We start from the raw sequence: 72,089 nt of genomic DNA on the forward strand, positions 1-72,089 counted from the left end.
CCTCTGTTTTCTTCAAGAAAAGATTTCCTAGAACTTAAAGGTCATAGCACACTTTTACTTTCACCTGGTTTCGGTTTCGGTTTTGGTGACACTTTGTCTTAAAAAGGTGTCGCATTTTAATTTTGATAATTAATCTTCCAACTTGGGCTTGCTACAGACAACCCTTCTCCCTTAGTACATGTAATGTACCCAAACAATTTAATATAATGCTTAAGAGGAATGCAAATGGACATAGTTTAGAGAACGGAACAGTGCTGCATAAAACTCCATTCTAATATAGAGTTCATAAATAAAAGCATAGAGAATACTTGTGGCATTCTCTGTGTCTGTTTTCAAATTGGTTTTAGCAGACTTTGAGGTACCTTGAGAGTTGCCTCCTGGAATGAGTTGTCTTGAAGGAAAAGAACAGAGCTCCAGATTCCTTGCCCACCTTCAGCTACAAATTTTGCATTACCTGATCTTTTCATTTGGCAACAAATGGTTACTGTGGGCCAAATCTTGTTCTGGCAGATTAGATATATTAAGTCTCTGTGGTAAACTTGTTTGGAAAAATAAAGAAAACTAGTTCAACTGAAAAATGCTTAAGAATACTTTGGAAAGTCATGAATAGAACAGAGGGGGGACTAAAAGGGCTCAGGTTGAGAAAATTGCTATTTGGATTTCTTAACAGGGCCCATAATTTTTCCACCCCAAAGGACAGATAGCTCTGATGTTACAAATAGCCAAAGCCACTGACCATATAAAGACAGTCCTGGATTTTGTAAAGAGGATAGAGTTTTCAGGGAGCTGCGAAACACTGACCCCCTCCAATTCCTTGATTGGGTGAAAATGTGCTCCTTTTGTATTTCGAGAGCTGGTAACTTCTACTTCTGAATCATTTCTGAGAATCAGTTGATGAGGCTCAAGTTCTCTCAATACTTTGAGCTAAAAGAAGTTCAAGTGACATGACATCTGAAAACGCCGTTTAGATTCGAGTTCATTGGTGTGTTTTACTATTAAAGTATTTGGAATACACAGTATCCAAGCCTGTTTCAGTTACTGAAACTAAATTCAAGACCCTTTCAGTGCAACTGTGAACCCTCGTTAACCTCATCACTTCAAAGGGAGACAAGCTTTTTCGACATTCAATTTCCTACAGATTCAAGTGCATATGTATTTGTATGAATGCAAGGGTCGAATGTATGCATTCATCAAATAGTAATAACCCTCTGATTCAGCTGAAGTGTTTCGGCAATTGCAGCTTGTACTGCTAAACCGTTGTCTCCGTTTTTACTACCCGTTTACTTTGAAGACATTTCAGTATAGCAGCCTTTTCTGTACTGAATCTGAAAATGAGGAGAAAGAGTTATTAAAAATTGAACACGTTTTGTGCACTGGACCTGTTAAAGGAGTAGGCACCCGGCATGCATGCTCCTCACTTACTTGGTTATTGTTCTTTGGATCTCTCTCTTCTCTTCTTCATTTAATCTTTGAAGGATGGATTCCAGGAGAGAAAAATGAAAGTTAATGTACTGAGCCACCTGGAAAGGGAGGGAGAGAACAAACAAACAACAACAACAAAATGAAACAAAAAAGAAAGCAGATTCTGCGAGAGGTGCTGAGTCAGGAGGAAGCAAAGACAGATTCGGGGTGACAGTATCCATACATCACTGCTAATTTCTTCTGCATCTTTATCCATGAGGAAAATGCGAGCATTCTCTTTGGAAGGTCCCTGCAGGAGCCTGTGCAGTAGCGGGACATCTGTCTTCTTTAGCCGTCTCCGCTCTGCAAGTGAAAAAAAAAAGCATCAACGATAGGCAGGAATCCATCCTAGGGAAAGAGAAGAAGGATAGCTCATCCATTCATTTTCCTTTTTTAGCTCACATTGGAGGAAGACCTAAAAAGAACATACAACAGGAGGCACTCATTCAAATGAGTAAATTAAAATTAAAACCTTTAAAAAAAAACTACACATGGACTCCTTTTTCTTGCTATCTCTTAAATTTGATTTGTATCTCAGATAATTCAGTCTTGCCTTTGTTTTGGATAATCAGACAAATCTCCAGTTCCACTTATGCTCTTATCAAGCAACACTCCCCAGAAATTATGATTTTTCATTCATTCATTCAACAAATTTTTATTGATCCTTTCCTAGTTCAGTTACTGTATTTTCATCTTCCCAGTTGTTCAGGTCCAAAACTTTGTAATTATCTTCAATGACTCCCTTGTTGCTCATCCCAATCCAATCCTTGGATCTTCCTTAAAAATGTATTCATAGGGGCACCTGGGTGGCTCAGTCAGTTAAGCATCTGCTTTCAGCTCAGGTCATGGTGCTTGGGGTTGAGCCCCCGTTGGGCTCTCTCCTCAGTAGGGAGTCTGCTTCTCCCTCTCTCTCTGCCCCTCCCCCTGCTCATACACACTCTCTCTCTTTAATAAATAAATACATAAATAAAATCTAAGAAAAAATATATTCATAATGTTTTTCACATCACGGGTATTTTTATTGTTTCATTCATCTAAGGGCTTCATTCATTCAGCCATTAAATAATGAGATGGGAAAGAAAATAAATTCCAATCTGGTATATTCCCAGAACTTCAAATTTCCACCCGCCTAAGCACTTCCAACTTTCTGTCAAAATAGTTTCACATCCGTGATTTCATTTTTATCAGAATGAAACATGAGCAGACCACAGCGCCCTTACATTCATCTCCTTTCCTCCTCTCTCAAATATTTTTTGAGTTCCTACTATGTTTCAGGCATTGTTTTCTGCGCTGGGCACTTTATAATAAAAGCCAAATAAAAATCACTCCCCTCATGGACCTTACATTCTGAGGACATAAATCTTCTGAGGAAGATAAACCAGTAACACATGTCATGTATTCGTGATAAGTATTCAGAAGAAAAATAAAGCAAGGAGAGGGGTAGAAAGAATGTGTATGTATAAGTAGGTGTGTACAGGGGACAAGTATACTATTATGGATAGGGAGGCTGAGAAAGGCCTCGCTGAAGATGTAACATTTGAATAAAGACTGAAAGAGATGAGGTATGGAACCATGGAGCTATTTGGGGGAAGTGTGTCCCAATCAGAGTGAGTAAATAAGTTTGTAAATGTAAATGTTTGTAAATGTAATGTAAAATGTATGTAAATATACATCAATCATTTGATGTATATCAAATCATCATATTATAGATAAAATTGTATCTGTCAATTATTCCCAATTATTCCTCAATAAAGTTTTTAAAAAAAAACATACATGCTATTGTAACTTGAAACTATAGAGACAAGTGCAAGGCAGGAAGTAAAAATCACCTGGAATCCCAGAACTCTGAGACAATCAGCTTTACCCTTCATGTAGCCATCCCTTAGAATACGTCTTTATGCACACACACAAACACACAATACATAAAGGGGGTCATGTGAAACTTGCTATTTTTGTTGTAGTCATGTTTTAAAAAATGTTTTACTTTTTTTTTTTTTACTTTTATGTTCCTCCTTTTTCCACCCTCTTCTCCACATCACCCTAACCCCCTAGCTGGGTAATCAATGTTTGCGATTTGATATTTATTATTTCATACCTTTCTCCCTGATCATACGATCTTATATACTACATATTGAGATGGGATTTGTAATTCTTTTACAAAAATCAGATCAAAGTATATACATTTGTAGGCGTGTTGCATTTTTTCATGTAATCGATATTATGGAATTCCCTCCATTTAACTGGTATACATCTAACACACTCCATTTAATGGTTGCCTAATAACCACTTATTTTATCATTCTCCTATGATAGGTGACTTTGTCTTTAATTTTTGGTCATTAAAAATAGCCTTGCACATAAATCTATAGGTACTAGTCCTTTTATTTTTGTCGAGTAGATTCTCACCGGTGGGATTGCCAGGTTAAAGGATATGTATCCTGTGAATGTTAATAATGTTAGAACAAGTCCCAAGAAAGTAAAGACAGTCATATTTCACCAGAATTGCATGAAAATATCCTTTTACCCTCCACCACACCAGACATAGGTAGAATCCTTCTGAAACATTTTGCCAATCAGCTAAATGTGAGATAATATTTCATTGTGGGTTCTGTTTTCATTGAATTGCCCTTTGTTATCATTTTGCAAGAACTCTGATATTATAGGTATTAATCTTTTACCTGATAGTTTTCATAATCTATTATTTGTATCTTTTATATTTTTATACAGTCTATTTCTGCTTTTTATTTTATACCTTTTAGTTTTTTTCCTAAACAAGTAGCATATGAATATATTTGTACATACACACCCTTAGATTTTTTAAGTTATATTTCTTATATTTTAAGCTTTCAATTTGTAAGGGCTTTAATTTTGTATATTTTCAAAGACCTAATTTTCATTTTCTTCAGTTGTCCTGGCATCCGAACCAATTATTTTTATACCATTCCATTTCCAGCTCATTCTGATACTCAACCTATGACTGGGGATATTTCTATAATTTAACATACATTTTTTTTCAGTTTTAGGGTTTTCAAAAAACTCATTTCAGTATTGCTTTAGCTTTTTCTCTAGTCTGTCTTTCATCCCTGCTCCTGGCACCCCACATGTAGCCTCTTCCCAATGTCTTCAATGTCTTGCTGCCAAGCTTTGCTCCCTACCACTGAGCTGTGCATATTTTCTTCTACTGTGGGAGAGAAAACACTCCTACAGTGTGGCAGAAACTGTGCTAAGAAAGTGGTAATGACAAGGTCAGAGTGAAGTGGTATGCATTGATGACTCCAGTAAGAGAATGAGAAGGGAAAGCCAGAAAGAAAGAGGTATAGATATCAATGATATCAATTCATAACAATGCTTGGGAACTTTCCAGAGACACCCCCCACCCACACCCCGCACTCCTGTGCCCTGACTGCCACTCAGGTAATTTAATGTCCGGCCAACAAGCAAACTGTTTTGTATTATAAGCTCTTCTAGGATACCTTATTCTTGAGTCATCTTCCTCCGAAATTGTGAGATATGAATAACCTAAAACACCCTCCCTCCTTTCCTTCTTTCTTCCTTTATTCTTTCTTCCACCGAATCTCAGCCAGAGGCAGAAAACTACAACATCCTGGAATCCTATAAAAAAGAGTGATCAAGCTTACCTCCTGTTGCAAAAACAATGTAAAGTGCAAAATCTTGGGCACTATTTTCAATCTGTCAATGGAGAAAAATAAATGAACATGAATGCTTTCATCCTTGATCGACTGATCATTATCAGATATTTTCTAAGCTAACCAGACCCAAGTTATGTACCTGCTTCCTCACTTTCATTTTGCACTTTTAGACACAAAAACTTCTCTGCTCCCTAGGAATAGTGTAATTTCTCAAGCTCAATTAGAAAAAAGTGTGAGATACATAAAAAGAATTCTTCACAACTGAACAACTTAATTTAGATTCACATGTTCATAGGTCTTTATCAGAAGAGTGAATTTATGTATCTACAGTTAAATTATATACAAGAGAGTTATAGCTCAGTTTCATGATAAAGTTCACCTTAAATTTTTGGAGAAGTTGCTCTATTACATCTTCAGTCCTCATATTACTGTTTATTCTGACCTTGGTTTCTGATCCAAAGGCTGGAGTGAAAATCGATGTCTGGGAAGAAAACAAAGTCCTTAAAATTACATCAAACTAACAAGAATCAATATGTTGAACCCGGCCTTATTATGCGCAAAGGAAAAAAATCCCAAATCACCAGTTTAAAAAATTTTGCTCTCTTGTGCTTGCTTTCTTTGTTATTGGTGGGATATCATGTATCCTTTTAAGCAGCTTTACATTGTTTCTAGAGTAAGTTAGGTAAAACATCATTTGAGGATGTTCAAAACATTTTCACTAGATAATCATACCATTCTCCCCCGTGGTTCAAGATTTTAAAATAAATCAAGTATACCCAAACACAAATGAAAAGTAACATGAATAGTGTTCCCAGACTCTAAAAATGAGGTGGGATCAGCAGACACGGAGATGGGTGGGTTTTGGGGTGACTCGATGGAATGTTAGATGAGCCTTATACTGGGAAGTCGGTAAGTAAATGTCAAAGTGCGTATATTCACGGCATCTCCATGAATAGAAATATGGAGAAGGAAATAATTTTTCAAAATAGATGTATGGAGGATGTCTGGAATAAACCCTTGCTGAAGATGAGAAAATTCAATGCTTGTGCACATTGTGAGGCATTGATGGGTCACTGTGTGACACATATGACCTGTGTCGATGAGCTCTATGGCACCTGGAGACCCATATGATCGTCTGGCACCAAGGGGAGGGTAGGTAACATATGTGATTCGATTTTGTTTATAGGAAGAATCTTCATGGAGTTTGGCAACAGTGGAAGATTAGGACTCGGAGACCTAGATCAGAATGTCTTACAACTTCAACTTTGTCAACCCACTAGACGTTAAGGCCTGAAGAGGCTTCTTTAGGATTTCATTTATAAAATAAGAGAGTGGGACTAGATGGTCTCCAAGAGCCCTTCCAAACTGCCAACATACAATGAATTTGGAATCATGTTTTTCAGAGGTTGAGATCAGTTTCCTTGGCCAAAACACACAATAGAAAAAAACCATTTATTATTACTGTACGGATAGAAATATACCGTATATACAGGTCAAGTCAGTAGTCTTAACTTATGTACAGATATTATCATCTGAGCCTCTAATATGGGTGTTGTTCATGTCCTAATGATATTGGTGTTTTCGTGGGGTTTCGTGACATAAAAACACATCTTACGACTCTATCAATTTAAATTCCTAGATGCTGCTTATGGCTCATCCACTGATAGAGTGCTTCGGGGCTCGGGGGTTTGTTCCGTTTTCTTGCTTATTAAATTGCAGCGACTGGCATCTGTAGGACCTCGGTGTAGTTCTAGCTGGATCTCTTTTAACCAACAACAATAAAGCTAATGTAAACTGCATTCTTCTTTTGGGCCAGACATTGTGCTGCGTGCTTAGCTTACCTCATTCCTTTTAGTCCCATCCACCTTGCAAAGTAGGAAGGATAAAGGAATGACAGCTAAGTGATGGAGGTATGTTTTAACTTTGCTCAGCAAGAACTGGACATCAGGTGGTCGGGCTGCAGCACCCAAGCATGTAGCCACTACATGGTGTTGCCAACTTAGTGCCAATGTCGTTCTTAGCACGGGGGAGGAGGGCCCGTCTGGAAGCTGCTCGTCTGGAACAGGGTGGTTTTCACAGCCTTCTTTAACACAAATCAGCCCCACAAGATGATGATGACACAGTGTAATTATGAGGCATAGAAACCAGGGCAATTGGTAGTTGCACATCTATAGGGGACTATCAATATTACTTTATGGCTAAGAGGAAATTCTGGAGCCAGGAAAATGCCTAATTTGAACGGAGAATTCACAAGGGAGGTTTCTCCCCACCAGCCTCCAAAGGCATGCTACAGCTCTGTTCCCAAGGGTAGAAGACGGAATCGGGCAGAAAAGCCTTCCAGGAGAAAAGCTTCAGAGGAACGAGTTAACATTTTGTATTAAAGGGCTTAGAATGGTACCTGGCACAGAGTAAGTGCTTTTTAAGTATTTATTAAATGAATGGATGAATCATTGCTGAAGTACATGACATGAAAAATTTGAGTTTTAGGAAAAAAACGATACATTTCCTACCTTCAGCAAAGTGAAATGCCTTAACAAAAACTGTGGAAAGGCGCTCATAAATTTAACCCATTAAGTGAAAAATCAGAATAGAAATGATGTCTAAAGTACAACTACGCGTGCATAAGAAAATATGTGTATATGTACAAGGCCTGGAAGGGAACGTGGAGAAAGGAGAAATTTGATTTATTGGAAGAATAGGTGTGTGGCTGGCTTTACTTCTTTATTTAAATCATGGTGTTCAAATGTACTTTGAACTCCTCTCTGTTGTAGCACTTACATTATTCTAAGGCATTAGAATAATGCCATTTGTTGATGCGTTGGTTTCCTTACCCGAGACCTGAGCTCCGCGTCGGCAGGGACCTGCACTGAGCCATCTTGCTCTTGCCGGAGCTCGGCACACAGCCAGCCCCTGAGACAGGGCTCACCCATCGCCTTGGTGAGTACTGGAGTTCTGGACTCAGACAAAGCTGGATTCAAGCTCAGAGCTGCTACTTAAAAGTAGGGCGCCCTAACAAATGACTTCACCTCTGTGAACCTTACTTACTGAATGCATGTAAGGGAGGGAAAGTAACGGTACCTATTTCAAAGGATTGTTTCAGGGGTTGAGCTAATTCATCGAAATCCAATTTAAAACAGTTGAATACCTAACACATAGAGAGTGCCTGATAAATATTAGACGACTACGAGTTTATCGTGACTATTTTTAATTGTAAGTCAAATTGAGGGGCATTGTTAGGAAAACAGACATTATTTTCAGTGACATGAAGGGAGCTACAACTCACTTCATGGTTGTAGAAGTGCCCGTTAATGGAGGCCCTGTGCTTCTGTCTCTCTTTTCCGTCCATCGCTGGAGGCTTCATCCTTTTTCTCACCAGCGTAGCTTCACTCATGGTTCGATAGAGCAGTGGGGATTCTGGCTCTTCTCCTGCATAAGGCTTCAGAGTGCTACTGTGATAAGATAAATAATCTGGGAAGGATAAAGGTTATAAGGCCACATCATTTAGCCGCCTACCTCTTTGGGTGGATTTTAATATGTATTTGGTAAGAAAATATGTAGCTAAGCAGTAAATTATAATGTTTTCAAACAGTAGGAAACAGTGTTCCATTTTACCTTGGGATTTTAAAAAAATTCCTGTTGTACTTAGCGTGTCATCCAATAGGCATGAGATATTTCATCTTCTTCTAGCACTGGTGCTTAGATATCGATAGGTTTTTATGGTATCTTTGATGCCAGGATGTTGAATTTCCCCTGGGTTTAGAAGAGTGTTTTTAAAGGGCAGACGGGAAGGACCCTTATGTAAAAGATGCCAAGAGCCATTAGACAAAGATAAGGGAATCTTGGAAGGAGCATCATGTTTGTTATTAAATATGGGTTGTTATGGAGACGGCAGGAAGGACTGTGATGAAAAAAGCTGGGAACAAATGAATAAACATTGGAAGTTGTTGATAGATTCATGAGGATAATGTCGGCAGGATACCCTTTTCCATCAAAAATCAGCTTGGTAATAGGACCACCCCAGAACGAGAAACCCAGCTCCCAGCCTCAGGCATCAGCTACCCCCTCCTTGGATCTCCATATGTTATGTGAAAACCAAATCTATGTAAGATACACAATCAGGTCTGACACTTAGCAGAGCTTCAGTAAATGACACCTGCTAATATTACTACTATTACGTCGTCATCATAGCTCCCGAGGTTACATGTCGTAGAAGCTGCTATTGACCATTGGTTTGTCAAGTTCGATATGAACTTACCTGATGTTCAAGTTGATTTCTCTTTCTAATAAGCACTTGAAACAATTCTATCAAATACAGTGATCCCAGTATATCTTCCTCTTTCTGGGAAGGAGTGTTATATAAATATCTATTAACTAACTAAAACATTCAACTTCTAAAAAGATGTTGAATCCAACCTGAGGGGATTGGTCTAACATAAAAGGCTACTGAGCATAATAAATGATCCTAATTCTTCAGAAAAATATTGAAGAATTTTATGTACACAAATTTATTCAAACCGTTAGCTTTCCCTAATCTAGTAAATCTAAGTGGCTTGATGTAATTTTAAAAATCACTGTATTTTTATATAGTAAAATAAGGTTCTTAAACATCATATGAGCACTGTAGGGACGTAAGTTAGTATGACCCTAAGAGATGTTTTTAATATGAGAGATTTATTAATTAGAGTTGTAAAATGTTAAATTTCAGAGAAACACTTAAGATTCACACCTTACATTAAAAAAGAAGTCTCTCCATTAGTTAAAAATTTGGTACTTACCTTCTTTGGAGTTTGTTGCTTCAGATGCTGGAATCTGGGTCCTGTCCAGATCACTGATGTGGTAAAGATCATCAAATTCCCCCCAGCGTGTCATTCCCCTGAAAAGTAATAAATCTTGTAATGATATCAATTCTATTCATATCATGAGGCACATGGTGTTTTTCAGATATACAGTATTAATATAGTATTAAGGGCCTCCATAGGTAAGCATACCCTAAATTATAACAATTTTATGATATTATTAAAATTGTATTTATACCAGAATGGTCAGTATGTGTTTTAAATACTTTCTGTACTGCTTTTAAGCAAATCTGATATAATGATTCAGTTATACCCTGAAAGCAAGGTTATATAGATGCTATAAAATGTGTATGCAAATAGAATTAGTAGAAATCATCATAATCCATTGTTCCACAGATATCTCGCCATGCTCTTAGGAGAGTTTAGATGTAAAAGTGTTCTTTCTGCCAACATGCTTTGAGTGACTATTGTATTCGGAGCATTCGTAGGTGGAGTGTTCTCAGTAAGTTGTGCCTATCTTTAAGGTTCCAAATTCAGGGGGACAAACATGGCTCAGCATATGAGTGTTTGGCCCTTTTTGCCCCCTAACCCATCTTAGTAGAAAGTACCAGGGTCTTTTGTTTTGTTTTGTTTTGTTTTAAGGTTTTATTTATTTATTTGAGAAAGTGAGAGAGAGCACAAGCAGAGAGAGAGAGAGGCAGAGGGAGAGGGAGGAGTTTCCCAGCTGAGCAGGGAGCCCGATGTGGGACTCGATCCCAGGCCTGAGCTGAAGGCAGACACTGAACCCACTGAGCTACTCAGGTGCCCCACTTTTGAAAGCATCAGTTTTGAGCTCTGGGTAATTCGAAGTCACCCACATACAACTGTTGCACATGACTACAGTTGAGGGCAGTTACCCAGAGCTGTTCAAAGAAAATTGGATGGAACTTGATGCAGGTCTCATAGTGTAACTTGCCCAAGCACACGACAGTTAGTGCGGCTCTGACTGCTTCGGGGGGTGTACTGTTGGTAAATTTAAACTGTGGGGAAGTTTTCTGATGAGATGCAAAACAAAAAGGAGGTAGTAATTTGATAAACAAATGGAATGTGGTCATTTTTCTACCTGTGCTGTAAGAAAAAAAAAACAAAAACTACATTCTTAAGGTTATTCAAATGTACGCCTGTCTGGCTTCTGTTCTCTATGTCATTCTGTCATGATTTGTACAAAATGTGCCAAAGCTGATTTTATTAAAAAACAGAACTGAAAACTGGTGCAAGTAAACATAACCTCAGTAAGGCTGGGTTGTTGTTACTGTTTTTGAGAAAAATTGTGGAAGATTTTTGAAACAAAATACTTGGACCAGATAGGAAAGATCAAAGTACCGCCCACAGGATTGTTTCCATAAAGGATCACAGGTGGTCACAGTTCAAACAAACTGATTTTTATTTAAGCTTCTACCACTCCCTCTAAGCTGACTCAGGGTGACTCATTCCAAAGATAATTAAAACAAGTTAGCATGACAAACTGATGATGCTCTCAATGGGTGAATGGAAAGACCCAGGCCCTTCCTACCACTGAGTGACAACTTCCATGGCTTCTCCTCTACGTCCACCCACTGCAGATCCCCCACCTGGCACCCGGTGGGAGCAGAGGGAGAAGCTCTGCCCACAGACAGGAACTCAGGGGCGCCTGGGTGGCTCAGAGGGTTAAGCCTCTGCCTTCGGCTCAGGTCGTGATCCCGGGGTCCTGGGATCGAGCCCCAGATCGGGCTCTCTGCTCAGAGGAGAACCTGCTTCCTCCTCTCTCTCTGCCTGCCTCTCTGCCTACTTGTGATCTGTCAAATAAATAAATAAAATCCTTAAAAAAAAAAAGAAGTGAGAATGAGGGACTCACCCCTTTGTTCACAGGATTTCCTTCAAGGCTCAGAATTTAAGCAAATGCCACGTTATGGGTGGCAGCCAGAGTGACTGTGTCTAGGACTGGACTGACACAAAATAGGTCCTCAGGTGGCCCTGTGCTCTGCTAGGGAACCAGAGGCTAAGGAACAGCCATTCTAAATCATGCTGCCCCTTCCTGCAGGGTGTTGAGCTGGTTCCCACGGAAGATTCTTGGCTACTTGACCACAACGGAATCTAATCTGGGTCTTGAGTGTGAGAGGGGTAGCATCTCTTTCGGATCATTCTCCACCTCCAGAAGGATCTGATACACCTCGCGGGTGCCCTTCACTTCGAATGTTCCGGGAAGTTTCATTGCTGTGGCAAAGGGCAAGCCAAGTTCTCTAGGAAGTTCTTTCTCAACTTGAAATGAAAGATCATTCCTGTTTTGTTCACAGCAATGTTCTTGCTGATAAACACTGAAAAATGCTGTTGGTGTCGATGGTGTCACATCATGAGAATATTCATTTTTAACCTGCCACCGTGTATGGAGAGGCATCAATATTACTCTGCCCACCTGGTCTCTTGAAACTTGTGCCCAAATTGAGGATTTTTAGGAACAAGTATTTTGAATTTTAATTCAATTCAATTTTAATTTCAAAAAAATTTTTTTCAAAAAAAAAAAAAGACTTCATGTGATAACACAAGTACCTCCCTGCATCTCCTTGACATCTTCCCTTAATGTTCCATACTTATTAAATTTTCATGACTTGAATAATGAAAATGCATCAAAAGCAACCGGCTGCTCAGAGAACTTTGCAACGAGTTTTTAGGCATATGAATGATGATAGCTAATTTTGCCAAATTCATATCTTGCACAGTTATCTCAATGTGGAGCCCAGGGTTAATTTCTCCTTTTACAGGGAGCTCCGAGTCATTTAGAATCATCAGCCCCATCAGTCGTCTGGTCTCTGAAGGTGAGGGACACAGGGCTTCATCAGGCTGCCTAAGTCTGTGGCTCCCTTCTGCTCTTCCACAAACACTGGACCCTTCCCCCATCGGCAACACTTAGCCTGGAAGGGAGACTAGTTAGAAGCGGTAGATGGAGGCAGTTTTCACAACAGAGCAGAGGTTAACTTTACTACCAGGCTTGTGGGCTTGATTCAAGACTCTATTTTGAGGCTCTTCTTTATGCCGGGCACACTATGGAACACCAAGATAACAGATGAATAAGGTATGTTCCATACCCTGAAAAAGCTTGCAGGCCAGAGAGGTATGTGCATAAAATGCAACTGATGGCGTATTTTGAAAGTGACTAGAAAAATTGTCAGTGCACCTCATACCCATGAAAGGGTCAGGAAGGCTTTCTGTGGAATGTGCTACCTTGTTCCCTGACCAGAATCTGAAAAGACTGAGAGAACGGAGTCAGACAAATGGATGCTGAAAAGCAGGGAGACTTTCCAGGAGTCAGGCAAGGAAGAAGCTGCATGGTATGTATAGGGAATTACAAAATATTCAGAGCTGCTGGAGCATCATATCTGAACAAATCGGCCAGGTGCAAATCATAGTGGGTGTCGATGGTTTTTCCCAAGCAGAAGTGGGTCTCCCCTCACGATGATCCTTGGGCTCCCCCTGCTTATGGTGGAGGATCAGAGTAAGGAAAAAGTCCTGGCTCTCTCTTCGACCTCTCTTCCTAGAACTCCAGCCTATCTGGAAATAGATGTTATACATGGCAGGATGGGGAAGGAGAAGGCTCGGTACCCCCACATATATACTACAGGGAGATAAGTTGGAAAGTTGAGGATTAAAAAGGAAGGAAAGTAGGGAATTAGGAAGAAAAAAGAAAAAAAAATTGTATGTATGATTCCTTCTGGGAATATTTATTTTTCTAAAATTTGCAGAGGATAATGAAAAAAAAATCAGCCCAACTTCTGTATTCAGGGTACAGTTGCATAAACCCACACAGAGGATGGTCTTGTGCGGTTACTGAACTTCAGGGGCACTTTGTTGTGCTCTGTTGAATAGGACCAGGACAATCAGGTGGAGCATAATTAAAGCTCCTTTCCAGAAAGCAGGAAGAGCCTTCTGTTCCAAGGAGAGGACAAATTTACATTTTATCCCCTTTTGGTGACCAGGCCTAATGGAATCTTGCCTTTATATTTCGTCTTTTCTAATAAAGGAATTCAGTCTTCTGGGAGAGAGCAACACAGCAGAGTGGTAGACCTGAGGTCTGCTACACGGTGTTTGGAGATTTTGCACAAATTACCCAAACTCTCAGAGCCCCGGGGTTCTGAACACCTACTTCACAGAGTTGCTGGGGATCAGATGAGATCGTGTTACAAGCATTCGGGCTCCCAGCTTTAGGAGTCCACACAATGAGGGCAGGTAAATATGAGGGTCATCCTCTGAGATGTTAAAATATGAAAAACAGCTTACCTTCTGGAAAAGACATCGGGCGACTTCACTTTAGTAAAAGAAGGGATTTGCTTCTCATCTTGGATTTTCAGTTGTATAGGCCGTTTTACTCCCCAGGAAATGTCCAACATTCCTTCAACGATTGGTTCTCCATCTTCTGTCTGGGGAAGAAAACAATCGGCTCAAACATGGTTTTTGTATTATTTATAGAAGGTAAATCTTTTAACTGAAAATGTAGAAATCAAGTCTGTAAGACATCTTAGTAAATAAAAATAAATCCTCCAGTGAGGTTCTTTGGTTTTTCAATTTATCCTCAAAATAATTCCTTTTTGGTAATAGCTATAACTAGCCAAGTCATGGTGTCCTTGATGGGTAATGACACACCCACCAGAGGGCGCAATACGTGGAAAATGCTTTTCTGAACTCCACGATTTTTCAATGAGCAGGAAGCTTAATTCTGTTATCTTCAAATCATAGCAGAACTAAACACTCTACTAAACTAGGAATCAGAAGAACAGCTCTTCAAAGACTTAGTGGCTGTTTCTTCACTTCTGAATGAAAATTTTAACTCACAAATTATGCAGAATGAGCGAAAAATGTATGAAAACATTGTTAAATGTGTAACAGAAAGTATTTATTTGAAAAAAAATCAGAATCATTTGACTAGTTTTTAAGTTGGAAATATAACAAAAGAAGGAAATTCTATGCAAACATGGATTGTGAGGGGCGCCTGGGTGGCTCAGTCGGTTAAGCATCAGCCTTCAGCTCACGTCATGATCCCAGGGTCCTGGGATCGAGCCTCTGGTCAGGCTCCCTGCTCTGGAGAGACTTGCTTCTCCCTCTCCCTGCTGCTCTGCCAGCTTTTGCTCTCTCTCTCTCCATCTCTGTCAAATAAATAAATAAATAAAATCTTTAAAAAAAATCAATTGTGAGCATTTACTTACTCTGTAGATGTAAACACTAATACCAAAGCATAGTTCCGCAGAACTTATTTTGTAATCAGTTTTTCTCTTGTCTATGTAAAAGCCTTTCCGTAATTAAAGTAACATGTTGTCATTATAGAAATTTCAAAAAATATAGAAATGAAGAGGAGTCATATTCCAACCATCCAATAACAACTACAACATCTAATAACTACTGTTATCATGAAAAATCAATTATTAGAAGACGTAAATGACTCAATAAAAATGACTTTTTATTTGAGAGGGTAATGAAAACTCCAGACTCTGGAATCAGACAGACCTGTGTTCGAACCCTGGCTCTGTCACTTCCCAGCTGCGTGACCTTGGATGAGATGCTGAGCACCTTTAAACGTGCTGCTTCTGAAGAAGGGACATATAATAATCCCTGATTCCCAGGACCCGATATTTAATAAGTGCTCAATAAACATTATGACTTATTATTTCTTCGGCTGATAAACTTATTTCCGAGTCACTCCTGAAACAAAAATGTGCTCCTTCTCCCACTTCTGAGTCCACGGTTTAGATTACTCAGAGATCAGGTTACCAGTCAGCTGTTTTTAGCAACCAACCAAGCGTAATTTGGTCTCTGAGATGGCAGCGTGTGATGCAGTTCCTACATTTTAGCTATTGATGCAGAGCAACCCTTCTTTGTTTAATTATACTTCAACTAATCCCTTACAGCAAAAATTCATGGAAACCGCTCTTCTATGACGATCTAATTCTTGCTTTCAAAAAGCAATACCCCAGACTACTATCAGCCAATGCTAGGTTTTCTCACATAAGGAGTATTGGAATATTTTTTTTTTTAATTTCACAGAGCATCTCTTTGGAGATTAACTAAATAAATGATCACAGAAGGCTTGTATACACTTATTTAATCTCCTCTAAATCTGTAGGCCTCTTCTCTTCTAGATCTATGCCAGTATCCTTGGTGATCTCAAGGTCCCTATACATTAAATTAATCTAAACTAATGGCTTACAACTTTGTATTTCCAGCCCAAACCATCCCCTGAACTCCAGGTGTCCAACTGCTACCTGACATCAAGCTTAGTATCTTCCTAATTAACTCTTGATCTCACTCCCACAAATATTTTCCTCTCCAAGTCTTCCCCGTCTTGGCAAATCGCCCCTCACCCTTCCAGTTGCTCAGGCCAGGAATTTTGGAGTCGCCTTTCATCTTTCTTTTGTACTCAACATCTAATGCATTAGCAAATCCTATTGGCTCCACCTTAACAACACATCCCTAATGTGACCACACTCACTGTACCCACTACTATGATACTGGCCCACACCACTGTCATTGTTTGCTCGGGTTATTGCAAGAGTCTTCTTTCTCATTCTTCTCTTTGCCCTTTCCTATACGCCCTATCGCTAGAGAGATCCTTTTAAAATGAGACTTTTTAGATAATGTTACTGTTCTATGCAAAACTCCCCCGTGGCTTTCCACCTCATTCCAAGCACATACTAAGGTCTTCGCAATGATCTCCAAGACCCTCACACCCTGGTGCTCTCCTTTCCACAGTTGTGTCTCTAGCTGCGTTGTCCACTAATGCTCCATTCTCATAAACCTCCTGTTCTACTGACTTCCCTGTTCTACTTCAATTATACAAGCCAGGCTTGGCCCCTTACTCAGGCTGCTGTCTCCATTTGTAATGTGTGTCCCACAGACTTCTGTGACGTTCACAAAGTTCACAAAGTCTTCAGTTGAATGGTCCTCTTCCCCCACCCCCCCTTAGATCCCTGCTTTGCTACTGTCCACAGCCTTTATTACCACTGGATATATTGCATGTTTTGTGTCTTGTCTGTCTTCTATAATGTGAGAGGCATAAAGGCAGGACATTCTGCCCAGTTTCTTCATTGCTGTATCTGCACCTTCTAGAACAGTGTCTGGCACATGGCAGACAATCATTATTTGCTGAATTAACCAGAGATTAAGAAAGCTACATATGATCCTCCATATTTTCCCTTTGAACAATGTCTGTTTTTGTAACCAAGGATATTTAGAAAATTCTGAATTCTAACTTTATTGACCAGTAAGTAAAGATAGAAAGATTAAGCAATCGTAATTGTCTCACCGTGTACTTCACTTCATGTAATTTTAAAAAAATTAAATGACTTTTGTATTGTAAGTTGAACACTGTTCGTAGAATTGGAAAGTGCATGCCTCAAATCATGTTTGTAAGATCAGAATTCATACATTTTCCCAAAGGAAACAAATATCTTAACATCATGAAATTTGTAGAAGCTTCAAGTAAAATATAAACAATCTTTTTTTAAAGTTTTGACCTTTTATTAAATTTTCCTAAATTATCTTTACAATTATATATATTAGAGATCTAAGATATAGGACAGTATTGAAATAAAAGTTATACCCATTACTTTGTAAAGGGATTAGTTATTTCCTTCTTCTATCTATTACATTTGGGAAGATAACTGAAATGTTCAATTGACCTAAATCGCTTAACTTCTCTAGTAAAGGCCAGAGTTGTTTATAAGTTTCCTTCTGTCCCAATGGCAATTTCAAGCCAAATCACAGTAGCCTAAAGCCAATGCTGTATCATCAAATTTGAAGATATGAATCAGAGGTAGAAAAGTCTAAGGTTCCCAGGGACCAGGAAGATACCGTAAAGATGTGACGTGAGTTCCATTAGGATACAAGACTGAGTGGAGAGACATGGAGAATGAAGCATTCAAAGAAGGAGAAGAGGAAAAAAGAAAAATCTAAGGCCAGTTTGTAGAACAGCCTGCCATTTGCACTCCTAAAAATGCTTTCTAGTTTCAGGACTTTTCTGAATTGTTTCTTTCACATCTTAACATTTGTTTTAACATAGTACACATCCATTGGAATCTAACTGATGCATCTTAACGACCAAATCAAACTATGTTACTGTCTGTATCATATTTATTTGAGCAACCCCCCACTGGTGTAGACTTAAGATATCTCCAAATTCTATTACAAATGATGTCACCGTGGGATGACACCACCTTCTCTATACGTTCTGGTACATTCATCAGAAAGTATTATGATAGATTTCCAGTGGAATTGCTGTGCAAAATAATTTTTATACATTGTTTTAAAACTAGAAAGTAAATAGTTCATTATAATAACTTTAAATGCTTTCCTATCCCTAAAACTGCTTTAAAAGTCACATGTGCCAGGACTGGGATCTTGTGATAAAGTCTAAAAATAAAAATAATGATCAAGTCAAAGATTCACCTGTTTGTCTAGACCACTTGTGCTGCTAGATTATGGACTCCAATTTATCCTGATCCCTTTATACCTTCATGGAATTTCTTTCTGGGGGATCAAACCGTATTGTATTTCTTTGGTGGGCTTACCTGTCCATATAAAATATGCAGATTTTTCTGGTTCCCATAAAAAATGTTATAGGTCTTCAATAAAGAATTGAGTTGTTCTCTAAAAAAAAAAGTTACATTTGGTTACAATCAGGCTTTTTCACAGTAAAAGGCGACAATAGTACTTTCAGTTCATACAGGTATGACAAAGAAATGATTCAACGGAATCTACACTGTTCTGTCATTTTCATTTACTGCTGGTCATTGAAAATGCAGTCTTCTTGGGACATCAACAAACACTGGAGGGGCTAATTCATAAATAAATAAACAAAGAAGGGAAAATGACTCAGGGCAAAGTGGTGGGGAGACTGTTCTATGACAGGAGACAGACACAAAATAGAGATATGGTTTCACATTTCTTTTTGCTTTTGCAACGTTTAACCAGCTTAAATTAAGTGCCTAGTATGTGCCTGATGTCATGTTTCCTTCACAGGGTTTAGTAACAGTTCAGAAATGGTCACTGCTCCCACGTTACTAATCCTTCATGGCAGGTGGGCTCTGGCAGTGGGAATACTGGTTCCTGCCCCTCCTCTACCCTTCCCCTGTGCCTTCACAGCCTCAGATCCTCACCCTCCTTAACTAACCTATTGGTCCGAGTCAACTTCTCTCACCTGGGTTACTGCGACAGTCTCAAAGCCTCCTGTATCTGTAGTCTGTTGTTACAGCAGCTATTATTTTAACGCAAACCTGATCATCTCTGTCTTCAGCTCAGAACTTTCCAGTATCTTTTCATTATTTGGGATAAAAGCCAACATCCTTCCAATGACTTAAGAGGCCAGATGTTATCTGGACTTCTCTTTCCCTTTGATCTCATTTCCCACTATTCTTTTTTTTTTTTTTTTCATTTCCTACTATTCTTTTCTTCAATCACTGCACTCTAGCCACTGGCCTCCTTAATGTTCCTTGAATATGTCAGGCACACTCTAACCTCAGGGCCTTTGCACTTGCTGATCGCCCTATCCAGAATGACCTCTCCTCTTACTCCCCACCCAGTGACACACTGTTTACACATTTTCTTTAACTTTTTACTCAGAAGGCACCATCTCAAGGAGTGCTTCTGACCACTCGATCTAAAGGTTTGCCTTCTCCCAACATTCATACCTTGCTTTCTTACCTCTGCCCCTTCATCACCTCTAACCTTGTACACATTTAACATATTTGTCTGGTATTTGGTCTCTCTCACCATAGCTCCACGAGAACAGATGTGCTTGTGTGTTTTGTTTGCACTATATTCTGTGTGCTCAGGAAAAGTGTTTGGTACATAGTAAGAACTCTATGAACACCAGTTGAATGAAATGATCAGAGAAATTCTTATTCCTAAAATATGAAACATACCAAATAAAGGGGGGAACGCTTTTTTATATAAGCAGTTTAATGGGGGGGGAAATCTCATATTAAATTTTCAAATATATCATTTGTTAAAATTCTTACAATCCTCATTATCTTCTCCCTCCCCAAGAATACTGGCTCTTTAAGGCGGGGATTTTGGTCTGTTTTATTCATTATTGTCTTCCCAGTGCTAGAGCAGAGACTTTTTCATAGTAGGCTCTTAACCAATGAATGCTTACCAAATATTGAATGATGGAATTCATGCATATTGACTTTTATGCTTGAGACCATGTAAATGCACTCTTTCCATCTGACACTGTAATTTTAATGAGCACATTTGCAAGGTTCTATACACTTCACACAATCACCACATAAAAAGATTCTACAGAATTCCTCCATGCTATGGTTCCATTTCCAACTGAGTTACTTTAGAATTTCAGTGTTAATGAATATTTCTGTTCTAAATATCATTGCACACACAAGGGACTTGTTACCTTGGAGTCACTACTGTGGGATATTTCCTAAAAATTATTGTACCGGTAAGGAGTACGAACACGTTTATGGCTCTCATTATTGAGTGCCAGGGAAGCATATAGAAATTTCTGGTTCACTTGGGATGCAACTCCTGATATGCTGATCTGTGAGGGTTGTTATTAAGGCAAATGAATTTTTATATAATCTTATTCCCTCAGCTTCTGTTTCTGATAAAACTTCACAATAAGACACGGTACAAGTATCCTTCAAAGTATTTACTTCAGGACCATGTATAATTAGAAGGTATTCTCTGGGATCAAACCACTTGGAAAATGTTTCTGTACCTGAACAGAATGTCACTAAACCTCCCCCCACAGAAATAAGATGACTCAGGGAGTCAGCAAACTGTGGTCATGGGCTGTATGTGTTTATCAATGAAGTTTTATTATGATATAGCCACACGAAATGGTTTGCTTATTCTCTGTGGCTGCGTTTCCGCTGTAACTACTGAGCTGAGTAGTTGTGACAGAAGCCATATGACCCACAAAGCCTAAAATACTTATTATTTGGCCATTTACAGGGCAAGTCGGCCAACCCCTCCCAATCATAACATGGGGTAGTGAATACTACAGAAGTTGTCCGTATTTTTCTTAGCACAGGTAGGATCATTCTGACTGAATATTAATGGCACTTTGAAAGGACTCCAGGGTGTGAAAGAGTAGTAGAGCTCAGTAAAATGAAGAGTTGGGATAAAATGAGGAATTAGGGAAAAAAGCTCACAAGTTATGTAAACAACTCTAACAAACCTATAGGTTTCAGTTGTATTCTGAGGATGGGCGAGAGCTTTAAGAGTAGATGTTGCCTACAGTGAACTTTGGGGAGGAACTTTGGGTGGGATTGAACATGAACAGTGTGAGGCGCTTGCCAGGCAAAGAGGATGTTCACGAGGACATGGGGTTATTTCCATAGCTTTTGTGGAGAAAGCGCAGAGCATCGGGATTCTAAGAGTAGAACATGCAAATGGGGAGTGGTGAGCGATGAGCCAAGAAGTAGGTAGGAACCTCCTGAGCTATTTTAAGAAGCTTAAAATTCTACCCTGCAGGCAGGAGCAGCTGCCAAACACTGAACATTCTAGGCAAAAGAAAGACATGATGATAAGGGCCCGTAGGGAACTTACAGGAGACGGATTTCAGGACAAGATAGAAGCAGAGATGAGTGGGACTACTGCAACGGTACAGGCGTGGGGGAGCACAGGAGCAAGGCTGTGTTCCGTGGAAAGATGCTCAAGGGTCCCACGTGCACAGAAGGGCATGAAGTCTAGATGCGTCCTTAATAAGGACAGGGATTACCTGATTTAGGACACCGGAAGGGAATCACAAAAACGTTGCCCACGCAGTCCCTAATCAGGAAAGGGGGCAGTGATTTGATACACACTGTGCCCTGTCAATGGTAATTGTAACAGATTTTCTGGATCCACTTAAATGTTACATATGGCCTTTCCTCCCCTCAAGAAAGGAAACAAATTTCTGTGCACCCTCGGTCTCAGCCACCAAAGAGTTCCCCGCCGGTCCTGGATCAGGCTGCTCGGGTTGCTAAGCAACTATTCAGCTGCCCTAACAAAGCTATAAAATGGGTGAGAAGAAATGGATTTCAGATCCAGTCTTCTCAGTTTACACATCTGTGATGTCTAGAGGCCACAGGGATGCCCAAGAAATAGACGTAAGGTTCAAACAGACTATACACTTTATATTTGATCCAGAAGACATTGATTTTCCTGATAGCTTGGTGTTTTGGAACATGAAGTACTGCATTGTAATATATAACAAGATTTACAAAAAAAAAAAAATCGACCAGTATATAATAAGGATAGTGTTTTAAAGATTTATTTATTTATTTGAGAGAGAGAGAGTGCACGCACACACACACAGCCGGGGTTGGGGGGAGGCGGGAGAAGGGGCAGAGAGAGAAGCAGGCTCCCCACTGAGCAGAGAGCCCGACACAGGGCTTGATCCCAGGACCCTGAGATCATGACTGAGCCACAGGCAGTCGCTTAAGGGACTGAGCCGCCCAGGCGCCCTGATATGGAAAGTGTTTTAAGAAAACTGAGGAATGGCAAACTTCCATATAAACTGGACTTCTAACTAAATGAAGGGGTAGAAGGATAACCTTCTCAAGAGGAAGGTGGCACTGTGCACTGGCAGTGCCGAGATCAGATCCCGATAGAGGCTGATGGACACACAGAATTATTCACAGCAGTTCGTGGAGCGTGCTAACCGCAAGACTGGACACGGGGATGACAGGTGCAGCACCAGGATGCAGAAGAGGGCTCAGGGCTCCTGTTCCTTTAAGGCTCCCAGCTTGGTTTTACGAGCAATAGTGCATCCAGAATTAACTGTAAAATGCTTGGGTGTACTTTGTACTTTGTGGCCTGAATTGCAGCTGCTCAGCAGATGGGAATTACCCGCACGCTGACATCTGCCATGAGTAATGGACTTAGCAAGAAATGAGTTCCTCAATCTTATCATGCTATTGAGCTGGCCGGAAGAAACAATATTTATTTGATCTTATAAAACTGTAATATTCATGGACACAGGACAGCATGATGGATGGAACGGAGTTATGCCTTGCATCCATAGACAGAATGGATGTCAAATATTAGTTGTAATGAGAGTTCTTGCTCTTGTTTTAGTAATGATATACAGTGTAATTAAGTGGATATCCAGTCCCTTTCCTGGAAACCAAAAACCCTGTCTCACTCTTTGCCAAGTGATTCTTACTATTTGGACCCAGTAAAGACAAACCAGAAACACTGTTGCACGATGTAACCTAACACAAACTTCAGAGGCTCCCAGGAAATAAACCAGAAAAAAGTACAGCCCAGTTTAGCCACGGCTGTGCTTCCTGACTTCATGAGACTTCTGCCCCATGGAGACTTGCTGGAAAATGTCAGGGTTCCCGATCAGGCGTCCCCGAACTGTGTTGTGACCGCAGCCTTAGAAACAGCATTCTACTATGCATATTGCTGTGTTTAGGAGCAGGAACCTAACCATCTGAAAGAGTATCTTTAAAGAGATGAAAAATTGAGGGAGAATAAAAATGTTATCTCGCTGTCTTATACTTTCGGTTCTCCACCCAACACACATGGATTTTGTTCCTAAGGTTAAATTTGAGATATGGGATCAACAATTTCGTGGTAGGTTAAAAAACTGAATTTAAAACTTACCATTTGTAATAGAATAACTACGAATGAAGCACGTAAAGGTGACCCAGCTGGGACCTTGTGCCGGCAGTCAGGACGGGGATCTATTTTATGGGTTGTAGTTCTGCCTACTTCTCAAACTTTATATAATAAGTGCATAAAGCATTTATAATATTGTCATAGTTTTACTTCCATAAAAACATAATATAAACTCCTGTATGTTTTTGGAGGTGGAACCAGAAACTGGGACAACAAAAAAATTAGGAGAGCCTTATCATGAAGCTATTTGCAAGGCATCATTTTGTATCATTGACGTCTGTGTGATATCTGCAAACAGCAGCAGAATTCTCCTAACCCACTTTATCCTTATGACTGTCAACTTGAAGCCTGGAATTAAAATGGCGAACTTCTGCAGCTACTCTCCTATCAGCCGCCTCAGCTCCGGATCTGTCTGCCTTTGGCCCCCTCTCCCGGCTCACCTGAACAAAGAAGGTTGCCTTTCAATCTTTGCATAGAGACCTTCCTCAGACGGGCAAGTAGGTCCTTCACATTTCCATTGCAAATGAAGGGGTTGGGCTCCACAGTTTGAAAACAGCGACGTTGGGAAGAGGGGGGCTATCTGGATGGCAGTAAAAATGCAAATCCTGAATGACTGGGGAGCCCCGAATTTGTCGACCTCTCCTGACTTCCTTCGAAAGGGCTGCCCTTTTCGAAAAGGAAGGGTTTCTAATATTTCTGGTAATTCCGCTAAAGTATCAGTAATTACTGCTGATGAGCAGGAGGAGGAAGCCTGTGGTCCGTTCCAAACAGATCTATCTCAAGACCCAACTCCCTCCCTCTTCACTGCTGACAACCCGTAATAAAAAGGACCTGGGAGTTGTGTGAACTCCACTACAAATCTGGTCAATATGGTAGTATAACCAGATATGCCTCTCCTCCCCAACGATCACCCCTGGGCTGGCTTAGGCCACTTTCGACTTCTATATTTTGGGGGGGGATTCATCTTTTCCTGGTGAGTCCTGTAAAAACTGGCCCAGAGCTATGAGTAGATAGAAGTGCCAGCTTCTCTCGGGTCCTCAACCCAGAGAACCCAGATAAGAGCAAAAGGATTAAAGACTCGGGAATAATTTTGTAGTATTACCAAGAAACTTGAAGTGATGGCTAGCTGGTGGATACGGAACAAAGAAAAATGCCCAGAGTGTTTTCGTGATGATGAACTAAGCCTACAGTTGAAGAGAGGGGCCTTAGCTACACAGAACCATGTCACTAGATGTGGATAAGACCTAAAAGAGGGCTTAAAAGGGAGAGGCAGAGGAGTGCATCATTCGTTAAAACACCAGTGCTTCCGAAGAAAATAGGTGAGTGCTCTAGATCTGACATCTGATTTTACTTAAGGATTTTATTTATTCATTTGAGAGGCAGAGAGAGTACAAGCAGGAGGAGAGGCTGAGGGAGAAGCAGGCTCCCCGCCGAGTAGGGAGCCCCATTTGGGGTTTGATCTCAGGACTCTGAGATCATGACCTGAGCCAAAGGCAGACGCTTAACCAACTGAGCGACCCAGGCACCCCTGACGTCTGATTTTTAAGAGAATTCCTTTTTAAGGGTGAATCTCAGTATTTGATATTTTAACACACTAGTGTGTCTTCCAACAATTTCAGATGAAGGAAGATACTTACAATACTCTAGATACTCTAGGGTTGGGCTTTTAAAGACTTTTATGAAAAAGCTTAAAAAAATCCACAGTCTATTATTGCAGTTGTCAGCTGCAATCAGTTGCTCCCATATCAGACCCCCTTTTCTGTCATCACACACAGCTGAATTCCTAGAGGCAGCCCGAGCAGTTTGTGGACAGGGAAGAGAGAAGGAAGGAAGTCTCTGCTCTGTAACCATCTTCTCTGGCCTGAAACACAGGGAGCTACGGTCTCTGGTTCACAGCCCTAATATTATTCACTAATCAGCACCGGTTTTTATATTTTTATTCCAATCCAAAGTAAGGACTCAGAACTACCTCCACTTTGATGAGGTAGTCGCTCTTCTTGTGGCTGAGTGTTTTGGAGAGAACCAGTACCGATGTGCAAATGGTGTTAGGGCCGAGAACGGAGACCTCTTTACCCGTTTTCCTGCTTTCTCATTTCGAGATCCTTTGGCTCCGGCCCCCTTTCCATCTCAAAGCCAGCAATGACCATTCTCAGCAGACTCTCTCTGACAGACTCTCCTCACAAAGCTCTCCTCCCTTCCCATATTCAAAGACCCTTGGGATTACATCGGGCACATATAAAAAATCTCTCTAAGGTCAATTGATTAGTAATCTTAATTCTCTTTTGCCACGCAACGTGAAATATTCGCAGGTTCAGGGGCATAGGTTCTAACCATCTCTGGGAGGCGGTTATGTCCATCGCAAGATTCCAGGCACCTATTCCGGGATTGTCTGAACACCCGGGAGTCATCTCGTTAGAAATTAAAATCTGTATTTTAACCAAGACACCCAGGAAATATGCATGTACATTAAAGAGAAGCCCTGGTTTCGTCACTTTACCGCCAGATGTGAAACAGTATTGAAGGGCAGCACATGCCAACACACTAAGGTTGCGATTTAGGTCTCCGAGGTCGGGTACTTGCACACTCAGGCATGATCGGAGAAAGTCTGATGGGTCACTATGGAACAGACAATGTAACAGAAGCTGGGGCTACTGCAGCGCATACAGCCAGTGAGGCCGCTGCAGTGACGGGGCTTCCTTTCTCTAGGAGTAGGACAGAAGAAAACAAAAGAGCAGAATCAGAAATCTGCTGATTTGACCCAGGATAAATGCTCGAAGAACAATAAAACAGGATCACGTGATGCCATGCATGGTGGAGGATATGCCGGAGGGGGACATCAGGAGGACTGACATATCCAACTGAGACCACAGTCATGGGAAGGAGCCAGCCATGCAAAGAATCAAGCAGAACGTCCCAAACCAGAGACGCATTGCCTGCGTGCAAGACTAAGCTTGGCATGTTTGGAGGAGAAAAAGAAGGTAAGAGTGGTTAAGATGAGGTTCTAAAGGTCCTCGGGCCAGATCACATAGAGCCCCCTTATGGTAGAGAGTCTATAATAGGAACCTGCTGGCTTCAAGCAGGATGTTGCGCTTTACACTGTAAAGGGCCATCCTGGCTGCTGGGGGCAGTGGCTACCGGGACGGGGAATGGAAGCAGGCGGCCCAAGGAGGACGCTGCCGCAGTTGCCCAGGCAAGAGATAACGGGGGCTTGGACGGGATGGGGAGAAGTGCGTGGCTTTTGGAGGTGCAGCCAGATGGGTTTGCGGCAGGGCTGGGCATAGAGATGAGGGAATGGAGCAACTGGGTTGGTTTGCGGCTTCAACTGGGATCTTGCTTCGCATTCTCCCATGCGTCGAACTTTCATTTCGGGTTTTTCTAATCCAAGCCTTATACATTTTTCTTTTCTTTTTTTTTTTCAAGTTTTTATTTACTTATTTGAGGGAGAAAGAGAGAGAGGAGTTTGAGCAAAGGGAGAGGTAGGGAGAGAAGCAGACTTCCCACCGTGCGGGGAGCCTGATGTGGGGCTCGATCCCAGGATCCCCGGACCACGACCTGAGCCAAAGGCAGCTGCCCAACGACGGATCCACCCGGACAGCCCCAAGCCTTACACATTTTTTAAACCAGTTGACGAGTAAATAACAAGTGTGCCATGCAGCTCTGGTCATGACTGGAGCGGACGCGGGTTGCCTGTGCATAACACCCTTTGTGTATGAAGTTAGAGGCTTTCATGCTTGCTGAGAAGGGCTACCCTGTCTCCTCAGCCCGAGGCCCCCGTTCCCCAGCGAGGGGGAAATGAGCTGTCTCTTCTGTTAATTCATCAAAAGCCTCTTGGACCACAGTGATTGTTACCAGAGTGCCTGGAACACAGCAGGTGGTCTGTGGTCCTCGGGACCACGCCCCTGAGCGGGAGCTAAGGACAGGAGCTTTCTTGGTACCAATGGTACCAGGCTGTTTCCTCACTCTTGTGCGATGCTGCCAGGACTCTGACCACTGATTCTCCTTACATTTGAAACTATATATATCGGGGCGCTTAGGTGGCTCAGGCAGTTAAGTGTCTGCCTTCGGCTCAGGTCATGATCCCAGGGTCCAGGAATCACGTCCCGAATTGGGCTCTCTGCTCAGTGAGGAGCCTGCTTCTCCCTCTCCCTCTGCCTGCCACCCCCACCCCCCGCTTGTGCTCTCTCTTTGTGTCAAATAAATAAATAAAATCTTTAAAAAAAAAAAAAAGAAAAAGAAGCGATATATATTAAGTGACCTCCTTGTTTCTCTTCCGGGCATCCGCCTTACACTCCAGCCTCTACACAGAGAATAGAGAACTCACCGCAGCATCTGCTTTGCCCAACGTACTTTCAGGTGAAGCTTTTCCCTGTGTCCTGTACCCCACCCCCCACCCTGGGTACTTTTCACTTGCTGGAACTCTGAGCTCCCTGTGGCCGTAAGGATTTCAGGCAACCTCCCCCTGTCAGGAATGCTCTCCCGCTCACTCTCTTAAACTTGTTCGCCCCTCCTTGTTCAGATCGGGGAACGCGCCCTGCTTAAGCGAGGTCCCTCTTCTCTGAAGGGTCCCTCTCCTTCTGAACGCTTAGCTCACTTTATTAGCAGGTCTTCAGACCTGTGGTTCTCAGAGTGTGACTCCCAGACCAGTAGCCCCTACACCCCCTGGGAACTTAGACGTGGGAATGCTCACTCCAGTCCAGACCTGCTGAGTCACAATCTGGGAATGGAGCCCTGCAATCTTTTGTGTAGCGAGCCCTTCCGATGATGCTGGGGGAGAGATCTGAAGCTTCAGGGGGCTTTTGTTCTATTTTTGCTCAAAATTCTATACTCCGGCATGGAATATTAGATTACGGAATAGTCTAATACATCTGTTGGTTCATGGTATGTTCTCAGTAATTACTGAGTTTAGGGAATAAAATATAGAAAATTAAATCCTCACCTATCTTTTTAAGATTTTATTTATTTATTTATTTGAGAGAGAGCTAGAGGAAGCAGGGGATGGGGCAGAGGGAGAGGGGGGGAATCTGGAGCTGACTCTGCACTGAGTGAGCCTGACCTGGGACTCCGTCTCACAAGCCTGAGATCACAACCTGAGCCGAAATCAAGAGTTAGACGCTTAATGGACTGAGCCACCCGGGTGCCCCCTGACCTATTTTTAGAGGGAAAAAAAAAAAATCTTTCACCAGCGTCACCTATCCTGAAATTCAAGTAAATTCCATAAGTTAATGTATTTCTCCTCTCTCAATTTTGATTTTATCAGATTTTCTATTGAAATATTTTCAGTGTGTATTGGAGAGATGGATAACCTTATTTTGTAGCTGACCAAAGTGATAATAAGTAAATATCATTGGGAATAACAGTCATATTGGCACGCCTCACTTCTGTCAATGCTGATTGAAAAATATCTGACATAAAGAAAGCTAAATAAATAAACTCTTTCACCTCTCTGGGGGGACGTTATTGACCATTTTTTGACCTAGTAACTAACACGATACCCAATTTTCATAATGAAAATTTCAAACCTAATAATGGAAAAGTTAAAATAAATCTTTAAAAACAATCCTCACACAGGAAAAAAAAAATTCTCACATTTAAAGGAGATGGTCTCGGGGCGCCTGGGTGGTTCAGTGGGTTAAGCCTCTGCCTTCGGCTCAGGTCATGACCCCAGAGTCCTGGGATCGAGCCCCGTATTGGGTTCCCTGCTCAGCAGAGAGCCCGCTTCTCCCTCTCCCTGCTGCTCTGCATACTTGTGTTCTCTATCCCTCTGTCAAATAAATAAATAAAATCTTTTAAAAAATAAATAAAGGAAATGGTCCCAAACATGTCTTGAACTTTTTGTTCCTGATTTATTTTAACATCCTGACTCCTTAATAAAACTGTGTCAGGGAGGGCTCCCGTATCCTTTGTTGAAGACAGTCCAGTGGCTTTCGGGAGAGCGGTGGCCTCTCCCTAAGCCACCTGCAGAGCACGCTGGGGCACGCAGTGTTTGCTCCAGTTCCTCCAATCGAGAGAAGACCCTGGCCATGGAAACTGGGCCAACGTTGCCCTCTGGCTCTACTGGCCAGGTAGGAGCAGCCTCTGGAATACTGGCTCTTTGTGCTGAATTTGTGCTAAGAGTGCAGGTGGCTGATTCCTTTGTTTCAGCAAAGGGTGCCTGGCCAGCATGCTTGGAAAAAGACACCGTTCGGAATAATGCACTTCCAGCCACACTTTATTACATCATGCTAATTAAAGTTATTTACTGAGGATGGGAATGCACACATGCCTCGTGGGCTGCTACTGGGAGAGCTGCAGCCTGCGAGGGTCTGTATTAGGTTCCCAAGTAGCAGAAAAAGTTACCATTCTGAGAATGAAATCTGATCTGCATTCTCAAACCGGATTTGAACATTTTTCAAGTACATGGTTGGCATTTACTCACCTCTAAAGTGTCCTGATTTCAGCCTAGGACCTGAAATGCGCGTGCTTTGCAAGCAACCAGATGGAACCCTTTTTTTTTTTTTTTTTAAACTCAGCTCACTTAGAATATTTACCATGTGTTGCACCAGAGCAGTGATGACCCCAGGCAATGAAACGGCAACTGGAAACTTCATTTGAGCATGAAGCTGGCTTCTGCCAACACCCTTTATCCAGGGAAATTTCTAAACTCGGAGAATTCTCATTCAGCAGTAAGACATAAACGTTATATTGTTGCTACGCTATTAATATCATGACCTCTTATTTTCCTGATCATATGTAGCTCTCATGAAATTTGCTGAAGCCAAAATTTCCATTAAGTAGGTTCTATTTTCCTACTATTTTCCATTATTTTCATGTGTTTCTGTGCAGGAAAATAAAAATCCCTTCATAAGTTTATAATTTCTGTCTTGTTCACGTAGTATGGAGTGGGAGCTGAATGACTCTGTCCAGTGAATCAATGAATGGACGAGTTTGGTAGACTTGTGACAAGTTGGATATCACAGGTGGTCAGTGGCATTCTCATAATTTGTGACAACTGTTTTTAAAGATTTCCACGGGCTTTTGTTTATTTCAGGTGGTCAGAAGTTCTCAAATGTTAATCCCTTCCTCCTCTGAGCAGTGGGCAGCGGTTCCTAGATTTGAGTATGCATCAGAAATAACCTGATTAACTGTGGAGTGGAGCCCGGGGATCTGCATTGTTACCAAATTTTCTGATGGGGGGGGGCGGCCCATGGACTGCGTTTTGAGAAATGCTATCTTCAAGTCTAGTGTTTGTATAAATGTTGCAATATTTTATTTTACCACCTGGAGCTCCAATTAAAGGATACCAGGGTCTGAAAGGGGCTCTGGGTTACAGAACGTAAACGATCAGTCCTCTATTTGGTCAATTCAAAATACGACACAAAATAAGGATCACTAGAATCTCAAACCCTCCCCCACCCCAACCAAACGTGGTTTGTCTCTTTCGTCAAAATATATGCAGAATCTGACCTTTCTTTTTAATCTCCACTACTGCCCCCTTGGCTCAAGGCACCATCATCTTGACCCTGAACTATCAGCTCCTTGATAATTTCTCTGCTTCCATCCTTGTGCCCCTAACATCACAGCCAGACTGACTCATTCACTCATGTGCTCAGTATCCAGCAAAGGCGTCTCCTGTCATAAGTGGGCAAGCTGGGGTCTCACAATGGCCTGTGAGACCCCGCATGCTCCGGCCCACGATGTCAGGAACTTCAGCTTCTGCTGTCCCTCCTGCTTTCATTTCCCCACACTGGCTTCCTCCCCTCTTAGAGGCGTGCACCTGCCTCAGGGCTGTGACCCGCTGTCCCTTTTGCTCCCAGCCAGCTACCTGCACAGCCTGCTTTCTCACCTCCTCCAGGCTTTTCTTCTAATGCTACCTCCCCACTAAGACCTTCCCGGGCCATCCAGTAGGACACCATGAATCCCTGCTATCCTCCCCTGGCACTCATTATTCCCTTTCTGCTTTATTTTTATTCTTCATACCTTTGGTCTCTAATGATACATATTGTTACTCTTTGTCTTACACAGTCACTGTATCCCCCTTTTAGGAGGCTACCCCATGAGGCTGGGAGCTTTGTTGGGCTCATTGCGGAACGCTCAGGGTCCAGAAGAATCCCCGTCCACAGGGAGCAGTTAGTAAGTTCCTGAGGAATGAATAGAAGAATCCACTGTCTTCTACTTCCCATATTCTTCCCCCTCTTATCTGTCACGTGTGTCCTCCAGGTTGACTCTAATTCCGTTTGGACCATAGTTGTTCTCTCTCTTTCTATGGTCCAATCCGGCATCATTTACATCAATTTGCCTCTATTGTTTGTTTGGCTTTGTTCCTCTTCCCTGTGAGCTGTGGGTCCGCTTCCAGACCCCTTGGTTTCTTTCCTTTCTTTTTTTTTTTTTTTTACTGTGTCGTCTTTCCTCTCGTCCGCTTCTGCTCCAGCTCAGCCAATTCAGTCCTCAGCTTTACTTCTAGAGGTTTCAAGGCCCTGCTCTGTTGTTCCCCAACCCATGTAAGACGCTATCTGCTGTGTGCAAGGAAACAACTGTGGATGTCCCATATGTTGCGGAACTTAACCTCAAGGGGGACACGGTGAAAATGAGGTGCGTCCTGAGAAGCAAGGGAGGGAGAGGAGAGGACAGGAAAACCTGTTTGGGGCCCTGGACTAATTTTTCCGTTATATCATTTATGAGGAGCCTTGGATCTTTTACTTGAGGCTGTTTCTGAGAATTCTGCCAACTATGAAAATAGAAATTTAGCATTTAAGTAAATTAGACCACTACTTAGAAAGCATGAGGGATTCTTCCGTGAGAGGTTATGGGTTAGCAGTCTTTAGGACCATATTTATCCAAATTCCTATTCAATGTCCCCACTGTCGATTCATGTTATTGATCTTTAGGTCATATGTCATGCTTAGAATAACACGGTGCCAGGGCAGAATTCATGAATGACCATGGAACAGCATAACACATAATACAGACATATAATTACCCGGTAATAAATGTCCTCTCATTAATGAAGATCCATGAAGAATGCTGGTGAGCCATCATAGTCCTCGTTTCCCCCTTTTTGTGGTCATCTGAGGATACCCTAAGACATTAGAATAATATTAATGGTCTATTCCTGTGATATATCCAGAAAAGAGTTTCTGACTTAAATTGAAATGCTTTGTCATGTCCCTTGTGTGTAAACGTATTTGGGGAAATTTTTAAGTGGTGTTTCATACATGGGCATGAGGGTTGGGCTGGGGAGGGAAAGAAAGAGAAGGATTTTTTTTTTTTTTACCGTATGTCATGGGTCCTATACTCTATATCTGAGCCAGTCTATAGATGTCACTGTATTTAATCCTCAGACTATCCCAGCGAGGTGTGGGCATTCTCACCTGTGTTCTGACACTTACAAGTGGTAGGACAGATCATTCGGAGCAAAGTCTGAATGTCTTTAAGACCTCTCCTTTCTTCTTTTCACCAACATTATTTTGGCATTTCAGAAAGGTTATACAGATTAAAATCTTTGACTTCCTACCAGTTCGTCTGTTCTAAGATTCTTTTCAAAGACTTTTTCTATATCTATGGGAATTAATATCGAGGATAAGTGAGATGCCCTCCAAAATATTCATTGGTAAGGAACTAAGCTCAGAGTTCAGATTTGTAACTACAACTCACTTTGAGTGAGTTTCCAAACAGAAAAATCCATTTTACCTCCCATGATATACTTCCCATTTAAAATAAAAAATTATATTCTTCATATAATTTAGGGGAAATAAGTAGTAAAAGAAGAGGAATACATAACTTAATTAAAACAATCTCTAAAGAAAAATGGGCATAAAGAGGGCCTATGAAAAAATGCTAGATGAACCAGAAATATATAACTTGATATACGGTCTTCCCCTTGGTAATGAATTTGAGAGGCTGAGAGCTATACAATGGGAAGATAGTGAGAGAGAAAGGCAGACACAATAGAGTGATATTTCTAAGCAAGTATGATACAAACCACAATGCGGTCCCATGATAAATGCAAATGATTTGCAAATTTGTAAGTGAAACCCTGGATCAAAATTGTGCTGAAAATCACTTTCCAGTTGGTGGCCATATTAACTATGCTTTTGCTAATGAATATACCCAGTATGGCTAAATTTGGCATAACTCCTGTTAGAAATCCTATTTCTGAATTTTTAGTATTTGATTTGGAATACACTCTAAGGATTTTTTTTTTCATTTTTCAATTTATCCACAGTTCTGATACTACCAGGTTTTAATGATACAGAAGTTATCTTCCTGTTCTATCTTTCTATAAATGCACAGATGTGCTCGGGATGTTTGAAAGCGCTGTTTCTTGGTGCAAAGCTTACTTTTTATTGAGAAGTATTAAAAAAAATAAAAAAGAAACTGCATGAGGAACTTTGCCTGGCTGGAATAATGTTTCTGAAGCCTTGCTGGTTTTATATTTTATAGTAAAATTTCCAGAAATTTATGGGAAAAATGGATGTCTTGCTGTTACCATATTTTTAAAGAAAAATTACAGAGACTTGTGAGAAAAATTCAGTTTTAAACTTCTGCTTCCTTAGCAGCTCAGTGTTGTTTTCTTTAAGAAGATATTAAATTCCCAAAGGCTTCTACAACCCCCCCCAAAAGACATTTTATAATAATTGAAATGTTTTTGGCAACGTGGGAATACAGGATAGTTAAAGTAGAGAAGAAATCCTAGGGCAATGTTTGGAGATGTTCAGAAAAGAAGAAAATGTACTATGTAAATAGAAAAACTCCAGAATCACTGGCCCAAGGCAAGGAAGGGTTGGCCAGTGTGTAAGTCTGTTTTTGCAGTATTCCTAGAACGGGTTCTCTCTTATATGATTCTGTGCAAGGGAAGACATTTCTTCTACCCCAGCCATTCAACCCCAATTGACTGAACCCTGCCCCAGTCTTGCAGACACGATTTTAAGTTTCCAGCCAGCTAAAATCAAGCTCTGACTCGCAAGTGTTGATTAAGTATGACGTAACATCCTTCAAGTCTCCTTCAGGCCCTGGAAACCGTGGTCAGACATGAATAACATCCTCCTCTATGTCTTCATCTAAATGGCACCAGGGTGTGACTAGAGATTTTAAGTATAACATTTTCTAGTCATTCCATTTTGCTGAAATTAAATATTTAATTACTACTACTTCAAGCTTAGAAAATCATAGTGAATATAGCCAGGATAAAAAGTTAGGCTAGAGAGAAAAGTTCAATTTTTTATTTAAAATAAGAGGGGAAGGGACTTTCTCTTCTTACTTCTAAATCAGCTTGGTTTGGTTGGAGTAAGATGTTTAGAAGGCATTTCATGTCCTCTTTCTCCAGGAGACTAGCAATCCCCCCACCAGTTGCCCAAAGGAAGGAAAAAAGAAGAAGAAAGGAAAGCTATTTTCACAAAATCCTTGATGCATATTCTTCTCATAGCATATTATTTGAAATTATATAATCTATTTGAAAGCTATGAGCACATCTCACCAGGCAGATTGTAATAGTCTCTAAGCTCAGTGCTTGACTAATTTCTCTTTATGCTATTACCATTCTGACCATCACATCATCTTGTTGTTCACAAACCTTCCTGGGATCTCATTCTAAGCAAATAATGTTCAAGTCTCCCAACCTGACATTCAGGTTTTCTGCAATTCCACCAACACCTACTTTTCCAACCTGAAAATCGAAACTTTTCTCAAATACCAGGCCTAATAGTTTAATGGATCTCAAACCACTGACTCTCTCCTAACCGGTTAGTCTCCTCACATGAGAGGGCCCTTGTCACCAGAGACTGAGGTCCAGACTCCTGCTTCTTCCTCATCTCTGCTCAAGTGGAACATTGTTAAGTCTCCCTATAGCCTATTATCTTCTTTGCTGTGATGCCCTTTTCTACTGTGTACTTTCTGTGATGCCCTTTCTACCTTGTACTGTCATTCTAGATTTATACCTTACTTCTGTTTCTACTCACAGCTTCTTGCCCAAAGACTCGTGGTCCTCTAGTTGGGCATATATCCCCTTTGATAGCTCATCATTGGAGGGGGCATCCCATGAAGATTCACGATGAAAGGGACAGAAGCTTAGCCAACCAGGTAGATTAAGTCTGTGTAGATCATAAGTTACATGGGTCTTTTAGGTTGCCTTGGGACAAAAACATAGCATGTTCCATGAGTCCAACCAATCCTAGTTACTCATTCATAGGATTTGGTCTGGGCTGTTTGGTTCTACAGCCTTGGCTCTTGCTTCTAAAACTTGAGTTTTGCCTCTAGACATTGTCATTCTAATCACCCACGAAAAGGGTCCTTGTTGCCCTCTACTGAGAATCCCCCAGTGGTAACCTCATTGTCCAAACATCACCTTCTCCCAGATCCCAATTATTTACTACCTATCCTTTAAATTTGCCCCTCCTTGCACCTCCCCTCCCACATTCCAGTGGCCTATGTCTTGTCAAAGTTTTCATTTTCTCAGCCTCTTAGCAGCATTTGACAAGGTTGATTGTTTCCTGCTTTGAAACCCTTTCTTTTCTTGAGGCTTTTGAGACAAAGCAGTAACCACAATAACTTTGCTTTGCTTCTGTTTTGTTTTGTTGTTTTGCTCTTTCTCAGGTCTCAACATTTTAGTTTCCTCTCTGGAATCCTCTGTACAATGGTGGGATGCTGCTTTGTTCTTCTAGTCCATCCTCAGCCACGTCCTCTTCTGTGTTTGCACATTTTCCCAGGTAACCAAATCCCTCTCTAACCCAACCACTCTGCTGAGCCACAGCCTCGTGTCACTATCTACTTAGTCTACTTGGACGTCTAGCAGGCATCTCCATATCAATCAACATGGCCAAGACAGGACCACAGACTTCCTTCTGTCTCCAGAATTCCCTCCTCCACAGTTCTTTCCCATCTACTCAATTAGGCACCATAACTAATACTCAGTTTTATTTTTTACACTTGCATTATAACCAGATTCCCATCCAAAAGTAAATCCTATGGATTGTACCTCCAATATATATCAGAACCTCAAAAGCTTCTATTTCCAATGCTGTCACCCTGGGCCAGGCCATCATCATCTTCCTCCTGGGTTTCTGCATCCGCCTCATGACTAGTTCCCCAGCATCCTCACTGTGACTAGTATTCTGCTGTCCACACAGCATCTAGGGTGATGATTTTAAGGACTGAAACAGATGTCATCATCCCATGATTAAAAACTTACAATGACTTCCAAGAAAGAACTAGAATAAAATATAGCCTCCTTATGATGACCCACAAAATCCTGTCCGTCTCTTGCATATTCATTCCCTCATTTTCCCCACTGATTACATTTCATCTATGTTGGGCTGGTTTTCAGTCACTCCCTAAGATCATTCGCAATTTAGGGATTTATACTTGTTGCTCCTCCTTGGAGCACCCTGCCCTGAGCCTTTCACATCTGTTTCCCAACATGCTGATCTCAGGCCAAGTATCTCTCCTCTCAGAGGACTTCCCTTAGCAAGTCTCAGCCAGCCACTACCATGTGATTTCCACTGAGGTATGTAACAGCATCTGAGAGGGTCTTATCTATTCAGGTGTCTGTCCTCCCCAAGCACAAAATGAAATGCTTTGGACCAGGGCTTTTTATTTACCTGTGTTCACCCAGCTCTTAGAATTTTGCCTGGAACCTGGAAGGAATTCAATGAATATTTTCTGAATGGCTGACTAAATGTCAAGTTGCAGACGTGTCTGAAGAATTCATTGTTAGTTATGAACTCTTCTTGACTTCATAGATAAAATGACAGTTTTGCTGAGACTAGAAGTCGGGTGTGTACTGAACTGAAGAATCAACAGGGGAAGGTTCTTACAATCACAAGGTGCCGTTGACCGTGAGGGGCTAAAGAGCCATTGCAGGAGCTTCCAAGTTAGCTCCCTGTTTGTCTTCATAAGAAAATAGTTCAAGTATCATTAAAGATCCCAAACCACTACTGTGGAATCCCATGGGCAAACCTGTGAGCTATGATGAAGTAAGTCAGAAGATATCAGATATGATAAAGGACTTCAGAAGCCCTTACCTTATTCTCTGAACTTAAGAAGGAAGACGGTTAAATGGAATTTATGGAAGAAAATAAAAACAGGATAAAATTCTTGTTCATGGGCAATCTGTGCTAATTGAATAGGAAATAATATTGAACATACAAACAGTCCCAATATCTGCAAGGTAAAAATGTAATTTGGTCAAAGTCTCACTTTATTATTAATTGCCAAGGTGAGAAATAGGTCTGTGAATTCAGTTTCCCCTCTCCCATTAATCTCGATTCCTAGCAGTTTAAACCCCTGTGGGCTCTTTGTGAATATCTTCTAAATTATAGAGATTTGGTAGATTTAAGGGTCAGAGCTAGTTTCTTAAGAGAAGGACAACAGAGGTCATGATAAGCAGAGATGAGGATTTAGGAAAAAAGGAAAAACGGTAATTCTGGAAGCCTAGAGGTCTTATGTTGGGCATTCACAATTAGTCTGGTAGAACATAATGAACAATGCCTTGAGGAGGAAGGTAGTTGTTACAAATCTATGTACTTAACTGGAAGGGTGAGTCATAGAAGCTCTCTGGTCCTAAGGCCAGAGCTGGTTGACTTAGACTGTGTATGAAATAAGATTATTATTCAGTAAGTTCAGTTACTTATGTCTTCATTTTGTCCAGATAGAATGGAGCTTATGAGCTAGGAAATGAGACAGGTCCGCCATCAAGTTCTGGAGAAATAAACAATCCTGGAAGTACCGGGTAGGTCTAAGCTCAGATGGGCCTCAGTGAAGGGCAGGGCAGAGACTAGGAAGGTAGACTTGGTCTGAGGCAGGAGCCTGAGAAGGCAGGATCAGACAGCACCAGCTCGAAGCCACACTGAAACTTGAGTGTGGCAGAGAGCATCCATGCTTGGCCTCCCCCCCCCCCCCCCCGCTTTGTATCCTGTCTAGACGGGGGCTTACCAGGATTGGTCAGTTGTCAGGAGACCGGAGGATGTGAGGGGAATCCCAGCCCCAATGAACTTAAATGGGCCACTCAAAGTACCTTCCTGTGCCCTATCATGGATTAAATGGCTACTTGTTCAAGAGAGGAAGCATGGTTCTCTCCTTTGTGTCCTCAACAAAGATTTCACGAGCTCCCTCTCTGGGTCTGCTCCTGTGCTAACCCCCCAAGTGCGGCCTCTCTCTGTATCTGCAGCCCCTTATTCCTGGGGCCGCTGTGGATGCATGAGGCGTCAAACCAGTCATAATTCTACAACAAACTGAAAGAATACAGGTGCTAACTTTCACAGCAAATGAAATGCAGCTTTCTCATGACTCGCTGCTTTCTCTCTTTGACTGTATTTTACTTTATTGAATTTAACTGCTCCTTTAGAACAGGATTACTGCTTATTTCATTTTTATACCTCCTAGGGTGAGTGTATATATGCAACTATATAGGCAAAAACATATAGAAAAGAAAGAATGTATTCAATATATAGGGAGGTATATTAAAATAATAACCATCAAATTGTGACTCATGAAATTATGGGTGATAATTATTTTCTTTTTGATTTCATACATTCTTACTAAATCATACACAATGAACATATCTTACATAACACACACCATAAAGGTTGCTAAAAAAATAAAGAATGGAAAGTAACACATTGGAATAGCAAATGTGTATTTAAATTATGAAGCAAGATTATATTCAGGTCTGCACACATGGAGTTTTTTTCTTTTTTTCAATATTGTTTTGGCCTGAAGAAGCAATGGAAAGTTATATGTATTCAGCTCCAAAATAAAGATGTTTCTTCTAAGCTCTGACCAGGAACCTTGAAGTTGAGAAGAGCAGATCTATATATAATTATATGACTTCAAAGAAATGAAAAAAAAAAAAACCCTACCATAATTCCAACCATTATCCAGTTCTTAGTAAAACAGGAAAAGAACCCAGAGAAATGTGGTTTCTGGGAAACATCTGGCTCCACATTTGTCTAAAGAATTTGCCTCATTTGCAAAGATGGTAAAAGTGGGAGGCCGGGATATAAAAACCATCACTTTATTAAGTGATATGCATTGCAATTAGGAAATGATTGTTTTGAGATGCAAATAAAAATGTCTTACAGTCCTACTGAACAGGATATGGCTCAAGCACCCAGACTTCTGTGTGAACATATCATTCCCGTCCGTCCCTGTGGAATCCCATGTGAAAGGTCACCCTTGACTGTTCTCGTGTGTGTTGTCAGGGCACTAATGCCGTGGCTGGACCCTCCCCAGAGCGTCCTCAGAGGATAGGAGCTGTAGCAGAAGCACACAAGCCTTCAGCCCCCTCAGGACTCAAGGCATCTTGCCGCCACTCAGTCTGGGAGGGAACTGCTCAGTCCGCCAAAGGCATCTTCTGGAACTGCTGCTATGGTCTAGCTCAAGGAGTCTCTGATTCATTTAGTTTCCAAGAGGAAATTCTCAGCTTGACTTCCCAGGCACTGTGAATCCTTCTCATTCGTGTGTGGCTGAAGAGGGAGCCCTTTCTGCTCTTGAACCCCGCTGACTACTAGCCTCCGGGACGATGATGGAGAATGGGTCCTTCAGTCATCTCAGGGACCAGGACTCCACTGTCATCACACTAAAAGGAGACACCTTCACATTCAACTACAGAAAGCAGTAGCATTAGTCCGCTACCTGAAATGAGGTTATGAAGTGATAAAATCACTATATATCTGACAGCTTTGAAAGACATGGATGGATTTCTGCAACAAAACCGAACTCTCTCTAACATTAGACTTCAGGGCAGAGAGAAAATACTCAGAAGTTCTTTCTCAGAGGTTATACTTCCGATTGATCTACATTTGAAAAATTTTTTAAAAATCTAAACTTTAAAAAAATATTTAATTCCAGGATGGTTAATATATGGTATACTATTAGTTTTGGGTGTACAATATAGTGATTGAACATTTCCATACAACACCCAGTGCTCATCACAGCAAGCACACTCCTCAATCCCCAACACCTAGTTAACCCCCGCCCCCCACCTCCCCTCTAGTAACCATTAGTTTGTTCTCTACAGTTAGGAGTCTCTTTCTTGGTTTGCTTCTTCCTCTCTCTTCCCCCCACCCCTGCTTTGTTTGGTTTGTTTCTTAAATGCCACACGTGAGTGAAATCGTATGTTTTTGTCTTTTTTTGACTGACTTATTTTACTTAGCATAATACTCTCTAGCTCCATTCAGGTCATTGCAAATGGCAACATAAAAATCGAACTTTTATAGGAAGCCCATGTAACTCTAATAATCCTAAATTCCCTATGTTCAATGAATCTGTACAAGTAAATTGGTGGTTTTCATTGGATTTCTATTTCAATGAAAAGTATAGGATGCTTCTTATTTTAGGAAGTTAAAAGTTAAAACAAGTATCAAATATGAAACTTTGAATTACATGTTAAAAACATGTTACATCTGTGTTACACTATTTCCAATATAATTGAGAGTTATTTTTTTTTAATCGTTGCTGGTTATCTCTCTTTCTTGATGGACCAAAGCATTTAATAGTTTATTGTAAAATGTTATATGTATTAGAAATAGTAGAGAAATAAGTGTATGCTAAAAGAGAGTTTAACTATGAAAACAACGCATTTATGTGGTTGGGTAAATTAATCTCAAGTTAATCTCAAATATGGTTAAGTAGATTAATCTCAATTAGGGCTACTGTTTATTGTGTAGACATACACCATTAAGAAGTATTATACAACTTGGTTTAAGAAGTTCCAGCCAGGGGCGCCTGGGTGGCTCAGTGGGTTAAAGCCACTGCCTTCAGCTCAGGTCATGATCCCAGGGTCCTGGGATCGAGCCCCATATCGGGCTCTCTGCTCAGCAGGGAGCCTGCTTCCTCCTCTCTCTCTCTGCCTGCCTCTCTGCCTACTTGTGATCTGTCTGTCAAATAAATAAATAAAATCTTTAAAAAAAAAAAAAAAAGAGTTGCATGCTCTTCTGAATGAGCCAGGCAGGCACCTCTATTTAAAAAAAAAAAAAAAAAAAAAAAAAAAAAGAAGTTCCAGCCATATCTATTCAGCATAAAGGAATATTTCCTCTTTGAAAAACAATTAGTGACTACTGATACTATAATTTATTCTAAATAGATGAAATTATTTTATAAATTTTTAGATGTAAACACTAAACAAAATCAAACCCCATAGGCCAATAACATAATAAAGTTCAGTCTCGTTGGCTTTAGAACTCTATCCCTAATTCTCTAGTTAATTTCCAGTTATCAGTACATTGGAGAATTTAAAATCTGTAGTTCAAAACAAGAATTCATTAAAACAATGATGATATTAAGCTAGGATCAACTGCAAACTGTTTAAATACATATTAATGAAATGAAAAGATAAAATGTTGTCAGTGTAAATACTTTGCTAGTCGCAACTTGCAAATTTGTCCCTTCATCAAAGTTTTCCACATTAGTAAAACTAACAGCAACATTAATGGAAGTGCCCTTTACATAAAGTTTCATACAGTAAGGTCACTTCCCTATGATTTAAGTTCAGAGGTAAAGACCAACAAAACACCGGTATCGTTCTTGTATGTTTCTTGTCCATAAACACAAATGAAAGTCTGTAACACTTGAACATAAATAATACAATATAAAGTCATGGACTACATGGTCTATTTTATCAAAGTGGTTCAAGGGCAAGCTGTCTTATAAAACTAACTGTCATGTGTTTCACAATATGGGGTTGTGTGTAACTCTCTTGCTACAAAATTATATTTCCTGGTTAGGAATAACAGGTTAATATGAATGTGAATTTTCCAAAGTAAAAGTGAATGAGTAACAAATAATTCTGCATTTGTCACACCATGTACTCTGTTCGAAGAGTAGCGAGAAGTCAGATATTTCACTGCCATTCATAGAGGTAATGTTTTGCCCATTTGCCATCTGCTCACATCCTAGACCCACTTTCCGAAAACCACTCTACCCTTACCACCTTCACACGGTCTGATCTCCACAGCTAGCTCACCCTCCCTGATCTGGCCCTTTTGGGAGACCTGCTTATTTCTTACTGCGAACTGGAGGTACCACTTTTAGCATGTTTGCTAAGTGTTTAATTCCCATCAAAGCCCCATTGGCATATCTTGTGATGCCGGGTGAGGCTTGCTTAGGTGAAGCAACTTGCTAAGGGACGCACTAGTAAGTGGCAAAGGCAGGATTTGAACTTACGACTCTCCTGCTTCAAAAATGGTATCCTTAACTCATGGACTTCCATTTAATTATTTATAGTCATTCATTGTTTGGTGAAGTCTTATTAAATCATATCAGAAATCCTTTTCAATTTTTAGGGGGCTATGTCTCTGTAGCTCTGTGGAAATAAAAGTTTGGGGGAACTCTTGCTTAAAAGTACTTTCAAGTCTGCTGATTCAAGAAAAGGGGGATGTCACGCAGGAGCTAGTATCTTCCAGAGGGTAAGTGCAGCTCCAGATAAAGCGGTCACTGAGCTATTTCCCTTGAGGAAAGGGAGAAGGGCTTCCGTGGCCACACCTACCTCCAATCCCTTCCCTCCTCCCCATATGCCTACCTTGGTCAGGAATGGGTATCCTGAAAACAATGTCCGCATTTCAGGCTGCGCACACTTAACTTGGCTGCCTGTGAATTCTGTTTTCTAATAACTTGTCCTCAACCTGACCTCAGGGAGTGGATGCAAGGGGTTCTTTTCCCTACCCCCATTTCCCCTGGGATCCACGCTGTGGCCGGGAGAAGCCTTTGTACCTGCGCTGTTGAGCGGAACTTGCTCGCAGAGCGTCTGTTCCCCGCTCAGGCACAGATTCACCAACTCGGACTCTCAGGGAAGGCAGGGCTCGCTCACCTGTTGCGGAGGTCGGGGCCAGGTGCGGAGGAGGGGCGGCTCTGGCTCTGCGCGCAGCCGGCCCGGGCTCTGAGCCTGGCAGTGCCCCTCCACGAGAGCCTCCAGCCCAGGAGCCGTTAATCATTACCCCTACTCGCCGGAGCAGGGCAGGGTTAGAAACCTGAGCCACTCCCTGCGCCTCAGTGCATGTTGGGAGTGTTACCTTCTTCCTCAGGAGCCGCTGATAGGGACGCTCCTTTGCTCTCTGACACACATCTGGAGACGTGAATTGACATTAACCACGGAATGGGACTGACTCTAAAACTGACCTCTGCTCTCCATGCAGATTACGGATGAGCGGTCTGTAAGAAGGGACACTACCTAGGAATGACTGGCACTATTCACTGGTCTTTCCTTTAAAACGTGCTCTTTGAGTTAGAAATGTCTTTCTTTCTTTCTTTGTCCTGCTGCCGCCTCCTCTCCCAGCCAGCACCTTTTCACCCAGAGCAGGGGTTCTTGCTCCCCAGAGCACCCCAGAACCTCTATGTGACTTGCTGGACCTGCATACCCCGGGCCTCAGCACACGAGAGACCCTGATCTAGGAGGTGTTGGGTGGGCTGCAGGCACCTGTATATTTTTTATAAGCTTCAAGGAAGAATCCGGTAGACATCAAAGTTTGAAAACTACTATATTGAAGTACAAAAGAGGAATTACATAACAGTTTAGTCGTTAGCTGACTGAATTGAATTTGGGGACTTTGTTTTTGCTCAATACCTCCAGTTTCAAAAAGGACTCCAAAGACTTAGAGACCCTCAAATGACAGATGTTGTGGGCATGCAAGTGCTCTTGTTTGCGTATGTGCATGCACGTGCACACACACAAACACACACACACTTAAACACACTCTTTTTAGTATCATTGTTCATTTGTCTGTTTCATATAAAGCAACTATTGACAATTCAAAAAAAGTAAGTTGTTTTTTACAAGTATAAACCTTAAGCCCCCATGCCTGGGTGGCTCAGTGGGTTAAGCCTCTGTCTTCCGCTCAGGTCATGATCTCAGGGTCCCGGGATAGAGACCTGCATCGAGCTCTCTGCTGAGCAGGGAGCCTGCTTCCCCCCTCTCTCTGCCTGCCTCTCTGCCTACTTGTGGTCTCTCCCTCTGTTAAATAAAGAAATTTAAAAAAAATCTTAAAAAAAAACAACAACCTAAAAACCCCTTAAGCTCTCAAAAGAAATTCAATATAATTTCAACAATGAGTATGGTAGGCAGAATTGCTCTCTGGTGTCTTTTGAGTTCAAATGTCAAAGTCATAGACTGAGCATTAGTTTAGATTTGCGGGTTACTTGTTTGATCAATACGGTGCTGTAAGGATTCTGTATGTTTAGGAGGTCAGACAGTTTATCTATTTAACTTGTGCACGAAGATGAGGACCGACTGGCTTTATCATGTTTGGAGGTTATTTTAATAAATGGAGCAGAATCGAACCAATGGGCTTCTTAGATCACCATCAAAGCTTCTACAACCTCAAAAATGAGGACAGTGTAACTTGGGATTACTTGTGGGTGTTCACATGATTAGCTGGCCCCAGGGCCCCCTGCTGTCGGGACTGACCTTTGAATGATGACTAAGAGGACCTGCAGAGTCTGTGCCCCCAGGTTCCAGAACTTTAAGTTTACGCTCTGTCATCACTGTCTCCTCTCTCTGAGGATCATTTGCTTGTTATCAGCACCAGGGCAACTTTGTTTTGCATTTTTTATCACAAGCATCCTTGAAGCCTTTATTCTGACTTCTGCTGTCCAGTTAGTTACCTTTAGTTAGAGGCCCAGGGACTCCTTTTATTTTTGAGTACTTGCCCTTTTATAAATATGTGATTTTTTATTTCATAATATGAAAAAATCCTAATTACATATGTGCAACACATTAGGTTTGAAAAACACAGACATGCAGGAGAAAAATTCACCTACAATCCCAGCCCTTATGTAGAATTACTATAAACAATTTGGTGAATGCCTTCATTGGCATAGTTTCTCTATGGCTATTTACCAAAATACTCTTACCTTTGCCTTGATGTTTGATAACTTGCTTTTATCACATAAAACATATTATGAACACTTGACCATGTATCAGTCAGTTTTTTTCCTGCAATGATTTTAACTAGTTGTACTGTATCATACCATATAAAGTATTGTTTAATCAGTTTCCTATTGTGAGAAATTTGTGTTACTGTAAATGAGACTTCAGAAAATGTCTATATATAGCTGCATAGAACTACGAGAATGCCTTTTAGATACAGTTCAAAAAATGAAATTGCAATGTGCATTTTTAAAGAATTTCTCTCAAAAAGGTGTCAGTCTTATACTCCTGGGATAACTCCTGGATTCTTCTTCTTTTTTAATTTACCAGTTTGAAAGGTAAAAAATAAATCATATCCTATTTTAAATATGTATATTATTGACTACCTTGTCTCACTATGTCCATTCTCCACTTGCAACCTGCATAATCTTCTCCAGACAAAAATCAAGTCACAATACCACCTCTGATTTCCTTTGTTGAAAACCTTTCTGCCGGCTGCCCCCAAATCTGGATAAAGCCTAAACCTGACCTCCTTCCCGTGGCCCCAGAGGCCTCTATAGCCCACTTCTCTTCCCTATCTCTTGGACTTGATCGATTCTCTGCTTCCATGGTACTGACTCTACACTTGTTGCTCTGGCTTGATTTTTTTCTTTAAGAGCGAGAGAAGAGGGAGGGGGAGGGGCAAAGGGAGAGAAAGAATCTCAAGCAGACTCCACACAGAGCACAGAGCCCAGTGCAGGGCTCAATCCTGGGACCCCGGGATCATCACCTGAGCCGAAATCAAGAGTCTGTTGCTCAACTGACTACACCACCCAGGTGCCCTTCTGGTTTAATTTTTTGTCCCTGGAACAGACCAAGCTGTTTCCTGCCTCATTTCCTTTGTTCTTGTTATTGTCCTGCCAAGAAAGCTCTGCTCTCACCACAGCTGGTTTCTTTTCATTTTTCTGGTTTTTCTTAAATGTAATCACCTCAGAGAGATCTTCCATGGCCATCCCATCCAAATGAGACCACCAATCTTTCTCTAACACAATCTCCTATTCTATTGTCCTAATGGCAATTATCGCTATCTGAATGCACTTTACTGTTTCATGTATTATTGAATGTGTATTTCTTGTTTGGGGCTACTTTATTTTACATCTCTTCTCATTAAACCCTTAGCTTTAAGGAAACAGGGAGCTTGACTTCTAGGTTCACTGCTCTGTCTTCTGTGCCTAGAACAATGCTAGACCCATGTCAGAGGTTGAAGACACGCCGGCTCAGAAACACATGATGGCGGCTTCATAAATACGTGGTGAGTAAATAAATATAAATCTACTTTTTTTCTGACTTAAAGAGACACTTTTATCAAGTACTAAGGGCATATATATATTTTTAACATGATTCTAGAATTTATATTGTGTTCCACTGTGACCTATGTAGCTGAACAGACATGTTTCCCATTATTAATAGGTTTCTAGTACAGCTTGATGTCTGGCAGTACCGTCTGATCAGCAGGCTTTTTTCCCAGAATTTTCTTCTAGCCTTATAATAGTATAATTAGCTTCTCACTGTAGAATGATAATGGTTTAGTGTATATTTAAGAATTTCACCATCAACCATTGTCATGGGCAACTCCTCCTAGACCAGCAAGCCTCATCCATGTTAGCAACTGGCTTCAGGTTTAGGGGAGAAAAGCTCCTGAAAGGAGATATTTTTCTTGGTTAATGCCTTTTCTTAGGGTTTTCTAGAGAGTTCTAGACTGACTGCAGGAAGGGCTGTTTTGTTCATGCCTCCCCATATTGTTTGGAAGGACTTTCTGTACGCTGGTTCTGTGTTTGGAGATGTGCCTTGCCTTGGTCAATGGGTCAGTTCCAAGTGACAAAAATGGAGGCTTGAAAACCAAGCCCCAAGAGTGGGCTCTGAGGCTTCACCTTCACTGCCCTTCAAGCCCGGAACCACCATATGAACAAGGCTGGGCTAGCCAGTGGGGTGATGAGAGAGCCTTGGCCCAGTTGCTCCATTACTCCAGCCGACAGCCTAAAGGCAGAGCCACTAAACTCATCTGCAGCTGACTACAGTCTCACCAATGAGTCCAGCTGGAAACAGCAGGAACTCTGTCTGGTGGAGCCCAGCCCACAGTGCTAACCCACAGAACTATGAGCTGTATCAGTGGTGGTTGTGTTAAGCCACTAAGTTTTGAGGTGGTATGTTTCAGAGCACAAGCTGAAGAATGCCTCTTGTGTGTTTTTCGTAAGACACACACAAACATGCATGCACACCAATATCTCATTCACTGGAAATTGAGAGAAATACTTGGAATGCATTTCTACCACAATTCTGCTGCAGGGCTGCCATGATCCACAGCAATAGAACAGAAGAGGAAACAAAAAGGGATGCTTGTGTGGCTCGGTTAGTTAGGCATCTGCCTTAGATCGGGTCATGATCCGGGAGTCTGGGGATCGAGGCCCACATGTGATCAAGCCTCACATCAGGCTCCTGCTGAGAGGGATTTTGATTCTCTCTCCTTCTGCCCCTCCCCCTGCTTGTGCTCTGTCTCTCTCTTTCAAATAAATAAATAAAATATTTAACAAAAAAAAAGAAGGAGACAAAAAGATGTGGGTTATCACTAGGTTAGGTCATTTGCACAGACCACTAAATCACCCCTGAAAAACATTTAGAGATGTAACTTGAAGAAAATACACGGAGAACAAGAAATTGCCTGATTCTAACACTGTGTGACCCAAAATGCTATCAGTTTGTTGCATGGCCATACACCTCACTTTGTATCTGAAGCTGTACTTCGGGCCTATGCTAGGTGCTAAGTGAAGGAAAAAAGGAGGTAGAGTAACTCTAAACATTGAGGGGACTCCCAATAAAAACCCAACTGGGTCACCTTATTAAGGAGGTCAGCCGTTCATAATGCAACATGATAAGTTACTTTTCCAACATGTGAAGGTTAAATAAAATATATTTTATAATTGGGAATTTTAATTTTAAAGATCTTAGTAAATTACAACAATTGTAACATTAATTCTCTGAGAAAAATCCTGACGTTGATCTTGAATTTGAGGAGTAAACGATCATTTCCTGCTTATATTTAGGAACATGTAATGTATAATACGTTTCCTATGAAAACAAAGACTTTAGAACTTCGATTTTAAAAAATAAAAATTTGCTTTGCTGAGAAAAATAAGATAAGGGTGGAGAAATTCCTTCTTAAAATTCCTCCAAAACTTTCATTAAAGCAATGCTGTTATAGGTGTATAGGTCATTTAAAAACGTCTCGTAGTTGATGAGTTTTGAGAGAAGCTCACCTTCTGTTGTTACATTGTAGGGCTGAAGGGTAACTTTTGTTTTGTTTTGTTTTGTTTTTTGAAGATTTTATTTATTTATTTGACAGACAGAGATCACAAGTAGGCAGAGAGGCAGGCAGAGAGAGAGGTGGAAGCAAACTCCCCACTGAGCAAAGAGCCCGATGTAGGGCTCGATCCCAGGACCCTGGGATCATGACCTGGGCTGAAGGCAGGGGATTAATTCACTGAGCCACCCAGGTGCCCCTGAAGGGTAACTTTTGAATCAGGCTATGATTTGTCCTAATGATGGGGATCAAAACCACACAACTGCTTTTACAACTTGAACAATGAAAAATAATACTGACAAGTGATAAAAATAATTTCTATTTCTTTTTTTTTATTTCTTTTCAGCGTAACAGTATTCATTGTTTTTTTCACCATACCCAGTGCTCCATGCAATCCGTGCCCTCCCTAATACCCACCACCTGGTTCCCCAACCTCCCACCCCCCGCCCCTTCAAAACCCTCAGGTTGTTTTTCAGAGTCCATAGTCTTTCATGGTTCACCTCCCCTTCCAATTTCCCTCAACTCCCTTCTCCTCTCCATCTGCCCTTGTCCTCCATATTATTTGTTATGCTCCACAAATAAGTGAAACCATATGATACTTGACTCTCTCTGCTTGACTTATTTCACTCAGCATAATCTCTTCCAGTCCCGTCCATGTTGCTACAGAAGTTGGGTATTCGTCCTTTCTGAGGGAGGCATAATACTCCATAGTGTATATGGACCACATCTTCCTTATCCATTCATCTGTTGAAGGGCATCTTGGTTCTTTCCACAGTTTGGCGGCCGTGGCCATTGCTGCTATAAACATTGGGGTACAGATGGCCCTTCTTTTCACTACATCTGCATCTTTGGGGTAAATACCCAGTAGTACAATTGCAGGGTCATAGGGAAGCTCTATTTTTAATTTCTTGAGGAATCTCCACACTGTTCTCCAAAGTGGCTGCACCAACTTGCATTCCCACCAACAGTGTAAGAGGGTTCCCCTTTCTCCACATCCTCTCCAACACACGTTGTTTCTTGTCTTACTAATTTTGGCCATTCTAACTGGTGTAAGGTGGTATCTCAATGTGGTTTTGATTTGAATCTCCCTGATCACTAGTGATGATGAACATTTTTTCATGTGTCTGATAGCCATTTGTATGTTTTCATTGGAGAAGTGTCTGTTCATATCTTCTGCCCATTTTTTAATATGATTGTCTGTTTTGTGTGTGTTGAGTTTGAGGAGATCTTTATAGATCCTGGATATCAACCTTTTGTCTGTACTGTCATTTGCAAATATCTTCTCCCATTCTGTGGGTTGCCTCTTTGTTTTATTGACTGTTTCCTTCGCTGTGCAGAAGCTTTTGATCTTGATGAAGTCCCAAAAGTTCATTTTCGCTTTTGTTTTCTTCGCCTTTGGAGACGTATCTTGAAAGAAGTTGCTGTGGCTGATATCAAAAAGGTTACTGCCTATGTTCTCCTCTAGGATTCTGATGGATTCCTGTCTCACGTTGAGGTCTTTTATCCATTTCGAGTTTATCTTTGTGTACGGTGTAAGAGAATGGTCGAGTTCCATTCTTCTACATATAGCTGTCCAGTTTTCCCAGCACCATTTATTGAAGAGACTATCTTTTTTCCACTGGATATTTTTTCCTGTTTTGTTGAAGATTATTTGACCATAGAGTTGAGGGTCAATAATTTCTATTTCTAAGCATGTTTCCTTTCTAAGAGAAAGTTTCTGATCTTAAATATAGACTGTTTTTCAACACTGCAATGGCCAGTGGAGAGAATTCAACTTACTCAGTCATTGAAAAATTGCTGTGTGCCAGGCAGAGGTAGTAGGCATGGCGACGTAAAGGTGCATCAGACGGTCTCTGCCCTTGAGGAGCTACAATCTTCAACATGGACACAAACTCCATTCAGTCTTTTCTGCCACAGGAGAGAGGAGACTTAAAAGCAAACATGCTTTCAAACTTCAGCGACAGAAGGAAACCCAGGGTTCTGGTAGATTTTAGGAGGTGGGGGCCTCAAAAAAAAATTTTTTTTTGTTTTAACAAATAAACACACTCTTTAAATGAATGGAGAATCCTTTCCAAAATGAAATAAGCAATAATCGTTCTCCCACCCCAAGTGTTGCCACCTTTTACTATTGTAATTGTGTACAAAACATAAAGAAATCCAACAGAATGTGACAATGGTGCCTTTTTTCTAATACGGCAGTTAGCCACCTTGATTTTTATACCATCCTTCATTCCTTCTCCTCCAACTCATACATACATTGACTTCACACTCTTCAAGTTTTGGAAAAAGGTGGATAAAATAATAGCACTAGTAATAATAATAATAACAATAACATATAAAATTTTTATTCCAAGTGACAATAGCTTATAAGTAATTAAGGTCAATGTTCTTAAATCTCAATGTCAGCAGTTGGCTAATGCTGAAAGTCAAGTCATGGGGCGCCTGGGTGGATCCATCGGTGAAGCGTCGGACTCTTGATTTTAGCTCAAGTCATGATCTCAGGGTCTTGAGATCAAGCCCCACATCAGGCTCCGTGCTTGGCAGAGAGTCTGTTTGAGATTCTCTCTCTCCCTCTCTTCCTGCCTCCCCCTGCCACTCACTCTCTCTAAAACAAATAAGAAACTCTTAAAAAAAAAAAAAAGAAAGAAAGTCAAGTCATTAGCCTGGACATTGTTTAATGGATTCTTGTGATAGTGACTATATTTCTCAATAAAAACTGCAATATTTGATCCAATTTCCAGATATAACATGATTTAAGAATCTGCTAGGAAATCATGGACATATGAGTATTAAATAACACAATTCTTATTAATGCAGACTGTAAGTGATGTGTTCTTGAACCTTGTTTGCGTTATTGCTTAAGGACCACAGTTTTGACAGCTCCCATCATTTCAAATTTACTCAAACCATCCCGTTGCTTACAGCACACACTTGGCTCAGTAGTCATATGTGGAACTAACTAAGCATGCATGTATGTTTCTAGTTTTTCACCCACAAGTTCTCATACTTACGGCAGACTTAAAATGTTATAAGCTATTAACTACTGCTTTTCTTAGAAGGATCACAGCTATTTTCTATCCCACCCTAGAGAACACCAGCTACATACAGGTGATATATTCTAGGCACAGGTGCTTGTATAGTTTCAGAAAACAGGTAAGAGTTGGGCTTGTGTAGGTCACACCCACAGCATGAAGTTCCTGGTGTATATCCTGTTTGCACTAAGGGATCCCTCCTGGGGTAAACTCTTGTGACATCAAGTAGATCACAACATATTTGCGGAGAAAGGTTAAACACTTGAGTAATGTAATTATGTATCTTCTGGGTAGTGTCCATTTATTAGTTAGAATAAAATGGGGGAGCTATTAAGATACTCCTCTTTCTAACTATATATGTGTATGATGCCAGTTGTTGTCAATATTATAACAGACTAAAGGCAGAGACAGGTATGAGAACCCAAGTGATTTCTATTAACCCAGACACTAAAGAGATTTGCAAACTGCAAAACAATGACATTCTCTTCAGCACATGGTTTTTTGTTTTGGAAAACAGAGCTATCTTTCATAAAATGTAATTAACGTGCTGTGAATTAGTATTTTGAAATTAATAGGTAAATTGAAATTTTTTTCTCAGTTTCAATTTCTAACAGTAAACATTGATTGATGTAATCTACATAAGCAAAATTCTTTGAGGTTGTCAATACTCCTGAAAAATGTAAAGAGATTCCAGGAACTGAAAAAGTTGAGAATTGCTGATTGGGAACAAAGAGACAGATGGGACCTAGAGTATTAAATTTTGGGAGTAATCAGCATTTGGCTGGTGATTTATACATGCATGCAGATGAAACTGGCCAGAAGAAGTTTCTAAAGGGAAAAGATATGACTCATAATGAAATGCTGAGACTTAGTTTCTTAACCTGTCCAAGTGTACCTTATCTACAAAACGCCATTGTATGCATTATTGTCAGTGGGTCACCATTTGTAAAGCACTTGGCATAAAGAAGGCAGTCAATAAATGATATTTACTTTTTATTTTTCTTCTTGAATCTTTTATCTTTCTTCATTCGAATGCGGAATTAATCTTTTGGCCTATTCCAGATGACTAGTCAAGTACGCTTCTTTTCCTTCATGCAGGATCAAGTGGAGAGAGGAAGTGAGCGGGGAGAGAATATTTGAGACAATGAAGGGAAAGGTAAGTGTAGCTTGTCATCTGCCCTTACAGTATTCATATGGGTCAAGCAGCCCCTGCCGTTGAGATGATTGGCTTTATTACTTCCTTTAAATTGGGTTCAAATGTTCTTGCCATTTTTCAGTGTGGCAGAAAGAACACAAAGACATTGGGATCAGGGGTGATTTGAATTCTGGTTCTGCTCCATACTGGAAGTGTAACCTTGGGAAGCTACTCTACCTTTTGGAGCCCTACTCTCCTAACCTGTGCAATGAGAACCTTGATAGAGACCTTAGATGAGCAGACTATTGCACAAGGGCATGTAAGTGAAGTACATGTGCCAGGTGCATAATAGTTGCTTAATAAATGGCAACCATATTGTTGTTTGTTGAGGTGTGAGATGGAGAGTGCAAGGATCTCTAAGGCAAGAAACTGACACTTCCACCTGAAATTATGAGTTATCACTGGTGGAACTAAGGGGAAAATGAAAGTAGACTATAAAGAGCGAAAAAAAATTTTTAGAAAAAAAATTCATAGTTTGAAGTTTTATTTTTCCATTGTGACTCAGCATCCATTTTAATCTTTTCCCAGAGGATGGACATGCATACGTATATTTATCTGTATTGTCTCTATCATTCATATAGCTATCACATTTATCTATCCACCCGTCTAAGTGACAAATGTGGACTGACAAACACTGAAATTCAGTGTGGGATGGGCAAAGAGTAGGAAGAGTGGTAGAAACCCAAATCACAGATTTCTAGATATACATAAGGACGGATAACTATAACAGAAGACAGGTAGATCAGTCTCCACAAATTCAAAGGTTGAAAGACTTTGCAATGACTTTCAGACCAAGGCTTACCTTTTGCAATTGTGATTGTCCTGTTGTCTGCCATTTTCTTGCCTTGTGGCTACAGTTTTTTGGCATCTCCACGTAGGTTATCAATTTAAGACTTATTTATTTTCCTAAAGTGCCATGAATATGTTGGAGGTGGCATAGCACAATAGAGTTCAGGGTTTGGAGCCAGGCAGAACTTGGTTTGACTCTTAGCCCTGCTAATTTGGGCAAATTAATGAATGCAACCTATATTATCGAGTGCCTGCCATGTCCCTGGTATCGCACCAATTTCTTATGATATGATAATAAGCAAAGAACCTACCATCCCCATTCTTAGGGACCGCAGAGTATCAGGTGGGAGAGAGACATTATTTTAAAATGACACTAATGAATAATTGACTACTCACTGAGATAAACTGCATTACAAGTTAGAGGGTGAGGAAAACAGTATATAATCAGAAATAACAGTGTAGGCAAAAGACTTTTGACAGAAAGGAGCAAGGAAAATTAAAAGACAGAAAAATTTGGTGTAGCTGGAGTGAAGACAGCCAGAGGAGGAATCAGAAGCTCTAGTTTTCTTGTCTGTAAACTGGGGTTAATAAGGTTATCTTGCGGATTACTGAGAGCATATGATACTGCCCAAACAATAGTGGCAATTCTATTAAGTGGTGGCTGCAGTTATAATTACATAGTTGCTGCAGAGATGAAGACATTTCTTTATTACATAATGTGAGATCAAACCTTCTCTAACATTTTAGTTGTGTTCACCCTCGACAACTGACCACTGGCAGAAACATGCGTCCCAGTCCTTGCAGTGCCCAGAAGACTTACAGTTTAGGGAGGTAGTGAGGTGTTTTCTTTTGGTCTTGGACTATGTAGATGCCTGTCAATGAGAGAAGGAATGTCAGAAAGCCATTGTTGAAAGGAAGGAGAAAGGAGTGAAAGAAAATCTATGTTCTAAATATTTTTTTTCCCTAGACATGTCTTGAAATGTGACATTCCATTCCCCTAATCTGCCGTTTTCCTACCCTCCAGGCAAAGGTTCCAACTTCCCAACATGTTCCTGCAAGCAAAGATCTGAACAAGGAAGCTACTGCAGAAAAAGCTCTTCCAGCCATATCAGGGGAATTAAATCGAATTGCAGAGTTAGGTAGTCTCAAGAATACAGTGCCATTTTTAATGTTTTGCTGTTTTTTAAGTTTTATTCAAATTCCAGTTAGTTAACATACAGTATAATGTTAGTTTCAGGTGTACAATATAGTGATTCAGCACTTCCATACGTCACCCAGTGCTCATCTCAAGTGCCCTCCTTAATCCCCATCACCTCTTTCACCCATCCCACACCCACTTCCCCTCTGGTGACCATCAGTTTTTTTCTCTAGAGTTAAGAGTCTGTTTCTTGGCTTACTTCTCTTTCTCTTTTTTCCCCTATGATCATCTGTTTTGTTTCTTAAATTCCACATATGAGTGAAATCATATGGTATTTGCCTCGCTCTGGCTGACTCATCTCACTTAGCGTACTACTCTCTAGCTCCACTCATGTCATTGAAAATGGTAAGATTTTATTCCTTATTATGGCTAATATTCCACTGTGTATATATACCACTGCCTCCTTGTCCATTCATCAGCCATTGGACACTTGGGCTGTTTCCATAATTTGGGTATTGTAGATAAAGCAGCTATAAACATTGGGGTGCATGTATCCCTTTGAATTAGTATTTTTGTATTCTTTGGATAAATACCCAGTAGTGTGATTGCTGGATCAGAGCGTAGAAATAGGTAACTTCCTAGAAACATAGAAACTACTAAAACTGAAACAGGAAGAAATAGAAAACTTGAACAGACTGATAACAAGCAAAGAAATTAAAAAATCAAAAAACTCCCAACAGAGGCACCTGGGTGGCTCAGTTGATTGAGCATCTAAGTCTTGGTTGGTTTTGGCTCAGGTCATGATCTCAGGGTCATGAGATGGGGCGCTGAGTGGGACTCCTTGCTCAGCACAGAGTTGACTTGAGATTCTCTGCTTCTCCCTGTGCTCCTCCCCCAACGTGGCTAGCAGTCTCTCCCTCTCTCTCTCTCAAATAAATAAATAAATAAAATCTTAAAAACAAAACCAAAAAACTCCTAACAAACAAATTCCAGGGCTAAATAGTTTCACAGGCAAATTTTACCAAACATTTAAAGACTTAATACTTATTCTCCTCAAACTATTCCAAAAAGAAAGGCAAACTTGAAATTTCATTCTATGAGGCCAACATTACCCTGTACCAAAACCAGATGAAGACACCACTAAAAAAGAGAACTGTAGGCCAATATCTCTGATGAACATGAGTGCAAAAATTCTCCATAAAATACTAGCAGACGAAATCCAATAATACATTAAAAAAAATCAGTCACCACAATCAAGTGGGATTTATTCCTGGGTTTCAAGGATGGTTCCGTATCTGTGAATCAATCAACATGATGTATCACATTAATAAAAGAAAGGATAAGACCCATATGACCATTTTAGTAGATGCAGAAAAAGCATTTGACAAAATACAAACATCCAGTCATGATAAAAACCCTCAACAGACAGGGTTTAGAGGGAACATACCTCAACATAAGAAAGGTTGTATATGAAAAACCCACAGTGAATATCATTCTCAATGGGGAAAACCTGAGAACTTTTTCCCTAAGTCAGGAATGAGACAGGGATGTCCACTTTTGCCACTTTTATTCAACATGGTACTGGAAGTCTTAGCCTCATCAACGAGACAACGAAATGAAATAAAGTCATCTAAATCAACAAGGAAGGAGTCAAATTTTCATTATTTGCAGACCACATGATACTTTACATAGAAAACCGGACAGACACCACCCTAAAATTTCCAGAGGTACAGTGCCTTTTCAATGGACCCCAGCAAGTAAGCCCCTGCAGTCCCAGGACTGTAGCACTAACAGCCTGGATCCAAACACCTCTCCACTCCTGACCGCCTCTGTGACTTAGCCTCCCCATCCCTAGAAAAGAACTAATGATGAAAATAGTAATACGCGTCTCCCAAGGTTGTTGTGAGAATAGAATGAGGAAACAGGGAGAATGGGCAAAGCCTTTAGAAGAGCTCCTGGCCCAGAGTAAGCATATGTAAGTGTTAGCTACACTTTCCCCCCCAGTATTATTAAGATACAGTTGACGTAGGTCATTGTCTATGTGTAAGGTGTACTGCCTAATGCTTACATACGTGATATGTATCGCTCACACATATTGTGAGACGACTGCCATATATATATTAGTTAATATCCATCACCTCTTACAGAAATCAGTAAAAGAGAAAGCAAAACAAGAATATAATTTTCTAAAAAAATGAGAATATATTTTTCCTTGAGATTAGAACTCTTAGGATTTACATATATATATACACACACATATATACATGTATATATGTGTGTGTGTATATATATATATATATATTTATCCTGCAGCAATGTGAGCTATGGTTGTCGTGTTATTTATCTTATAGCTGGAGGTTTGTACCTTGTGACCACCTTCCTCCTGTTCCTCCCCCTATCTCTCACCTCTGGTAACTATGAATCTGATCCCTTTTGCTGTGAATTCGGTTTGTTGGTTTGTTTGTTTCTAGATTTCGCATGCAAGTGAGATCGTACAGTGTTTGCATTGCTCTCCCTGACTTATTTGATCTTGCCTAATGCCCTCAGATTCCACTCACGTTATCACAAACAGCAGAATTCCCTTGTTTGTAGATATACCACAACTTGTTCATGCAATCATTCAAGAACTTGTTTCCATGTCTTGGCTATTGTAAATAATGTTCCCTATTAACTTAATGCCTGAAGTAGTTGTCAGTTTTTGCCCCTCCCTCTTCCAACATATAGACACGTGTACTCATATACACGTATAAATATACAAGCACACACACACGCATACACACATGCAAGGTTCTTACACTCTTGATGTCAGGATGTGTATAATCTTCTTAGGGGTCCCATATACAATTAAAAGAGCTTTGGGCTTAATGAGCGTTCAAATACTGTAGCTGTCGAAAGCAGTACACAGAAGGAGGAATGTTTTAATCTCCACAGCATCTTTCTGGGGACTAGTGTTGCTTCATGATAGCCAGTGCACGAGGTAGAAAGGAGCTACTGTCTGGGTAGCTCTTCTTCCTCTTGCTAACTTCATGTGTGAACACCAAGCCCATCAATCTTACCAGCTGCACATCCCCTGGCACCTGTCCTGGCAAACGAAGGCCCGGGAAACAGTGAAAGAAGATAGAGGGCAGGGGTTGGAGCAAAGAAACTCATAGCATTTGGGGGCAGTTGAGCATCCTGCATCCAGACCAAGTCCTGTGACCAGCTTTGCTTATGGAAGGTGGGAATTCGAGATGGGTTTCTGGGCTTCAAGTGCATAGAAAGGGACTAACACATCAGCACCTCCTCACAGAACTCCACATCAGCAGTCACCAGAAGCAGTGGGTCAGCTCTTTTGAGCTCTGGGCTCCCATTGGCATAGTTTCCTGGAACCTGAAACTTAGAGGCTCACATTTCTATTGCGGTTTTCTGGACAGAAGGTTCCCTGGTTCCTGTCTATCTTTCACTTTGAGCGAGGCTTTGTTGCCATTATTTTATAACGTTGGGGAACTTGAGGCCACAAGAACCCACAATGTGAAGCTCCTGATGTTGAAACTATGGTTTCCAGACACAGATCACCAGGTTCTCCTTTTTCCACATGTGACAACTGTTGACCCTTAAACAGCGTGAGTTTGAACTGCGTGGGTCCACTTACAAGGGTTGTTTCCAATAAATAGAGCATAGAACTAGAAATGTATTTTCCCAACTCTGGACTCCGGGAACCAAAGTGAAGCTTACAGAAAGGAGAGGGAGTAAGGGTGGGGGGATGGGGTAACCGGGTGATGGGTATTAAGGAGGGCACGTGGAGTGATGAGCATGGGTTGTTATACATAACTGATGAATCACCGAGCACTCCATCAAAAACTAATGAGGTACTATATGTTGACTAAATAAACATAATAAAAAAATAAAGCATAGATTAAAAAAATGTATTTTCTCTTCCTTAAGATTTTCTGGATAAGGTTTTCTTTTCTCTAGCTTACTTTATTGTAAGAATACAGTATAAAATACATATAGCTCATGCAATGTGTTAGCCGACTGTTTACATTATTGGTAAGGTTTCTGGTCAACTGTAGGCTATAAGTTAAATTTTGGGGGAGTAAAAAATGATACGAAGTTTCTCAAACGAGCAAGGGTAGGTGCCTGTAACTCCCCCATTATTCAAGGGTCAACTGTATCTACCCTATTTATGGCTCGCTACATGGCAAATTTGGACACATATTCTTTGCTGCCACTAAAGAGTTGCCATATTCCTGTCTTCGTTCCAATCATTTGACTTAACCCAGAAACACTGTAAAAGGAGACGTGGACACTCACAAGGGGATGAAACGTGGCTTAACATGGGGTAAATGGTAAGCCCCGTATTTCACTGCCATTTGTCTAACTAAACGGCACCAGAAAAATCAGCCCCAGCAAAATCCTTTCCAAGTAAGGGCTTCTCGATCTCCCCCGGGGATTTTAGCCCCATTGTCCTATGTTCTTGTCCTTGACACTCACCTGCAACCACTCAAAGCCACGCCCATTTCCCTGCTGCTGGTTTTCTGCCGGAACCAAGGCTGATGTCTAAGCCTGAGTATTTGGTCTTGAGGGTTCCAAAACTGTCACCTCTACAGGGGCCAGGGTGGTGTGTGCATCTATGAGGAGAGGATTCCTGCTCCCCTCAGTCACCCTGCCACTGGCCCAAATTGTTCCGTTCAGGTCCAGGCCTCAGAGGATCCTTCCTGTGAAGACAGGCTCCTCAGCAGCCACAAGCAGCCTCTTCACGGCCTCAGTTGCGAATCTGAGGAACAAGATAGAGACTTCCGGTTTCTGGTCTGGTGTGTAGGGAGCTTGGAAGTCACCACTCTGCTAAACAACAACTAAAAATCTGAATGAACCCAAAATTCCCAAATCCATAAGGGAGGGGAGGTTGCTGGGCCAAGGGCTTCTTGGAAAACTGGAGAAACCTACACATCACTCCAGAGAATCACAACTTACCATAAGCGAAACCGAAGAGCAAAAACCTCTGGGGGAACCAGTGCAGGGGTAGCAAAACCCTGAGTGAAGTTGCTGAAATGCTGGAGGCCCATGTGGACAAGCCCGAGAGTTAAAAACTCCAGGGGACCCAGTCCCTGGCGGGAAGCCTTTGATGGGCTTATAGATAAACTGTACATGACTCAGGAAAGAGCCTCTGAGCTTGTGCATGTCAGCAGAAGCATCCAAAACTGAAAAGCAAAGAGAGGGGCTCCTGGGTGGCTCAGACGGTTAAGCGTCTGCCTTCAGCTTGGATTGTGATCCTGAGGTCCCGGGATCGAGTCTTGCATTAGGTTCCCTGCTCTGCGAGGAGCCTGCTTCTCCCTCTTCCTCTGCCTGCCATGGCCCCCGGCTTGTGCACACTCTCTCTCTGTCAAATACATAAATAAAATCTTTAAAAAAATGAAAAGAGGAAAAAAAGACTGAAAAATACAGAATAAGAGATCTAAGAATTGTGGGACAAGTACTTTTAATGGGAATCCCAGAAGAAGGGGAAAGAGAGAGAATCAGGAGAAATATTTGAAGCAAGAATGATTGAAAATTTCCCCCAAATTCATGTCAGATACCAAACCACAGAGCCAGGAAGTCCAAAACACACCAAGCAGGATAAATGCCAAAATTCATATTTAAACTGCAGAAAATCCAAGATATTTAAAACTATTAAATGAAGCCAAAGGAAAAAACCATCCCAATAGAGGACCAAAGATGAGAATTACATCCTACTTGTCTTCAGAGCCCAAACACATCAGAGAGTGGGGAGTAGTATTTAAAATGTCCCAAGGTGGGGCACCTGGGTGGCTCAGTGGGTTAAATCCTCTGCCTTCAGCTCAGGTCATGGTCCCAGGGTCCTGGGATCGAGCCCCACATCGGGCTCTCTGCTCAGCAGGGAGCCTGCTTCCCCTACTCTCTCTCTGCCTACCTTTCTGCCTACTTGTGATCTCCGTCAAATAAATAAATAAAATCTTTAAAAAAAATAAATAAAATGTCCCAAGGAGTGAAGTCCTTTTCTCTTTCCTGAACTTCCTTCAGTTTATTGACAAACTCTTCTGCCCCAGTACAAACCCACATCGAGGTATCTGAGGCTCTGTCTCCCGGTTCAGTAGATACATTGAGACTCCTTCTGACTGAGCTGCTGAGTCAGTCATAGTCAAATTCATGTATTTGTTGGGTCCCTGTGCGCTGTGACAGGTGTCCCGCACACAACAATCTGTAGGAAAACAGGTGCTGTGCTCCCATGGGACCTGAATTCTAAGATGTTAAGCAGAAGTTTAAGGGTATAAAAGTAACTAACACTTTGAACCTGTAGTAGACTGAATTTTTTCCAGCAGTTTCATGATTTTCAATTTCAATTTCAAAATATTCATAATAAATTTTCAATGTGGTATAGAAAGAATTTGCAATGAATACCCATATATTCACCACACGAATTCTGCCATTAACACTTTATAATACTTGTTTTTAAAACTGCTTATCGATGTATCCATCCATCCGTCCATCCATTCTTCATTATCATCTTTTTTGGATATATTTCAAAGTAAATTATAGAAATCAGTTTGTTTTACCCCTAAACACCTTTGTATGCATATCATTAAGGCTACTAGCTAGAATTCATTATTTATATATGAGAAAATATTGTTTCTTCTATTTTCTATTTGACATATAATTTACATACAGTGAAATGCATAAACCTTCCGTGTTCCATTGGGTAAGTTTGGATGAATGCAAATACCAATGCAACCCCAGCCTTTATCAAGAAACAGAAGTTAGCATCACACCAGCAAATTCCCTCATGTGCCTTCTCAGTTCATTCCTGCAGGGGTCACCCTTCAGAGGCAACTACTCTTCTGATTTTTCTCCATACACATTAGTTTTGCCTATTCCTATCCATATCCTATCCTATGTAGATGGAGTCATACAGTGTGTATTTTTTGTGTCCAGCTTCTTTTACCTATTATCACTTCTGTGAGCTTCTTTGAGGTGGTTGCCGTTTTCAGAAGTATATTCCTTTTTATGACTGAGTGATATTCCACTGTACATACCACAGCTTGTTTACTTCGTCTCCTATTGAGAGACACCTGAGCTTTCTCCAGTCTTTAACAATTATGAAAAAAGTGGCCCTGAACAGCCTTGTGTAAGTTATCAGCTGGTTTTATAAAACTGTTCTTTTCATCCCCGGGAAAACTATTGTCTATATAAGTGGCTGACTTCTACAGCTGTATCTCCAGCCTAAACCGGTCCCTCCAAATCCAACTTCCAACTCAATCTCCTCTTGGATCTCCAATGGGCATCTCAAACCTAATGTCTGAAAGCAAACTCGTGCTCAACACCCAGCCCGACTGCAATTTCCCATCCCAACAAACAGTGATCCTTCCAGTCATTCAGACCATGAAACAGAGACAGCCCCAACTCCTCTCCCTTGCCCAATCCATGGGCAATCATGTTTGTTCTATCTTCAGAATATATCTAGAATGCTTCAGTTCTTAGCACCTCTCCTCACCATCTGGTCGGAGGCATCATGGTTTCACTCATGAATTTTGGAAAACCTAGTAAGTGGTCTCTTGCTTCCATTCTGCTCCTCCCACACAGCCTACTCTGAGCACCATAGCCAAAGTGGCCCTTTCAGAGCATGTTTTTTAGATCCTTCCATTCATGCTGCTTGAAAAAGCTCATATGGCTCCTTATTTCACTCAGAAGCAAAGTCCTGACAATGGCGCCCAAGGCTCTGTGCCATCTGGCTCTCCATTACACACCTGTCCACTTTCCTGTCCTCTCTCTGCACCGCCTAGTTTTTTTCCTAGTGACACTGGCCTCTTGGTGGTCACTCAGTGTGTCTGCGGTTGCTGTTGCCTCTACCTGGCATGCATTTCCCCAGATGAGGTAGCGTGGCCTGTCGTGAGCTTATGCTGAATTGTCCCTGTCGGTGAATTTGAACATCTCAGGCCAATACCATATTCGGGGGGAGGGGGGACTTTTAGCATAATAGACAATATTCTCTGGGAGAGAATTTTCAAAGGACTATTTCCCCTGAATCTTGACAAAGCTGAGCGCTTTTTACATTGTTTAGTTGCAGGGAAGCCATGGGCAAAATGATGATAGTATCTTTCTTTTTTGCTGCTTTAAGGTGGCATCAGAGTAAACACGCACTGATGTGTATACAGGTGTTTTTTAATAATAATTTAAGGGTCTGTGGTATTTTCCAGGAGGGAAAACTTTTTTTTTTCTTCTAAAAAGCCAATTTGAGTCATGAAGGAGAGCCCAACCTTGCAGCCACTGCACCCTCCAAAGCCACCGACCCTAGAGCACCAGGACAGTGACTCGAGTTGTCCGGTTTCTGCCGCCCCCGGGGCACTGGTTCTCAGACTTCAGTGAGCCTCAGACTCTCCCAAGGACCACCCCGCCCCGGACCCAGAGCTTCCCATTCGGCAGGTCCTTGGTGAAACCTGAGATCTTATATTTCTACCAAGTTCCCGGATGATGCTGTGTGGCCGGCTCAGGGATCACACTTTGAAATAGAGCTTCAAGGGCTGTTTGCTGCCTCTCTATTCCCTGGCGGGGTGCAACCCCCTCCTCTGTCCTTGCCGCGGGACCCTGAGCCCAGGTGCGGGATCCTTGACTTCCTATCCCGGGCCGCCGCTGGTGGCTGCGGGACTAGAAGGGATGGATGGAAACAAGCTCGGTCTCAGTCTTCCCAGCTGAGCTTTGCTTCTGCGGCTATGAGGACTGACATTCCATTCCTTGCAGGTGGTGATGACTCCACAGACGCACCAGTACTGAAGCCCTGATTTAGCGAGTTTATTAGTTCCTCAGATGAAGAAAGGGAGAAAACCAAGACTAGGAGTAGATGAAACCAGTGGTTCTGAAACTTAACACACACATCGGACACTTACTAAACATGCAGGTTCTCCAATGACACCACCGTCGCCTCCCAGGCGAGCTGGTGTCTTGGGTCAAGAGTCGTTGAAGAGAGAACATTTAGGGGCGCCTGGGTGGCTCCGTCAGTTAAGCGTCTGCCTGCGGCTCAGGTCATGATCTCAGGGTCCTGGGATCGAGCCCCGCATCCGGCTCTCTGCTCCGCGGGGAGCCTGCTTCCTCCTCTCTCTCTCTGCCTGCCTCTCTGCCTAGTTGTGATTTCTCTCTGTCAAATACATGAAAAAAGAAAAAAAAAAGTAACATTTAAATAAACTCCCAGGTGATTCTATTAGGGGTAATCAGGGGACCCACTTTCAGAAACATTTAATTAAGGGGCTTCCGCGCGTGCGCCCGGGGAGTGGTGCACGTGGACAGAACCACGTTCCCGGAGCCGCGCTCCAGGTCTGCAACCGAAGCGGCTCGTCGGAGCGAGTAAACCACGTGCGCTTTCACTGTGCCGCGCCGTCTCTTCCTCCTCGAGTCTGATTAGGAATTTTTGAGATGAATGACGCTTTGCTGTGTTTCCATTTCAGCCACTGATGTTAAAGAAAATGACAATTAGGGCATCCATTATAGGCATCCATGTAAAAATATCATGGCAAATAGGATTTTCTTTAAGGCAAGCCAATTAGATGCCGTGCAAATCCACACCGGGCGAGACAACTTCACTTAATGCAATTCAGTGTAATAGAGTACAATAGGGGCAAAAATCATCGCGACGTCTCAGCGCAGCCGCAGTGCGTGCGGCCGCCGCAACCTGTCTCGGGCTCGGGCTACGGCGCCCTCTAGTGGCAGGAAGGGAAATGCCTTCTCGTGGCGGCTACCGCGGCACTTTCCCATTGAACGTCAACAAACCTCCCGTTGGAAGGGAACCGGGCTGAGGTTCCGCTGACTGCTTTATTCCACTGCGGAAGTCACGGATTCAGAGACCTACCTGAGCTGCCATCTGAGCTAACTAATCGTGCGGTCTGTGCAGCAGATCGTTTTTAACACGTTCTGTTGATTTCCAGTGAATAAGGGAAGCACAGTAATGGGACATTTCTCCAGCCGGCAGGGAGTGGACTGGAGTGGCAAATACAGCAGTGTACGAAACCCTAAGGAGTAACATAATAGAAATATAGAAATAGAATATGTCACAGAATATGATAGAGAAACATCTGTATTCTCTGACATAAGGCCATCCTTCCTCCATGGTTGGAGAGGCACTGTCCTGTGCTTGCTTGGAGATAGCAAGGAGAATGGTAGTCATTTAAATTCCTTATTTTAGAAAATGTACATGCATAATTATAGTCCATTCAATCCATATTTATTGAGCCATTGCCATGCTGTAGGCTCAAATGAAACACACACACACACTAAATTTCAACTACATAGTCAACTCCTTTTCTTCCCTTGCACATTTGATGAAGATGAGGGCAGCTTTCTCAGAGCCAGGCCCTGCATTAAGCTAGTGGAGCTCACAGTCATGGGCTGACTCATTCTTCCTGTCTGAGGGGAGCGTGTCCTCTGATTGGTCATGAAATGATGTGCGACCCCATACCAGTGGATCAAGTTCAAGTGATGCACTTAGGTGACTCTTGGCACTCTTGCTCTGTTTTGATGGTAAATAGACAAGTGTAGCAATCCTGGCTTGAGAAGGTCGCAGGAATCAGGGCTTTAGACTTTTCAAGGGTGAGTTTCTGGATCCTGTCACCAGGAAGCCTCAAGGTCAAGCAGAGCTGCTAGCTGAAGAGAAGGGAAATCTACAAGGGATAATGGAGAAGGGAGACAATATCCGTGGCAATTCTAGGATCATTTGCAGTGCAGGGAATACAGTTCTTCCCACTTAAGCTCCTCTCCCACGTTTCTCCCAGGAAGAAAAATCCTGGAAGAGCTGCTTCCTGTATGTATGTGAAGTTGGTCTTGGTAGACTGCAGGAGACATGAGCTATGTCCCCAGCTACTAGAGTACTGCGAGGGTAGCTCAGACCCTTCAGCATTTGCCTCCGCTGTAGAGTCACCTCACCCAAGATCACGCCTCCCTGGGTCCGGCCTGTATCCAGTGACCGATAACATGGAGATAAGAAAGACCCATTTCACTCAAAGCAGGACAGCCCTGAGGGGCCATGACAGCTCCAGTAGTGATCATTTAAGTTATGGCTTAATAGACAATCTCAAAGATTTAAATGCAAATTTATTTAGAGTCTCTGTTATTGTTTGAAATTAGGATGCTATTAAATTTTAATTACCTCAAATTATTTGATGATAACATCTTAAGTATGTAATTCTTTTTAAAGATATGTTTCTTTTAAAAAAAAAAAAAGATTTCTGTATAGCCCATGCTTTGTAAACACTTCCACATATAGCACTGGCTATATGGAAACATGTATTTTGATATGTGCTACGACAAAACCACCTAATCCTTTTGAAAAGCAATTAGGCCATAGGGGTTGGGAGATAGAATATATATACATGGACTTTGAGTTAGTAATAATGATCATGGAACTTTATTCTATGTAAATATTCTTTTTTAAAAGATTTTATTCATTTATTTGGCAGAGAGACAGAGAGCACAAGTAGGCAGAGCAGCAGGCAGAAGGAGAGGGAGAAGCAGGCTCTCCACTGAGCAGGGAGCCTGATGTGGGACTCGAATCCAGGACCCTGGGATCATGATCTAAGCCTAAGGCAGCGGCCTAACCAACTGAGCCAGCCAGGAGCCCCTCTATGTAAATATTCTTTAAAAAGAGAAAAACAACATGTTCCTTGGGTATTTGTAGACTATTAAAAATTCTGCCCAATTTTTCTTAGCATAGAAAAACTTCTTCAGGGGTCCCTGGGTGGCTCAATCCTTAAGCATCTGCCTTGGGGTCCTGGGGTTGAGTCCCACATCAGGCTCCTTGTTGTAGGGAAGCCTGTTTTTCCCTCTCCTACTCACCCTGCTTATGTTCCCTCTCTCACTGTGTCTCTCTCTGTCACATAAATAAATAAAATCTTTAAAAAAATTTGTTCAGCTAATTTTAAAATTTCATGTTGACCCTGTCTAAAAAAATGTATCCAAATCTGAATGGTGAAGATGACAAATTTTACCCACTTGCTCTAATGAGTGTTGCTAAGTTGATAAAACAATTCCCTACTCACTCACATTACAAATCCTTTTGTCTGTATTTTGGGACCTGTTTTGTGGTTTCTTGGGAAGACTTGCTTTATGCAATTAGAGACTGGAAAACTTGTATGGTTTCGAGAGAGAGAAACAGTGGATCAGGACACAAATGAGAGCTTGCCACAACCACGGCTGAACAGAGACAAAAGCTCAAATGTAGTTTAAGCCTCGAAAATGATCAAATATCCTTCCATCCTGGTAAATTGGAACGCCTGCTGATTCATTACCGACTACAGTTTCAGCGTTGCTCGAGGCTTCCTGGTGTCTGGATTAGCTTCATTTACAGACCCAATCACAGATTTACCCCCTTCTTGACAGCATGCAACCCAGAGCAAAGCTTTGCTTCCTAGCCCTTCCCCCTAATTGTCTAACATGAGCCCAAATTCTAACAGAAGTTCTTCCAGTGGCATTTTAGTGAGACAACCCAGCCTGTGGTGCGCTTTCTCTCTCACGCCAGAAGTAGCACACACCCCTTGTTCAGTTACAGCGCCGTCGGGGGGTGGGGGGCGGACAGGGGGCAGAAGAACCTCTTCACATCACCTATTAGTAATTTCAAGTTAAACACTGGGTAGAACTTTGAAGGCAAAGGTTGATTTACCTTAATCCAGACTTCCAGGTTAACTTTTCCAATTTACGTTATATTTTCTTTCTTGATTGCCTTAACTTTCAGTACACTTTTCTTCAGACAAGTAATATGTCAACAGCAATTTTGTTAAATGTTTGGCAATCTCCCTTCTCCCCAAATATTTCAGTATGTATGTGTGTGTGCATACAAATGCATATACACATATACATATATACACATATATATACATATGTATACATATATATGTATATGTATATGCGTATATATGTATATATACATATACATATATACGCATATACATATATACATATATACGCATATACATATATACACACATATATACATATATATGTATACATATATGTGTGTGTGTGTGTATATATATCTCCCTTTAAACAATTTAATCATAGAACAGTTTATGGGGAGATGACAATGCAGTTTGTGTTTGGCTGGTGACATTTTCTTGTATGGCCTGTTGAAATTTTGAGGTTTCCTCCTAACTTGAGCAGAATGGATCCAACTACCTTTGGGTAAGGACGGGAACCAGTGAGACACAGACAGGAAACATGCACAGAGGCAAATAGGGTGGAGTTAGGGGAGGGGTCTGTTTTGCATGTAAGGGCTATGGTCAGGTATTAGATCCAATGAGGGGAGCCAAATTTTGCAGATGTCAATAAGTGAAGTCAGTGCAGAGACTGAGTCATGCACCATACATATAATTCTTTGAATTCATAAGGAAAAAGTTCATGACGGAAATGGTTTTGAATAAAATGAGAAACAATCAGCTTGGTCATGTTTTATTTCTCAACATCATTTCCTGTTCTTCGACTAAAAGCCACCTGTGACTGGTAACAATGTTCTCCAAATTCTCAGAAAACGAGGCTGTTTTCCTTGAGTTTGACATAAATTATGTTTCACACAGTTACACAGTTGGTGAATAGTAATATGATTGACTCAGTGTGAATGCCTTTATTTTTATGAATATGTCATGATGAATTTCAAATTACAAAATGTGGATGAGCTGATAACAATGTTCTTTTTTTTTAAAGATTTTTTAAAATTTTATTATTTGACAGAAAAGGGCACAGTGAGAGAGGGAGCACAAGCAGAGGGAATGGGAAATGGAGAAGCAGACTTCCCACTGAGCAGGGAGCCTGACGCAGGGTTGGAGCCTGATGCGGGGCTTGATCCCAGGACCCTGGGATCATAACCTGAGCCGAAGGCTGATGCCCAATGACTGAGCCACCCAGGTGCTCCAACTGATAACAATTTTTTGATCACTGCTTTGGTCTGGAGACAATTCTAGATCATTTATCTTCAGGGCGATGTCTACAATGAAGCTCTGATTAAAACTAAGTGTGTAGAAAGTAAGTCCCTCATTTAAAATTATTTTAAGCACTGAAGTATACAGTATTGATATCTACATATCAGTTAAGAGCTTTCAGTTGGAGAACACCTGAGTCAGTGAGACTTAATGATGTGGATTTAGTAGCTCATGTAACTGAAAATCAAAGGAAGATCCAGCATCAGACATGTGTTAGTCAAGATCTTGGTACTATCTCTTCACTCTGGCTCTATTATTAGCCAGGATGTGACCCCATGGTCACAAAGATGCCTACCAGCAGCAACTGCTTCCTTGTCCATTCCTAGGGTAGAAGGTGACACTTCTCCCAATATTACGTGATATTTCCAGTGCTTCATGTAGACTGAACCAAGGTCCATTGACCATTGTTGCAAGAGTGTGAGAATATGCCAACAGACCATCACCTGGAGCTGGAAGTCGGTAGTGCACTTAAACATCGTGGCTAATGCATGACTACTGTATGGTTACAACAGGTATCTTCTTAAAAGAAACCAGAGATCTGTTGGGTACAGGGAAGAAAAAGAAAAGACGCTGGTCTGTCTGGTCTACCCAGTACTTTTCATTTTAAACCTTATTCTTGTAGGAAGCGATATCTCATCTTACCTATAGGTGGCAGTGTTGGGCTAAAAAATTGGCTCTGGTCTTAGGTCGCAATTTCAATTCTTAGGTCCACAAATGACAAGCAGCAGGCAGGGTTTTATGCAAGTCACTTAACCTGAGCACGCCTCAGCATCTTCATTCGCAAAATGAGATCAGTAGAATCGTTCTTGTAAAGCTGCTGTGAGAATTCAATGGGATGATGGACATACAGCACTTAGCGTAGTGCTTGTTGATTTCTAAGCACAGGGAACAATATATTTGCATGTAAAGTAGTTATTTGATGGACATTTGAAGACATCACGTTTATCTGCTTAGGCATCTGCGTGCTGTCTAATATATTTTGGAAGCTTCTCTTCCCATCTGAGGTCATTTTTGTCAGTTACTAAATTCATTTTAGGCAGACTCAGTTCTTTGATCCTGAGACTAGAGCGTGCTCTGACACTGCAGTAGTACAATGTGGCATAAATATTCAAAAAGAAGCCCCACCAGTTGTTCCTGATGGGGAGTTTCCTTCACAGACTAAATATCATTCTCATGTGGTTGAGAATAGGGTATCAGTGTCATCTTACTGGGCCTCTATAATTTCTTGTTAGGAAAATGATCACATCAAGGATGGCTAAACCCATCCAGAGCAATAATGTTCTGATTATTCCTTCCTTTCTTCCTTTAGCTCAAGTAATTAGAAAGCTAAATCTACTCATGTGGCAATAATAAAGTGATTTTCTTTTGGCCTGCAACTCTTATTTCATTTTAATTGAAGCTAGGAGGTGGGTGGGGGACAGTGGAGTGCAGGGAGAAGGGAGGTGAAGTAACTCTAGTTATTTGTTTTAAAACTCACCCAAATGAGGGAAAAAATCAGAGTTTGGATTATAGTCCTTAGGGAAATCTATGTAAACTTTGTAACGTATAAAGTAGGTGAATTAGGAATGATTGCATCCAATAACTCTGCTTTTCAAAATGATTTATCTTGTGTATTTTCAGAAGTGATAAACTTGGTGAATCTGAAATACAGTTTGTGTTCATATGAAAGCAGTTAGATTGAGGGAAAGAACATCAGCTTTGGAGACAGAAAGATCTGTCCCCAAATCCTGACAGCACTATTTATCAGATGTGCGACCTTTGAAAATGCCTTAATATCTTGGAGCCTCAGTTTCCAAATCTGTGTGAGAGAGGCAAAAATACCTTCTTTGTAGAGTTTATGGGATGATTGGGGGAATTGACATCATGGCCCCGCACAGTATACAATACGTATGAAGAGCATCAAAATTATTCTTCTTGATAAAATTCGTTGAACATGTACAGCTGTAAGGAAAGATCCATTCCATGACATAAACCATGACGGTGCTCAGAGCTCCCTGACTTCTTGTCACTGTCCCTCATCTGATCACAAAGCGTTCTCCTGTCTCAGGATCTCAGGCCTTCAGGTCTAACATGGAGAAATTTATATATTTTGTCACGTTACTGACAAGTAACAAACAAACTGAACTCCTGCCACCAGTTCACTAAATCAGTGGTTCTCAGCCTGGGCTGCATATTGCAATCACTAGAGAACTTCAAGAAACCTCCGTGTGCCCACTGTACCCCAAAACAACTAGGTCAGGAATTCTGAGGGTTGGACCTAGCCCCAGTTTTTTAAAGCTCTGCAGATAATTCAAGGTGCTGCCGAGGTGGAAAACCATTGCTCTAAGCCATTGCTTATCAAACTGTTAGGTGCACACAAATCACCTGGGCGTCTTATTAGCTCACAGGCTCTGATCCTCTTGGTCTGGGATGGGGCCCGAGCTCTGGCATTTCCAACATGCTCTTGGGTGTTCCAGATGCTACTGGTTTCTTGAGTAGCAAGGCTCTAAGATCCTTATTTCCTTCTCTCTTTCTGCCATGCCCAGTTCTTAGTGGTGGGGGTGGGGGGAGCCTTTTTTATTTTTAAAAATTTTTTTTGAAGATTTCATTTATTTAGAGAGAGAGCTTGTACACATGAGTGGGGTTGGGGGTAGAGGGAGAAGCAGACTCCCCACTGAGCCTGGACCTGGGAATCATGACCTGAGCCAAAGGCACACCTTAACCCATTGAGCTGCCCAGGTGCCCTGAAAAAAGCCCTTTTATAAAAGATACCTTTTCTGTCCCAAGAATCACTTTGTCCCCTTTCAGTTTTATTGAGATGCAATTGACAGGCAGCACTCTGTAATTTTCAGGTGTTCAGCAGAGTGACTTGATATATATTGCAAAATGATTGCCACCATGTTTAGCTAATGACACCTCATATAATTGTAAATTCTTTCTCCTTGTGAGGAAAACTTTCAGTCTTTGCTCTCTTAACACTTTCAAATATATCACACAGCACTGTTAACTATAGCTATCATATTGTACCTTATATCCCAGGTTATATTTATCTTATATCTTATATCTTATTTATCTTATAACTTATATTTATCTTATATTTATCTTATAACTGGAAATTTGTACCTTTTGACCACCTTTACTCAATTCCTCTATCCTCTAATCCCTGCCTCTGCTAACCACAAATCTATTCTCTTTTTCTATAAGTTTAGCTCTTGGGGTCCCCCATATAAATGATATTATGAAGTATTTGTCTTTCTCTGTCTGACTTACTTCACTCAGCGTAACACCCTCAAAGTCCATCCATGT

General features: G+C 41.3%; 1 protein-coding gene across 4 annotated transcripts; it reads right to left on the bottom strand.

Annotated features, from left to right (window-relative positions):
* Window positions 1-959: 959 nt before the first annotated feature.
* RASSF6 (Ras association domain family member 6) lies at window positions 960-43,408 on the bottom strand. Of its 4 annotated transcripts, none has more exons than XM_080797324.1 (11): window positions 43,313-43,408; window positions 32,492-32,590; window positions 18,477-18,555; window positions 14,197-14,336; window positions 9,886-9,983; window positions 8,394-8,578; window positions 5,490-5,591; window positions 5,099-5,150; window positions 1,646-1,764; window positions 1,423-1,520; window positions 960-1,325 (listed from the first exon to the last, which is right to left on the bottom strand). In XM_080797324.1, the coding sequence occupies exons 2-11, from the start codon at window positions 32,548-32,550 to the stop codon at window positions 1,250-1,252; spliced, it is 1,008 nt and encodes a 335-aa protein (XP_080653450.1). In that variant the 5' UTR covers window positions 32,551-32,590; window positions 43,313-43,408; the 3' UTR covers window positions 960-1,249. The 4 variants fall into 4 exon arrangements, with proteins under 4 accessions (XP_080653450.1, XP_080653451.1, XP_080653448.1 ...); XM_080797325.1 differs by having other exon boundaries at window positions 43,216-43,313; XM_080797322.1 differs by having other exon boundaries at window positions 1,207-1,325; window positions 1,423-1,764; window positions 43,313-43,405.
* Window positions 43,409-72,089: the final 28,681 nt, after the last annotated feature.

This window comes from Martes martes (genome assembly GCF_963455335.1).
Source record: "Martes martes genome assembly, chromosome: 2".
In the NCBI taxonomy this organism is placed as follows: Eukaryota; Metazoa; Chordata; class Mammalia; order Carnivora; family Mustelidae; genus Martes; species Martes martes.

Coding starts and splice junctions, on each gene's coding strand:
- RASSF6 (XM_080797322.1), bottom strand. CDS start 32,550: ATGATGGCTCACCAGCATTCTTCATGGATCTTCATTAATGAGAGGACA. Junction 5,592..8,393: donor GGCACTTCTACAACCATGAA/GTGAGTTGTAGC, acceptor TTTTCTTCCCAG/ACATCGATTTTCACTCCAGC. Junction 5,151..5,489: donor AACTTCTCCAAAAATTTAAG/GTGAACTTTATC, acceptor CTCCATTGACAG/ATTGAAAATAGTGCCCAAGA.